General features: G+C 35.6%; 8 protein-coding genes across 9 annotated transcripts in view; 4 read left to right on the forward strand and 4 right to left on the reverse strand.

Moving 5' to 3' along the window:
* The window catches only part of LOC127796273 (uncharacterized), a 3,181-nt gene extending 1,268 nt beyond the window's left edge, over window positions 1-1,913 (reverse strand). The window contains exons 1-3 of the mRNA XM_052328336.1: window positions 1,500-1,913; window positions 1,226-1,346; window positions 1,032-1,135 (exon numbers count right to left, since the gene is read on the reverse strand). Of these exons, the coding sequence (XP_052184296.1) occupies window positions 1,032-1,135; window positions 1,226-1,346; window positions 1,500-1,502 (228 nt within the window). The 5' untranslated portion in view covers window positions 1,503-1,913. The remainder of the gene's footprint in view (window positions 1-1,031; window positions 1,136-1,225; window positions 1,347-1,499) is intronic.
* Window positions 1,914-22,966: 21,053 nt separating this feature from the next.
* LOC127797277 (probable leucine-rich repeat receptor-like protein kinase At1g35710) lies at window positions 22,967-30,759 on the forward strand. Of its 2 annotated transcripts, XM_052330033.1 has the most exons (11): window positions 22,970-23,314; window positions 23,738-23,885; window positions 24,174-24,245; window positions 24,741-24,812; window positions 28,631-28,702; window positions 28,804-28,947; window positions 29,038-29,118; window positions 29,224-29,295; window positions 29,449-29,520; window positions 30,208-30,279; window positions 30,367-30,759. In XM_052330033.1, the coding sequence occupies exons 1-11, from the start codon at window positions 23,206-23,208 to the stop codon at window positions 30,455-30,457; spliced, it is 1,005 nt and encodes a 334-aa protein (XP_052185993.1). In that variant the 5' UTR covers window positions 22,970-23,205; the 3' UTR covers window positions 30,458-30,759. The 2 variants fall into 2 exon arrangements, with proteins under 2 accessions (XP_052185994.1, XP_052185993.1); XM_052330034.1 differs by lacking the exon at window positions 28,631-28,702 and having other exon boundaries at window positions 22,967-23,314.
* Window positions 30,760-30,817: 58 nt separating this feature from the next.
* LOC127797276 (pentatricopeptide repeat-containing protein At2g20540-like) lies at window positions 30,818-32,957 on the reverse strand. Its single transcript, XM_052330032.1, has one exon. It carries the CDS (start codon window positions 32,451-32,453, stop codon window positions 30,867-30,869), a length of 1,587 nt encoding a protein of 528 aa, XP_052185992.1. The 5' UTR covers window positions 32,454-32,957; the 3' UTR covers window positions 30,818-30,866.
* Window positions 32,958-37,546: 4,589 nt separating this feature from the next.
* Window positions 37,547-40,606, forward strand: LOC127796873 (heparanase-like protein 2). The gene is made up of 9 exons (XM_052329277.1): window positions 37,547-37,771; window positions 37,991-38,027; window positions 38,593-38,773; window positions 38,873-39,027; window positions 39,122-39,355; window positions 39,527-39,716; window positions 39,814-39,939; window positions 40,092-40,191; window positions 40,298-40,606. The coding sequence occupies exons 1-9, from the start codon at window positions 37,547-37,549 to the stop codon at window positions 40,604-40,606; spliced, it is 1,557 nt and encodes a 518-aa protein (XP_052185237.1).
* Window positions 40,607-42,724: 2,118 nt separating this feature from the next.
* LOC127796874 (heparanase-like protein 2) lies at window positions 42,725-45,245 on the forward strand. The gene is made up of 9 exons (XM_052329278.1): window positions 42,725-42,940; window positions 43,073-43,109; window positions 43,300-43,489; window positions 43,584-43,738; window positions 43,837-44,070; window positions 44,179-44,368; window positions 44,460-44,585; window positions 44,711-44,807; window positions 44,931-45,245. Exons 1-9 carry the CDS (start codon window positions 42,725-42,727, stop codon window positions 45,243-45,245), a joined length of 1,560 nt encoding a protein of 519 aa, XP_052185238.1.
* Window positions 45,246-46,867: 1,622 nt separating this feature from the next.
* Window positions 46,868-49,505, forward strand: LOC127796875 (heparanase-like protein 2). The gene is made up of 9 exons (XM_052329279.1): window positions 46,868-47,092; window positions 47,222-47,347; window positions 47,509-47,723; window positions 47,827-47,987; window positions 48,090-48,365; window positions 48,433-48,622; window positions 48,714-48,839; window positions 48,955-49,054; window positions 49,101-49,505. The coding sequence occupies exons 1-9, from the start codon at window positions 46,868-46,870 to the stop codon at window positions 49,464-49,466; spliced, it is 1,785 nt and encodes a 594-aa protein (XP_052185239.1). The 3' UTR covers window positions 49,467-49,505.
* A 140-nt stretch (window positions 49,506-49,645) lies between these two features.
* On the reverse strand, window positions 49,646-50,755 carry LOC127796338 (uncharacterized). Its single transcript, XM_052328422.1, has 4 exons — window positions 50,422-50,755; window positions 50,232-50,321; window positions 50,051-50,147; window positions 49,646-49,931 (listed from the first exon to the last, which is right to left on the reverse strand). Exons 1-4 carry the CDS (start codon window positions 50,687-50,689, stop codon window positions 49,793-49,795), a joined length of 594 nt encoding a protein of 197 aa, XP_052184382.1. The 5' UTR covers window positions 50,690-50,755; the 3' UTR covers window positions 49,646-49,792.
* A 13,324-nt stretch (window positions 50,756-64,079) lies between these two features.
* LOC127796186 (uncharacterized) lies at window positions 64,080-68,449 on the reverse strand. Its single transcript, XM_052328198.1, has 5 exons — window positions 68,147-68,449; window positions 67,450-67,582; window positions 65,979-66,103; window positions 65,699-65,845; window positions 64,080-64,437 (listed from the first exon to the last, which is right to left on the reverse strand). The coding sequence occupies exons 1-5, from the start codon at window positions 68,348-68,350 to the stop codon at window positions 64,303-64,305; spliced, it is 744 nt and encodes a 247-aa protein (XP_052184158.1). The 5' UTR covers window positions 68,351-68,449; the 3' UTR covers window positions 64,080-64,302.
* Window positions 68,450-70,451: the final 2,002 nt, after the last annotated feature.

The raw sequence follows: 70,451 nt of genomic DNA on the forward strand, positions 1-70,451 counted from the left end.
TAGCATAGAAATTATGCAAGGCATTCTAGTGCTGTGAATCTAAGACCTAAATCTCACACTGCCATCCAGAAAAAATGCATGAAATTTAAATAGCCAAATATACAATACTGTTAATTCAAGCTACACTGTCTAGGTGTACAACTGATATATATATATAGGAAAAAATATTCCTTCTTGAATTGGAACAGCTGGCCAAAACTTTTAACAGTTGATTCTATACCTCAGCCAAAATATAAAAACAAAATGAAACGTTGCCTTTTACTAAAAACCTGTGAATAATATCAGGCCTTGCTCTACTTTTCATGATTCAATAGCTGAAGCGTACAAAACATTTTCCTTGAGAACAAAACAGAAATACAAATTGCATAATCTAAATTCTAAAACCACTCCAGCATTCACAATAGCGCCAGTTCTAAAAGCAAATAATGATATATGACAGCAGCCAGCAGCCAAGAAACACATCAACTTCCCCATTTTCACTTATCACCCTGAAAGAGAAGTTCATGTGTAATCCATTTGTATAACCAAACTAGCCCACATTGTCTCTTTTGCTAATCCTACTTGGTTTTAACACTAACCCATCAAAACATACTCAAGTTGAAAAGGCTGAAAATAACCTATTGTCAAGCACTTAAGGAATAACAGGGGTGAAAAACTTCCCTAAAATCATAACAATAAAAGATGCTACGCTTCAATACTGTAGAACTATAGCAATGGAAGCTGCTGTGTTCAGGCTTCATGGCAATGAATGAGCTTTGTAATAACTAGAAACACATCAAATTACAAATAGTTTCATCAAATAAGCATGTGCAAGTGGAGCAACCATTTCAAGCAATCAAAAATTCTATCAAGATAACACACAACAGCCAACGGAAACAAAACATCCAAATAAATGCATAGCCATGAAAACCTATATATCCCAACCAAACACACTACCAATTTTCACACCAAGAATTAAGGCACATATTACGCCTTGAATACAATAGACAAACAAATCCAAAGCGTTCCTATTCATACATGTGAAACAATACCTTGTCTTCCGCAAGTAGAGGAAGGTGGAGAAGAATCTCAAGCGGCTCAGTGTCGGCTGCCATCACAATAAACTCAGAGATACCCCTGTTCAATGTCTTGGTTGCTGAAAGTTCAAGAGGACAAGGAACAACCAAAATTTAGAGAAAATAGGATCCCAAAATAGTACATTAAGCACAAACAAAATTCAAATGACCTTCATTAGCGCCCTTCTTGAGCTGCTTGTAGTTGGCAGCTTGCTGAACCAGGTCCAGTATAGTTATAGTCAGCTGCGCATCCGCCAGCGGGTACGCCTTAGGGTTCACAGCCTCCCCTGTCTGCCACAGACAAACAAAGAAACACACGACAAACAATGAACAAACAAACATTCGAATATTGTCCATACATTTCTTGTGTTCCTCAGGATTGTGAAACGAAACCAGAAACCAGAGAGAGAGAGAGAGAGAGAGAGAGAGAGAGAGAGAGAGTACCATTCTTCTTTGCTGGCGAATTAAAATGGGGGGAAGAAAGAGAGTGACTAGGATTTTCCCTCAGGCAAAGGCGAAGAGAAGGTTTATGGAGATGGAATCTCTGCACGTGAGTTATATATGAGGGAGGGGCTGTGCGGCGGCGGCGAGAGGCGGCAGAGAGGGAGGATGCAGCAGCGGGCGGCGGTGGTAGGCGACGGCCCTGCAGCTGCAAGCTCCAAAAAGGGCAACTGCGAGAGGCAGTGAAGAGGGCGGCGGTGAGAGACGGCGGAGACGGCGACGGCTCTCTTCTTCTCTGAAGCCGGCGGAGAGAGGCTGAGGCTGCAAGACGCTTCGGCGCGGGGAAAGAGGTTGTGTCGCTGTGGGTCTTCTTTCTTCTTCCCACTTCAGTAGGCAGTCAGCCAATCAATTGAAAGCACAAATTAGGGTTTTTAGAACACTGAGATGTGTTTGATATCATACAAATTTTATGAAAAATCTCTAGAAATTAAATTTTATTTTTGTTGTTTGATACATTACATTTTTCATATAATTAAATTTTATGGTATAACTATTAAAATATCATTTGAGCTCTTTTCTACGAAAAATTCTATTTAGGAGAGCTAATTTTTAATTTTCATACAAATTAAAAAATATTTTCTTTTTTAATTAAATGTTATCAAACATACCTAAGTAATTATAAGGTGTGTTTTACAATTTATAATATATAAAATATAAAATATTTTAATCTGCATATTACTCAAAATATATATAAATTTTCATATCTTTTAAATAATTATTATTTTTCATAATGCCATTATTTATATATATTGAGGTAATATTAAACAATTAATACTAGTCCTATTTAAAATTAATAATAATTTTAATTACTATTATGAATTATTATTATTGTTTAGTATAATTATTATAAATTGTTATTGATTTTAAATAAAATTATTATAAATTTTAAAGTGTCATGTTAATTTATATATATTGTTTGTAAATAAAATACTTAAAGTGTGTATTTAATACTGTGTGTAATTATTTTATTCAGCACATAACATAACATAACATATTTTATAAAAATATAATTACTCAAATAACTATTTTCTCACATATACTTTATCAAATATATACACATGAAACACACATAAATTAAATAGTTTACTTGCTACTTAACTAAAACAGAATATATAGAGGATTGCAAATATATTGAGCATAATATTTAACAACAAAACACAACATATATAACATAAAGATGCACTAACTTGAGCATTATTGTATTTCATTTATATTTATCAAAACAAGAAAACATATTAGTTGAACAAAACATATATATGATTTCTATTCTATAAGCTCTAAACCATCATACACACATATGAATATTACTAATTTTAAATTCACAACATTATTACTTTATTTCATTTGACAACTTAAGAATTTACAGCAGCTTGAACAAATACTGTTGAATTTAATAAGGTTTAAATTCTTTCAAATACTTGAATGACTTTACTTATCTAGCAACAAACATTCAGCATTATAAAATTTTCAAGTATTCTTCCATTAAATTTTAGAATATAAGAACTTTAGAAATTTAATATTAAATATCAAATAAGCAATCTAAGATCATTAGATCAAAACTCAAGAACTATCTCACGAGTATATGATAATTTACAACAAGAACTTGATGTGACCCACATTCTTTGAATCACATCATAAATATTGATCACTTAGGACAACCATCTTAATCGAAAGTTTACCTTAAGAACCATAAACATTATAAGATCTATAAGAAACTTATGCAATATAGATATTTAGAATATTCCTGGAAATCTTGAATAACCTATTAGTATAGATAAGACATAAAAATAATCTTATTGACAAATAGATAAAATATAATAACATATTAAGGTTATCAACACAACCTTAACATTTTCTTAAGAAATGTGAGAATTTATCATATCCTAAAGAAAGGTAAAATATTTTTCACATATATATCAAACATATTAACATATAAACATATCGAAGATCCTTGAGTTTATCCTCAAAACATTCTTATCATAGAACATGCCTTACATTAAAGTTTTACATAAGATAATCATCATCAAAATATTCAAGAACAAACTCAACATAAATGAAGGTAACGACAAAGCTGATGGACCTAGATTATGTTATACAATATAGAAAAGGAAAAGAGAATATGGTTGTTGATGCCTTATCAAGGTGTTATGAAGAAGGTAGCTTTACTACAATCACAACTGTGGTTCCGAATTGGTATCAAGATGTGACCTCTAGCTATGAGCTTGATGAGAACACTAAGGAACTACTTGTAATACCCGGTATTACATTGTGTTAAAAAATAAATAAATTTCAATTATTTGAAGGGACCTTGGGTGGTTCGGGAAGTCCGAAAGTCGGTTTCAAGAAATTAATTAATGAAATTTATCGAGTTGGCGGCAGGGAGTGCCTTGGGACTTGGACGTCCAGAGAAGAGGGTAAGAGATTGGTGAGCGTTTCAAGATGAGGATAATGACGCTAGAAGCGGTCTGACCGGGAATAATTTTTGAAATAAATTCTGTATAAGCTCGAGTGAGTGCTAATATCGAATGGTCGTAAGGCACATCCGGAAAGTTGAGGGGACCTTAGGGGTGGTCCGGTTTGGTGAGTAAGGCAACCTTGAAGCATTTTCGGATCGAATAGAGATCCCACGCAGGCGCAGGGATGAAATCGATATTCCCGAGTAAGTGTCAGTAAATAATTTTTGGGAAAATCAATAATCTAAGTAGTTTGAAGGTAATTAATTTAGGTCTTGGAGGCCCAAATGATATTATCAAAATTCTTAAGTGGAATTAAGGGTTCTCAAGTGCAACTAATGAGAGTTAGTGAGGTTAATATGTAATTAGTATATATATATATATATGGAGTATGCACGAGAGTGGGGAGGAAGCTTCCTCCCCTCTGATATTTGAAATGACAATGAGCAGAGCCGAGAGAGAGTGAGATGCAGGGGAGTTGCGAGAGAGAGAGAGAGCTTCCTCCCCTCTGATATTTGAAATGACAATGAGCAGAGCCGAGAGAGAGTGTGAGATGCAAGGGAGTTGCAAGAGAGAGAGAGTTGCTAGAGAGGGAGAGGTGCCCAGTGATGACCGATCGGCTGCAGCTAGGGCCATTGGATGCAGCGGCCAGTGGCCGAAAATGGCTGAGGCAGAGAAGCGTGGGCGGCGGCTTGAAGCTGCCGAGATGGAAGCGAATGGTGGAGCAGCTGCAGCGGAAAGGCGACCGGCGGTGAGTCGCGACCAGAGGCAACAGCGACGGTTGTCGCGCGAGGTGAAGCCGTTTGTGATGGTGGCTCGCGGTGGAGGCGCGACGGCCGGTGGCGCTGCGCGTTATGGTGCTGGGGCGGCGGCGACGTGGCCATGAACGGCAGCTGGCGGAGGCAGGCGGCGCGGCGGGTGCTGGTGAGCACGCAGGAGCCGCGCGCGGGAGAAGAAGAACAGGGAAGAAGAAGAGGAAAATAGAAAAGAAAAAAATAAAAAAATATAAAAAAAAAGAAAATAATGGAAAAATTTGGAAAATGGGGAAAAATAGGAAGAAATTTCAAAAAATTTTAGAAAAATTTTGGAAATTAAATTAGTGCTTGAGGAGCGTGTTGAAAGCTTGAAAATAAGATTTTGGAAGCAAATGGCAGCTCAGGAGACAACGTCGGTGTGGGCATTTTTTGAATTTCTCTCCAGATGAGTCGAGGTAAATTAAGGTTTTTTCCCAAACTATTTGCATTAAGCAAGTTAATGTAGAATAATTATTTATTGGATTAAATCTTATGTCGGGGTTGTTTGGAAAGTTGTTGATGGCTGGTTTATGCCGTGGTTGGTGTGGTTTTTTGTTGAGTAGTTGATGGGTGAGTTTTGCGATGTGTGACGAAGTTGAGGGCATTGGTTAATGTCGGATGTTAATAGAGTTGGGTTTTTGTGTGTTTGCCTTTAGGTTCAACCGGGAAGGCGGTGATCCTAGAAGAGTTTGGAGTTCGGGCTGGCGTTCTCGCTGAGGCAGAGATGGGGCTTCGAGCCAGGTAAGGGATGACCCCATGCAGAGGTGGCCTTGCAAGTTGGTAAATATGTTTAATAATATTTTTATGAAACATTTGCATGTAGTGGTTATCTTGCGTGATGTGAGATCTAGTGAACCTGTGGCCATATGGAGGATTAGTATTGTGGAGGTTGATAGGTTGATGACTCAAACCTTGGAGGGTTGTGAGGATGAGTGGGTGTAACGGCCAGGGTCCACATAGCAATATATTATCCGGTTCAGGTCGCAACCAATCCCCGATTTTATCGCTCTAGGATTTAATCCCAAAACGCGCGTCACTATGTAGAACACCCTCTACACTTATATGCCCAGTTCCCCCCATTTGCATGGCTGATGTGGGATTCGCCTAAGGTGCTTACATGCACCCCCCCTTGGGACTCAGCGTCCTCGTTGAGGTTTGCCCCACCACCGCACTCAGAGGCTCGGGGGTCGGCTCTGATATCATTATGTAACGGCCGGGGTCCACATAGCAACGTATTGTCCGGTTCAGGTCGCAACCAATCCTCGGTTTTATCGCTCTAGGATTTAATCCAAAAACTCGCGTTACTATGTAGAACACCCTCCGCACTTATATGCCCAGTTCCCCCCCTTTGCATGGCCGATGTGGGATTCGCCTAAGGTGCTTACAGTGGGCCTAGCCTCATTTGCATGCATTTGACATACATAAACATGGTTATATTCATATTTACATGCATTGCACCCTTACTGAGTCTTTATGACTCATGAGGTTTTACCTTATGTTGTAGATGATACAAGACCATATGCAAGCGGGGATGGTGCCGGGAGACTATGGTGGCAACTAACGCTGTTGCCCGAGATGTGTGGATGTGTATTCTCCTATATTTTCTTATATGTATTCATGTGTTTGAATGTAAGCGTTATTCAGCACTAGAAGTATGTAGTTGATGTAACATATCAATGTGATAGATAATTGGGAGTTTGCGTGATGTATATGTGGCTTTAGTTGTTGAAGCCAAGTTCGAACCGAGTATAGATCAGCGAGCTATGTTCTCATAAATCTCCAATACTCAGCGAAGTGTGTGTTATGCTAGCTTTGTGCCTGGGTCATCTTTGGGCTTGCTATGAGGCGAGCTGAAGAGAGGTGGAGCTGACTCGAGTTTCGGGTCTCGGTCCGCTGATTTTTTTTTGTTTGAGTGGGACCGATTCTTGAGTGGAGTGAAGAGAATGACGAAGCTTAGTTCCCACCTAGGGTGTTTTCTATTGAAACATAGTCCAACCCTGTAGTTGTGGTTTGTCGAGTGAGTAATCCGGTCTATTATTTACCGGTGACGCCCGTAAATGGGAGCGGGCTATTACACTACTTGAGCAATTAGTGGTGAATCCTTCGAGCAAACCAAGGTATACCCTTACAAATGGCTTAATTATGTATCAAGGGAAATTGGTAATAAGGGTGATGATCATCTAAAAAGGAGGATACTAGAGGCACTACACGAGTCTCCCATGGAGGGACATTCAGGTAGAACGAATACCTACCATAAGGTCAAACAACTTTTTCATTAACCAATACTAAAAAAGTATGTGATGGGGTTTGTGCTAAGCTATGATGTTTGTAAGAGATGCAAGTTTGAAACAATGGCACCCCGAGTCTATTATAGCCTTTGGATATTCCAGGTTAGCCCTGGAAAAGTATTTTCATGGATTTCATTGAAGGACTTCCTAAGTCAAAGAGGAGGGATTGCATAATGCTTGTGGTAGATAGATTCACAAAATATGCCCATTTCCTAGGCCTAACCCATCCCTACATTGCTTAAGAGGTAGCCAAACTCTTCTTAGACCATGTAGTGAAATTCCATGGTACCCCTAAAGCAATAGTGTCTGACTGAGACAAAAATTTTACAAGCTTATTATGAAATGAATTGATGAAGTTGCTCGGGGTTAAACTTCACTTTCCATTGCTTACCATTCAGAATCCGATGGCTAAACAAATAAGGTAAACCAATGCTTGAGACCTACTTGCATTGCACCTGTTTCCTATAGCCGACGACTTGCCCTGGCTCAGTGGTGGTATAACTCCAACCACCATAACTCTATAAAGATGTTTCCCTATGAGGCTCTTTATGGTTATAAGCCACCCTTGTTACCAACTCTAAGCAATTCATCTACGGTGGCCAGTGTTCAAAAGGGCATTGTCGCCAAGGCTTTAAGCGACCCTTGGCCGTCACGAATACATGTAAATTGGTACCTTAGGCGTTGGGCTCAATTATTCGGGCCCAGTCGATGCCTACTCGCTTGGGTTGCCTAATTTTTAGTAAGATCCACACCATATTTGATGAGTTTCAGGCTTGTTCTAGAGACAAGAAGACTAGATCTGACTGATTTCAATGAGATCCACACTAGATCTGATAAGGTTTCAGGCTTAGGATGACAGATCCGTCTTCATGCAAGGATATGCAGAGTTTCAATCGCTGAAGAAAGAGAACGAAGAAGGAGATCAAAATAGTGCATAACAGTGACCAGAGAATCAGTAACAACACCGATCAGACGTCAAGCATCGATCAATGAATATATGAATATCTGGGCGGCCATGAGATCATGGTTGAAGTCGATCGTGCAGAGCTCTTTTGTTGTGTGTGTTGCGACCCAATATAAGTCATTATACACACACCCCAATATAAGCATGTCTTTGTTAGTTTCATCATCTATCATCCTAAGAAGTTCATTATGAATCGACAAATTTTTCATCGCACATGTTTATGTAGAACCTGTAATTCTATTTTACTAGGTGTTGGATATTTCACTTGTCTTTTTAGATTTCATTTGTCTTTTCAACTTTGATTTACGTAAAAATCATATCAAATTATATCATTTTTTTTTAAAAATAGTAGTTTTCCTAGGTCCTGCTTAGGCGCTAGTCCTTAATCTGGCGTCGGACTAGCATCTAGCGTATTTTAGAACACTAATAGTGGTAGCCCTAGACACTGATATGTAGCAAAGGTAGCATGCCCTAAAATTATTGAAGACTGGGTTGGCTACTTCTAAAAATTGCATGAATCAATTTGTAATTAAAAAGAGAAGTGAAAGAGAGTTCCAAGTTGGAGAAGCAGTGTACTTGAAGCTCAAACCTAACCACCTAAGAGCCTTGCTGTAGAAACCTAGTTCAAAGTTAAATCTAAAATTCTATGGTCCATTTCTAAATACAGCCATGGTTGGAAATGTGGCTTACCGATGGCAACTATTGAAAGACTTTCACATTTATCCGGTATTTCATGTGTAACGTCCCATTTTTCCCAAGCATGCGTTAATTCAGAATTTTGGGAATATATATATTTTTTTCAACAATCATTCAACATATACTCAACATAATTTAAACCCTGACAATCTCGATATACTATCTAAACGTATCAACTTAAACAAATAAGCTAAGACTAGTAATAACATCACATTAGCGGAAGCAGAATCGAAACCTCGATAATACAAAATCATAATTCCTTTATTCATAATATAGAATTCATACCATCGATGTTCAACATGACATCACCAAAATAATATGTCTACAGTTGAATACATAATAAAAACTACAAAAGATCTATTATGTTACTATCAGCTACATCTCGATAATACCATTTCCCTTAGCATCGCTGCTTTTATCTGGAACGTTTGAATATTCCAGGGATATAGTCCAAATTAGATGCTGAATCATCTAAGTGAGAGTTCAAAAACATTTTCATGAATAAATGCAAGACCATAAAAAAAAAAAAAATCACCTGACATGTCACAGCCCAAGAGAATCCCACACAACACTTAACCCTAATCGGGAAAATGCAATCTCTCTAAAGGCAAGACAACAATATCGACACGTTAGCATGACACAATCTTGCTTAAGAGGACAACTTTAATGCATAAATCCGGGTATCACCCCTAAATCATGTTAGGCATCACGCTCCCACACAAAAGCATTCCGGATCTCAATACAACCTTGGCCACAAGATGATCAACACTATCCCCGGAATCAACGTCCACCTAAGTAGTAATGCTATTTCTCAAAGGCACCTGGGGTGGTGTCCACTCTCAGCCCATGCTACTTGAGCCAACAACTGGGGTGGTGTCCAGTCTCAGCCCCACCACTTGAGCACCGTAGGGTGAAGTCCGTCTTAACCCAGTCCTAAGTGGGTCACATAGTATTAATCCTTGACACGCATCCCGAGTACTATCACTCAAGTGCCACACACAGATTGACAACCCACATCCCATATGGACCACATATAAACATGCCAATGCCACAATACAAAACATGTATCATATAAACTCAACATTTCAAAGGATGAATTTATAATGGACGAAATTCAATGCACTTGCATAAAATAATTTGGGACAAACCTCTCACATGAAAACAACCTTCCATAGGTTAAAAACTATTCACATGCAACAAAACCATTTTCTTGAAATCATAACATGATTAGGTAAAATAAATTCCAAGTTTTTAGGGTAAGAACACTCACAAGTTTGGGGTAAGAGCCACTCACAAATCAAACCATTTGTATAAATAAGCTAAGATTTGATAGTAAATTACTTATCTCGAACGTAACTCAGAATGCCTCAAATAACGTGACTGACCTCGATTTTCATGCTAAACCTCAAGTAATTGCACTAATGCTCAATCTTGAGCCTCAACGATTCAAAAACATTATATTCATTCAAAAGAATGTCAATATCTATTTTTCATAATTTTTCTCATAATTGTTTCCTTATTTTCTTCACATTTTCTCCTCGAAAATTCTAAAATAAATACCCCCTCAAGATTTTTCTCAAATTTTTCTTCATAATAATTCATAAAATAATATTCCCAATTTTATAGAATTTTCCAGATTTTTATCCTATTTGTTTTCTCTAATTTCTATAATTCTTCTTTCTCAAAAATTGTAAAATAAATATTTCTTAAATAATTTCCCAAACTTTTCTACATAGTAATTCCTAAAATAGTTTTATAGATTTTTTGAAATTTTTTGGGAATTTTTCAGAATTTTCTCTTATTTTCCCCCTTTTTTTCTTCTTTTTTCCTTTTCTTTTATTTTCTTACCTTCTCCGGTTATCTTCTCTGGTGACCTGCTCCGATGCTCGATTCGACGACACAGCCTTGAAGATCTCCTTGAGCTGATCACAACGGTATATTCGAACCTCTATTTATACCCATTTTCGAAGCCCAATCGAGCCATACCTGGTCAAATCAACGTCTCTCAAACTTGATACGACCATACCCTGCCCTCATTCGAGTGGATTTTGGTTCAATTTCCCTTCCCAAAAATTCGGTGACCCATGGCCATGCCTCATTGTTTTCTATCAAATCACGGCCATGTTAGGCCATTCATGACCCATACCTAATCTCAATCAACTCCCCACGTGGTGGGGCCCATTCTCGTACCTCCAGACAACCCCAATGACGTTGGCCGGAGGCTCACCGGCGATGGCAGTGGCCAGCGGCAGCCATGGTTGTGCTTCCTTCTTTATTTTTTCTTTTATTTACACTTTGACCCCCTTAAAACTTCCTCTTACATTTTGACCCTCATTCTTAAGCCCCTGAATTATCCAATAATTCCATCAAGTCCCTTAAGTTCCAAAATCTTCATTTCACCCCTGAAAATCTAGAAAAACCATCGATTCGACCTCCCTCGACCAAAATTAATAAATTACACTTAGGCTCGAATATACGTAAGATTGTGTTTTGACCGTAATTACTTTTGTTTCTTCCTAAAACCACTTAAGGGTTACTCCTTATGCTAAATATGAGTCTACTCAGGACTCAGGGTCCCGTTGACTTCCCGGAAGTCCTTACGATCATTAGGTTTCTCAGGCCGAATCATAGCTATACTGAAAATCGTCTCGATTCCGATTTCTTTTATTACCATAAATCCTATCTTGGGATGCTTTTCAATACCGTATTACTTTCCTTCGGCATCCAGGTTCCAAGGCACTCCTTGCAACCTATTCGACGATTTATTTTACTATCAAACCCACTTTGCGGTATTTTAAACTCCTCTAAATTATGTGGCACCCTAATGCCAATATGAGGTATTACATTCTCCCCCCTTAAAAAATTTCGTTCTCGAAATTTTGCACTTGACTAGTTAAATCACTAAAGCAGCATTCAACTTATTACCCCACTTCAAATGCTCTACCCGAACCAGGTATCATTGGTGAGTTTTCCTCAAGTCAATAGATACTACTTCTATCCTGAACATCTCAATCACACCTCCTCACACGTCCAGAATCTCCTATTATAGCTTTTCACATGCAGTCACACATATTCTCAAACTATCTATATCACTCGGTATTACCACAATTTTCTGCTACAATTATTTCTAATCGTGTCTCCAAGAGATCCAAAATCATTTCATCATAATATCTTTCGAACTGGTCCTTAAAACAACATTTTATGTCACCCAATTAATCATTTGATTCTCTAATTAACACCCTATATCTTGCTTAACTCTTTCAGGTAACGTGGTTGATGAGCAATGTTTGGTAGGTAACACTTGATCTATACAGTCATTTGCTTCCTAACTCAAATTTTTCATCTTCTTAACACAATCTATATCCTCTTAATGTCTTGACTTCTGGTGTTCTAGACCTCAAGCCTTAACCCTAGACCCTAGACCCTAGACCTAATTTCCAAGTTTACTTCCAAGCTAATGCATATGCTATGATCATAAATGCATAAAAATCTACTCGAATAGAATCGATGTACCTTTAGTCATTGTCGGATAGGTCTCTTCATCTTCTCTCGCCAAGCCAGGGTAGACCTCTTCGTTCTCACTCGTTAAGTAATAAACTCATCCGGTACAGGGTCTTGGTGTCATGTTTACCTTAGTTGTTCTATCTTTTGTCTTTTCGGACATTCACTCGCGTAATGACCATGTTGATTGCATAAAAAACACGTAATCCCCATTCGATTTTCGGTCGAAGGTGCCTCTTTATTCTTGGGGCAGTCCTTTTCCTTACGTCCTTTTTTGCCACATGTAAAGCACGTGATATACCCTCGAGAACAATTCTTCCTTGGTGTACTTTATTGCATCGAGGACACAGTTTGGCATCTTTAAAATTCCTCCATCTTGACTTGTGTTCCATGCTTTTTGAATCTCTTTTCTTTCATCCAATCTTATCAGTCCTATACGGAATAGGTTTGTCTCAGTGGTCAGAGCTCTGTCCAGTGCCTCATTGTAAGTGTCAATAGAACATGAGCTAAGAGCTTTCTGTAGATCCACTTTTAATCCACCTAGAAATTTCTGTGCCTTCTGCTTCTCGTTGGCTTCATACATCGGCACATACCTAATTAGTTGAGTAAACTTGACATCGTACTGAGACATTGACATTTCTTCTATTTGCCTCAATTTCATAAACTCCCAAGTCTTCTCTTCCTGCTAGCTTCATGGAAAGTATTTAGCGTTAAAAACTTCCTTGAATCTTTCTCAGGTAATCGGTTGAGCTTGTCTCGGCCTTGGATCTTGTTCTTGCAAGGCTCATTGAGTCGTTTGCCACCATCGCCCAGCTTTTTCCTCTAGCATGAAAGTAGCGTAGTTAACCTTCTCCCCATCACTGCATTGCAGATGTTGGAGCAGCTTCTCGGTTTGCTCTATCTAGTACTCAGCCATACTAAGGTCATCTCTTGGCCTTCCTCTAAACCCCGGGGGTCTTTGCCAGCGATACTAATCCAGCACATAGGGGGTATTCCCTGGCGACTCGTTTCTTGCTACATAGGTTAACATATTTTCTAGAATCATTTCCATTTGGTTGAGCCAATTCTTACTAGGACCTGATCCATCTTCTTACCGACCACTGCTTGCGTGATTCGCAGAGCGACCACGGTGACTGCTACTACTGTCACTCTCATCTCATTCGTTGAGATTCGTGATTCTCTGAGTTTTCACCATCTCAAATAGGAAAACACTTTTCTTAGCCACTGCCAAACTTACTTAGAGATAACCTCAATCTCGTTAACGATTTTTGGGTCCCACGACTGTCTTAGGGGTAACCTACCCATGTATCTAAATCATGAATCATCAAATTCTTCAACTCAACACATCTACGACTTTCAAGACTATACCTTGGCTATATCATCTCTAAGTCGATACTAAACCAAACATACTTGACTCATTCCATGGGTCGTTTCCTCGATGCAACCCTACTTCAATCCTCGTAACATCTACTTCGAGATCCCTATCATCAAAATCAATTTTCAGAATCCTTAAACTCTATTCTCAATAACGCTAATCAAACCATCCTAGGTTTCTCATTTCCCTACGATTTTCGATCTATACCAAATCATTCCTATATTCGATCCTTAATGATTCATATCACCTATTCACAAACCTAACTTGACAACTAGATTACGTCACATCGAACTAACCATCCATGCCTCGACCACTCCTAATTTCCAATAACACCCCTGAGTCTCTAAATCAGGGTTTTTTGCTAATTCGCTCTGATACCAATGGTAACGCTTAGTTTTTCCCAAGTACGTGTTAACTCGAAATTTTGGGGGATATTTTTTTCTTTTTAACCAATCATTCAACATACTCAAAACATAATTTAAACCCCAAAAATATCGATCTACTATCTCAGCGTATCAACTTAAAGGAATAAGCTAAGACTAATAATAACATCACATTAGCGAAAGCAGAATCGAAACCTCGATAATACAAAATCATAATTCCTTTATTCATAATATATAATTCATACCATCGATGTTCAACATGACATCACTAAAATAATACATCTATAGTTGAATACATAATAAAAACTACAAAAGATCTATTATGTCACTATCAGCTACATCTCGATAACGCCCTTTCCCTTAGCGTCGTTGCTTTCACCTGGAACGTTTGAATATTATAGGGATATAGTCCAAATTAGATATTGAATCATCTAAGTGAGAGTTCAAAAATATTTTCATGAATATATGCAAGACTATGAAAACTAATCGACATATCTTGACATGTAACAGCCTAAGAGAATCCCACACAGCACTTAACCCTAACCGAAAAAAATGCAATCTCTTTAAAGGCAAGACAACCACATTGACATAACACAATCCTACTTAAGAGGGACAACCTCAACGCATGAGCCCGAGTGTCACCCTTAAATCATGTTAGGCATTACGCTCCCACACAAAAATATTCTAGATCTCAACACAACCCTGGCCACAAAATGATCAACACTATTCTCGGAATCAACATCCACCTAGGCAATAATGCTATTTCTCAAAGGCACCTAGGGTGGTGTCCACTCTCAGCCCCTGCCACTTGAGTCAACAACTGGAGTGGTGTCTACTCTCAGCCCTGCCACTTGAGTATTGTAAAGTGAAGTTCGTCTCAGCCCCGTCCCAAGTGAGTCACATAACATTAATTCTTGGCACGCATCCTGAGTGCTATCACTCAAGTGCCACACACAGGTTGACAAGCCATATCCCACATGGACTACACATAAACATGCTAATGCCATAACACAAAACATGTATCATATAAACTCAACATTTCAAAGCATGAATTTATAATGCAGGAAATTCAGTGCACATGCAGAAAACAATTTGGGACAAACCTCCCACATGAAAACAACCTTCAACAAGTTAAACTATTCACATACAACAAAACCATTTCCTTGAAATCATAACATGATTAGGTAGAACAAATTCCAAGTTTTTAGGGTAAGAACGCTCACAAGTTTGGGGTAAGAACCACTCAAAAATCAAACTATTTGTATAAACAAACCAAGTTTTGGTAGTAAACTACTCACCTCAAATGTAACTTAGAATGCCTCAAATAACGTGCCCGACCTCGATTTTCATGATAAACCTCAAGTAATCGCACTAATACTCAACCTTGAGCCTCAAGGATCCCAAAACATCATATTCATTCAAAAGAATGTCAATATCTATTTTTCATAATTTTTCTCATAATTTTTTTCTTATTTTCTTCTCATTTTCTCATCGAAAATTCTAAAATAAATAGCTACTCAAGGTTTTCCCAAAATTTTTATTCAAAATAATTCATAAAACAATATTCCCAATTTTATAGAATTTTCTGGGAATTTTTCAGAATTTATTCTATTTTTTTTCTCTAATTTTCATAATTCCTTTTTCCTCAAAAATTGAAAAATAAATATTTATTAAATAATTTAACAAAATTTTATCCACAATAATTTCTAAAATATTTTTATAAATTTTCAGATTTTTTTTGGGAATTCTTTAGAATTTTCTCTTATTTTTTTTCTCTTTTTTCTTCTTTTTTCCCTTTCTTTTATTTTCTTACCTTCTCCGACGACTTGCTCCGATGCTCGATCGGACGACATAGTCTTGAAGATCTCCTTGAGCTGATCACTTAGGCACGCTCCGATGGCTTAATCACCCGTCAGAAGTAGCTCGAATGACTGATTTACAGTTCGACTTCGGCAACTTTGCGATTTTTCGGCAAGACTTCAATACTCCTTCAAACCTTTATAAAAACTCACCAAACTTTCCAGAATTGCTCCTCAACATATGGAGAATAAAATCCCATTATTCCCAGCCTTTGATTCACTCCCAAAGTTGAGAAATCCAAAGTAAAAACTTTGATACATTAGGCCACATTCGAATCTCTATGTATACCCGTTTTCGAAGCCCAATCAAGCCATACCCAGTTAAATCGATGTCTTTCAAACTTGATATGACCACACCCTGCCCTCATTCGAGCGGATTTTGATTTGATTTCCTTCCCCAAAAATTCGATGACCCATGACCATGCCTTGTCATTTTTTGTCAAATCACGGCCATGCTAGGCTATTCGCGACTCATACCTAATCTCAATCAACTCCCCACGTGGTGGGCCCATTCTCGTACCTCTAGACGACCCCAAGGACGTTGGCCGGAGGCTCATCGGCGATGGCAGTGGCCAGCGGCGACCATGGCTGTGCTTTTTTTTTTTTCTTTTATTTACACTTTAACCCCCTTAAAACTTCCTTTTACATTTTGAACTTCATTCTCAAGCCCCTGAATTATCCAATAATTCCATCAAGTCTCTTAAGTTCCAAAATCTTCATTCCACCCCTGAAAATCCAGAAAAACCATTTATTCAACCTCCCTCGGCCAAAATTAATAAATTACACTTAGGGCTGAATATATGTAGGATCGTGTTTTGACCGTAATTACTTTTGTTTCTTCTTGAAACCACTTAAGGGTTGCTCCTTCTGCTAAATATGAGCCTATTCAGGGTCCCATTGACTTTCCGAAAGTCCCTTACGATCATTCAGTTTCTCAGGCCGAATTATAGCTGTACCAAAAATCGTCTCGATTTTGATTTTTTTTATTACCATAAATCCTATCTCGGGATGCTCATCATTGCCATATTATTTTCCTTAGGCATCCAGGTTCCAGGGCACTCCCTGCAGCCGATTCGACGATTTATTTTATTATCAAATCCACTTTGCGATATTTTAAACTCCTCTAAATTATGTGGCACCTTTATGCCAATATGGGGTATTACATCATGTATCTGTCCTTAAGAAATCAGTAGGAACACAACTAGTGAGCTCTACCTTGCTTACCCTCCCTCCCTAAAACAAATAGTAGTGCCATGGAACCTACAACCATAGTGGGTTCAATTTATTTCTATTTTTTTTTCCAATTTTTCTTCACTAATATTCTAAAATAAATACCTATTTAAACATTTTCTCAAATATTTTTTCACAATAATTCCTAAAATAAAATTAGAAGAGTATTAATTTTTTTTTTTGAAATTACTTGATAGGCCACGCACCCTCACGCGCCTAGGAGAGTAGGCTGCAAGTGATGATTTGCTCGTGTAACTCACGCGCCGATCGTCTTCTCCGGTACTGATGATCACCGGAGATGAAACCAGCCACACAGCCTTGAAGCTCCATTCAAGTTGATCCTAATGCACTATCTTGAAGCTCGAAAGGACGATCAGAGGTACCTCAACCAGAGTTTTAAAGCCTCGACTGACACACCCACCTCACTTTCCAGCGACCCCTCGAAACCCCATCAAACCTACACGAAAACTCACCAAAACTTCCAGAATTACTCTATCACTCTCAATTATTAAAAGCCCCTTATCTTTGTTGCTTGATTTGCCCTCTAACATGCTCGATTTCAAGTTTCAAATTTGAAGAACTCTCGGCTAATTGACCTATATTTATAACCAAAATCGAGCCTTTAAACGACTCTCCCTATGGAATCCAAGGCCACTAACATCTTCTCTTGCCATAGATTAGTCCAAAACCCCTAAAAAATGGCTCCCAAAACTCGATTACAGTGGCCAAAATTCTGGTCACTTTCGGTCGTAATTCCAGCCACTTTGCTCTTTTTTGTCAGCCATGGATCGGTCTAGGCCAAGCCCTGAGGCCCCTTAGCCCACTTCCTCAAGTCTCCTATGGCCGAAAGCGGTGATGGGATGGGTTGGTTGGCCATGTCTATTAGAGGCTTTTTTTTTGCTAATTTTCACTTTTGCCTATCTCAACTTTAGAAATTTCATTTCAGCACTTTCCACGAAGGCCCTAGTCTTTTCATCACTTTCATTGAGACCCTCACGTTCTAAACTTCTTATTTGACCCCCAAAGTTTTAGAAATAATGTTGTTTCGACCTCCCTCTGAAATTTTCAAAAATTACACTATGGGCTAGAATTATGCCTTGATTGCGAAACCTCTTTGTTTTATCTCGAAACCACTTAAGAGTTGTTTCTCATGTAAAATTTGACTCTTTTAAGAGTTTTGTTGACTTTTCGAAAGTCTCCTTACGATAATTCAATTTTTTAGCCTAATCCGAAGGTATGCCGAAAACTATCTCTAGTCTGATTTCTTTTAATGTCATAAATCATATCTTGAGATGTTCATTAGGGACATACCTATTTCCTTAGGTATATAAGCTCCCGAGCGTTCCCTCTGGTTGATTCGATCATTTTCTCGGGCTATTCTGATACCAATTCCTTTGAAACTTTGTAGTTCTTTCCATATACTTATTTTAAAAGTAATCCAAAAGTTTTGGGTATTACAGCTAGGTTCCTAGGGTTTGGCCGATTTGAGGCCGGTGCCAGTGATGGTGGTGGTGGCGTGACTAGCAAATCTTCGAGGAGTAATTTGGGCAGCTCTAAGTGAGATTTGGATGCTGGGTTGCTGTGAGGTTTGGCCGACGACGATGGGCTGGCCTTGGCCTTTGATGGAGGATGCTCAAAGTTAGCACCGCGGTGGAGGTCTAGCGATGACCTTGTTGCCGACGATCAGAGAAAGCAACGACAGTGGTTAACGCAATGAGAAGACCGTGGAGGATCGACGTGAATGATGGGCTATAGACGACGCAACTTCTAGAAATGACAGACATGAGACCTTTGTTCTTGGCACTTGACAGCAGCGATGAGTTCGTCTACTAGAATGGTGGTAGATCGACAGTGGTCGGAACGACGACAAATGCCGGAGCTTCTCTGTTCTTGGTGTTTTGACAGCAACGCCGACTTGTTTGCTAGAAGAATGGCAGATTGATAGTGGCTAACCTGGGCTCAAATACTATATAATCTTACAAGATAAATGATAATGATATCTTTACACACAAAACACAACCAACCTATAACATCTTGTATACAAAACTAGTTAACCCACTAAATCTCCCATTATTCAAACTAAGAGATAGAGAAGACAAAGCCAAAAACATGGGCACATGAATCCTCAATTTATGAGATCCCATAAATTGTGGATCCTTTGTCCCCATTACTTATGATTACTACAAAATCTAGTCCCAGTACCAATCACATCATGTTGTGGCTATCCCAATCAGGTGGAGAAAACCAAGCAAGATGATGCTCTTTCCGATCCAGGCGACATCTTGGGGATCTGAAGGGCATGGTTATTGACATGGGAATTGAACTTGAAAGGTAAGTTTGTCTTTGTATTCTGTCCCATGGTTGTACTTCTCTTTTAATTGATGAAAAGTTTCTCTTCAATACTTAACAATAATCCCAACTCAATTGTTTTGTCTGCTCATTGTTGGGCGAAGAAAGATGATTTCTTCATTATCTTAGTCTCAGTTTTCCTTCCTTTCTCCCTTTTTCTCCAATTTCTTCCATTTTTAAGGTCATCATATATCTTCCTTCTTCAAGTAATTAATCTGGGCAATTGCAGGCAAAATAAAGCCTTGGATCATCTTAGCGACGACGTGGATGAGCTGAATTCAGGAGTCAAAGGCGCCAACAAGCGAGCCGCTCATTTGCTTAAAAAGTGACAAGCCTTGATCATATTTCTTTGTTGGGTGATTGTATGAACAATTTCATAAGGCACAATTATATATAGCCTAGTGACCTAATGGATGAGCAGTGCAATACAATTAGAGTTTTTATTTAAAAATATAATTTAACCAGTTTTTACGACATATTTTTATACATTCTCATCAAATTGTTAGTTATGCATCCCGTGAGGTGTTGTTTTTCTTTATAAGGGATATATAATATATAGAAGCGGTTTGCAAGGATTAAATAATATTTATTTATATATTATATTTAAAAACAATATACATTTATTGATATTTAATTTTTTACTAATTATAAACTTATCTGGTTAACCCTAATAAATAATTTCTAAGCTTATCACTATCACAATCAAACTATTAATGAACTTTCAAATAAAAATGTTTTTTATTTGAAAAACACGTCATTACTAAATTATTATTAATGTTGCGAAATTGGGCGTACAAAATGGGATTAAAAATGAATGGCAGTTTCCGCGTGAGCTATTAATTCGATTGCCGACGGCCGAGTGGTCGCCACTCCCCCATAGTTTTCTCGGCAATGAATATTTGATTTTGACGAAACTATAAACAATACTCCCACCACTCTTTCAACTCTTCCTTAATTTCCCATAACACTCCCTCCCTCCCTCTCTCTCTCTCTCTCTCTCTCTCTCAGAGCCATGAAGAGGTCTCCCTCTCCAATTTTGCTCCAGACTCTGACACTTCTTTTTCTCTTATTCTCGTCCCCATCAACCCAACTCACCTCCAGCCGGCCTCCATTACTGCCGGAAACCACCACCAGCCACCACCTCCAATCATGCAATAGAAATATCGCTCCCGAAACCCCACGTTCATTGTGTTACGACTTTCCTAGCATCCGCCACCGCCCACCTCTGCCGCCCTTCCTGCCGCAGCCGCCACCGCCGAGGGTGCTAGACGAAATTGATCCAAGATACGGTGTGGAGAAGAGACTAGTCCCCTCCGGACCCAACCCTCTTCACAACTGAAAAGACCCAGTTCTTTGCCGCGGCCAATTTCGGAGCTAAATCTTGCCGTTTCCCCCTCCAAATTCGGCAAGAAAGCTTTTCTTTCCTTTTCTTGGTATCCTTCCAATGATACGTACTGCTGCGAGCTATATATATGAGTAGCCTTTTCTCTTTCCTATTTTCATTAATATGCCATTGAAGACGTACAACAAGAAGTGGTGATGATGAGGGTTCTTCTTGGTCGTGCTATTTCCACGCTTGTTCTCGAAGTTAGAGGTCTGGGAGCGAGATTGGTGCAGCCGGCGAAAACAAGCTTGGAAATAGTCCGTATAATAATGGCAGGTCGTCTACAGTATTCTGTTGTGTGGATCAATTTTGGGAAATTAAGATGTCAAGAGAAGTCCATGAGCTTCATTAAATTTTAGAGCTGTTTTAGGAAGATGCAGTTCAATTCAATGGATTGTCCGTTCTGTAATTGCCTTCGTGATCTGCTGCAATTAATATTGTCATGCATACTTCTTGACTTACCTGTTTGTGTCAATGCAATACTATTAATTAATTTATTGATGTTTGGAAAATGACAAATATGTTATAAAAAAACAAAAACGAAAAGCAAATTTGTACTTCTTGTAAATAAATATTATTAAAATATTAACCATAAGAAAAAGTTCAATTAATCCTAACTAACATAATCCAATTGATCAAACTTGTGAGCTCAATTTGATTTTTTTCTTGTATGGATTCAGTTCGATTAATTTTTTTCTAAAATTCAGTTTTCAGTTTTTGGTTTGATTTTTTAGTTAGAAAAATCAAAGTAAATAAAACGATCGAATTTTAAAATGATATTATTTTGATGTTTATAAAACAGTATCGTTTTCTTCGATTTTGTATATTTTTTATCGGTTATTTTGATTTTTTTTCATTTTTTTGTTGTATTTTTTTGATTTAATTGGTTTGGTTGAATTTATATAGTTTGAATTCAATTTTTTTAACTATAGATTAGTTTTATTTAATTTTGCTCCTCCGTTCAGTTGAATCGATTAGTGAATTTTAGTCGATTTGATAATCGAATCGATCATTTGCACACCCCTATAAAATAATATATGATTTGATGCAAAAATTCTATTTATTGGCTTATAATCCCACCCATTATGTTGAAACTAAATATAAAATTATATAAATTTATGTATTACTTTTAATTTTTAATTAAGATTAATTATTATGCATTATAATTAATTCAAAAAATATCACTACTATAAATGATATTTGATAAGAACTTGTTCGTGTTTTGCTTGTTATAAATGAATTAAAATTGAACTCTAATTTGGAGCTCAACTTATAGACTAGTCAAAGTTGAGGAAGGCAAAACTTAGACTAACAAATAAAGCTCAACTCAATTTGGCTCACGGACAATTCATAAAACAAAGTCACGAATAAATTTTTGTATTATTATTTTAATAATATACTTTTTAAAAAAATTGATTTTTTTCATCATAATCAAAATATTATTTTTTAATTAAAGATGCTATGAAGACAAATTTAGAGATGAAAATTCCCATTTCTCTGTTGGGTTTGGGTTTAACCTCAATCTTTTTTTTTTTTTTTTTTCCTCCATTCGTTGTTGATTTGTTAAGCATATTCTAAGGTCAAATCTCAATTACCTCCACCATCTTCCATTGTCCTAGCCATTAATGCCCCTTTCTTGCCATTTTTGCCTTTGACACCATCTCCGCCATCTATCTTCCTTGTAATCAAGTCAATGCCTTATTCTTGTCATTGTTATCGTCTTCACCACGTTCATTGTCACCTCCATCATCTGTCTACATCGTTGCTCTATTTTTTTCATTGTCATTGTTAAATGAGTTTATTTAACATAATAAACAAGTTATTGGCGAGACGAGTCAAGCTCGAACTCGACTTTTTCCTGACGAAGCAAACTTAAGCAGAGTAAAATTTGACTCAACTCGACTTAATTATAACCTTATTTTAGATTTTCTGTATGAAATTTGTATTAATTAATATGGAAGATTAGGTAAGTTGATTCCTTTGCATTTTCAAGAGTGAAGAAGACAATTTCCTAACTCATTAATTTCTATTCATATTATGGAGACTAAGATAATCAATCATTATAGAAACTCCCAATCCCATTATCGGACTTCACTTCTTTTTATTTTTTTCTTTTTAATTTTTGCTCGTGAAGAGCGAACAATTATTTTGCACCGACGGGGACGGGCAGGCCATACTTACGCGTTGTCTGCAGCCAAACTCCACAGAAGATCTCACCCTTGCACACAGTGACACACGCCATTACCATTCCATTCTGATTCCGATCTATACATCAAAATCTATACGTGTATATAATAAATATATATATGTATATTAGTGATACACATTTATATGAATAGGCTTTGAATCCGGAGCTTGAATCGTTGTATTGAAATGGCGACTGTTCATCATCGTCGTCGTCTATCCACTGCATTTTCTGCGGTCCTCTTCTTGCCCTTGCTCTTAAACGCCGTCGTTCACTGCAAAACTCTCAAACGAGACGGTACTTCTCTCGCCTCACTTCTCTCTGATCCATTAGCTTCCCGTTTCTCTCAGATCTCTGAAAATGTTGAGCGCTTTCGTTCAGTTCTGTTGTTTATTAGTTCACTTAATAGTTTCTTCTCTTATTTGTGTCCTTAATTATGTCCTATTTTGTTGGCAAATTAGTTTTCCCCAAAGTTATGTGGAAATTGTGATCTCTTGGGTGATTGTGCAATTCGTCGATAGATCCGATCTCATAATTGGATCTTTAGGGGCGATATTTCGTTCTAATCCAAAAACTGTGGTATAAGATGAACTAAATGATATTCTTTTTGCTTGTGCGTGCTCGTGTGTGTATTTTTCGTTTATGAACTACTGGATTCGTTTTCTTCTTGTTCTTCAGTTGGAATCATGTTTAAATTGATGTTCGATCTTATGATTTTAGTGAAAGCCTTGAATGAAATTAAGGCGTCTTTGGGATGGAGGGTGGTTTATTCGTGGGTTGGAGATGACCCTTGTGGAGATGGTGGTTTACCTCCGTGGTCTGGAGTTACATGTTCCACTCAGGGAGACTATAGAGTAGTTACGGAATTGTAAGTGTTACCTTCCTTTGCTCTTATATTTTTGTGATTGTCTTACGTTTCTGCAAAATTGGAAGATTTATTTGCCACTTAACTGATAAAAAAAGAGAGAGAAGAAAAAAGTTCTTTGCGGCTATCTAGTTTGGCGTGTTATTTGTACATGCTGGCATGTTGTTAAGCCAGCCAATAATGAAATGCTTTTTCTAACCTGGTCTTTAACAATTTTTAAGGACATCATTACCATTGATTTAAAGTTCAGTTCTTATATAAACTGCATTAATCCAATTTATTCATTTGCAGGGAAGTTTATGCGGTGTCAATAGTTGGGACTTTTCCTGTTGCGGTGACCAATCTATTGGATCTTACTAGGCTGTTAGATTCTCTCTCTTTACCTTCTTACTATTCTTCTTTTATTTATTTTGGAGCTATTGGTAGTATCACGCTTATAATTAATTCCCGCAGTAGGTAGTTTTATTTTCTTTTGAAGGGGATATGAGAGGTGAAGGAAAGAGTTGGGATAGTGTAAATATATGCAATTCCTCCATGATGTTTCTAATCAGATAGACTTGACTTGCTAGAAACCATACACAAGTTAAAATTCTCATTAATATGCTTTTCGTGTATAATAAAGAAAGTTCCAACAGGCATAAACATGAACTATCAAGCTGGAATTGTTATTATAGTCTGTAATAAATCCATTATGTATCAAGCTGGAATTGTTATTATAGCCTGTAATAAATCCATTATGTAGACCCTCCACACACTCTTTCTTACTTGGAATATGTTAAACAAGTAGATCTTGTTCTAGGACCTTTCAGTGTTATTTTCCTTGTGTGTGAAATTTGTGCTACCTTTTCTTTATGGCAGGGATCTCCATAACAACAAGTTGACCGGACCAATTCCTCCTCAAATTGGGCGTTTGAAGCGTCTTAAAATTCTGTATGGTTTTTTTATGCTGATAGATTAATATTGGTTATTTGGATATCACATTTTTTCTTAACTAGCGAACATTGTCTTTAGTGATTAATGTTATTCATGTCTCTATTCAATTTCAGTACAATTGGCATGTTAGTGAAAGGCTGCATTATCTTTATCATGTTGCAGTCTCAGCTAGGTCCATGGGTCTAGGCTTTGTGACAATTTTAGATTAGATAATGAATTGCACTTCTAAGTCACAACTTTGTGTCTTTCACTATTCTTTAAAGTTGTAATTCAAGTTTGTTTAAATTTTGACCTATGGACATGTTCAGTACATAATAAGACTAAAAGGGCTGGTGATGGTGGGGAGAAACTGATGGCATTTATTTACTACTCTTTGTTACTGTCATGCTTGAAGTGGGTCACTTGGGAGTTATGAAAAAAATTATGGCCAATCAGTTGAAAAAAGCAGAGCAAGAAGTAAATACCACAAAATTTTGAGTCTGACGATAATGGAACCTTATTGCTAGTAATTAAACAACCAAATAAATTTCCTGTAATTGCCAAGCAACAATGATGGTATATCTAATGCAACTAGAAAAATATCTTTTTCCATGAGAATGCTATTTTGAACGTTGCAACAATAAAAAGGGGAATGCCCATGTTACCTTATTATTGGAAACTTGATTCAAGAAGTGTTCACATGCGCTTGTGCCAATTGATCATTGGAACATTGGAACCTGACCTGATTTCAGTTTGCTTTTAGGCTTCTGTGATTTTGTTCGATTGTGTGTTATTACAGCTAGTTCATTGACAGCATTGCTTTCTACCTCGGTAAACATGATAATAAATTATTGTGATATAACAAATAGATAATGGTGGGATAAAGGCTTGATATGTTATTGTATAGCAAATAGAGAACAGAATGCAAGTATTATCTTTAAACTTGAATGCAACATCAGTCTTATGACTTTCTGAGAAAGAATTCAGAATTTGGAGAAACCAGTATGAGTTCTGATCTTTGGGGCAACCCAGGATATCATCCTTTCTCAGTCTATCTGTGTTTCTTTACCCCTCACAAGGTTTCTAGTAGATTAAAAGAGTTCTTTTTCTCCTTTTGGCTCCCTCACTCCTCTTTGGTAGTGTTCCATTCCATTTTTACAGACTCGATGATTGTTTAGATGTGAAGGTGATATTCTAGACACCATGATTATTAATAGCAGAGTATATAACATAACTTGGTGCTGTGTGATCTTTCCGTTGGACATTTCTTTGTTAAGGTTTACTTATTCAAAAGTTTATCTTGATTCTAAGAAAGATGGTGACTCCATTGGGGCCTTGGACCTATATGACTTATGTTGCATCTGCATGCTGAATGTTTTGATATTGAAAAAGCTGATCTCCAAAGGCAATACTTGGCAATGGTGTGCTTTTAGCTGCAAGCTAGAGAAAAACTAGTTAGATTTTATGAACACTAATACTTAGCAAACTATGAATCTATGCGCCCTTCATATGGTATCCTTCCATTCCATAGTAGTAAATTTAGCTGGCCTAGCAAATCAAATGTTTGTTTTTTTCCCGACCATTCCCTTAAATATTTTTAGTAGGGAGAAAGAATCAAATATGGAAAATTAAAAACTATACATAGAAGACTTTCTGCATTGCAAAGTAGAAAATATTATCCTCTTATATTCTAATAAATGTGTTTTTATAAAATTAATTTAAATAAATAATAAACTAGATCATATTATTTCATTGGATATATACTGTTAATAGAAAATATCACTGGATTCTAATAGAATATATACAATATATATCACTAGTGTATCACATTCTAAAGCATGTGACATGCCACCTTTATGCACATAGCAGTGTGGTCTGCAATAGGTAACACGGGATTAGAATGTAAATCTAAAAAAGATGTTCCCTCAATTTCTTAATACATTTGGCAACACAATCTGCTCTAATAAATATTCATCACATATGTCAAATCTTCTAGAGAAAAATGACTAACAGGGGAATGTTGATATATTTGGTTATGGTTTTAAAAACTACTTTCTGATTTCAAATCCTAATAAACATGGAACAATGCATTCGTTAAACTGGTGTGGAAGCTATTTTAGGAAGTTTGTCTCCAAAAACTTTTTAGTTCTAGGAAATAAAAAAGAATTTTTTGTTCATGGATTTCGATGTTGTTCTTATACACAAGATGATATTATATAAGGGTTTTTCAAAATCTCACTGTCTTCCATTTTGTAAACAATAAAAATCAAAATGAAAATACACAGGACATAACCATATTGGCACTAAAATTTCGTATAATAGTTGATACTGGTCTTCTCCTTAATTTTGTATCACAATGTCCTACAAAGAAAAAAGGGCATCCCCATTGAATGAGGCTCCCCACTTATGCGTGGGTTGGTGTAGGGTCGTCTTTGTGCCCCCTTGCTTTTGCAAAGAAATTGTTTTCACAACTCAAACCTCATGACCTTCTGGCCACAAATGAGCAACCAAGCCTGTAAGATTGGTGGTTAATCTTACCTAGTAGATGACATGTAAAAGTCATATAAGGCTATGCCCATTGTGAGGTAAGGTGCTGAATCGTAAAAATCATATAAACTAGTAAGTGACACCAAAAAAAAAAAAAAAGAGAAACATTTTAAAGTGTAGTTAATAACTGAATACCATAGCAAACAGTCCTTTTGCTACCATCACTTTTTCAGCTGAATGAATCCTATATCCTTATTTTTTGCTGCTAATTTTCTGGTTCCTTTTTATTTTTTTCTCTATGCAAACATTTAGGTGCACCACCAGCAACCTCTGCCTTCCAGCTGTGACATGTCTTTCTCCCTTTTATCTCACATGGAAAAAAAATACCTTTTCCACTAAATTATTTATATGCTTTAGAATAATCTCAACCATAAAGGAATTCAAGAAGGATCACACACACACACATAAATATATATATATATATATATAGAAAAAGAGAGAGAGAGAGAGAGAGATCCTATAACTATGCCACAAGTTGTACTTTAAATTTCACCGGCTTAAACACCCAAAGCAGTCGCTCCAGTGGTGATACCCTTTACACCGAGACTTGAGGTCTCAGGTTTGAGTTTAGTGCCTAGTAGTAGCTCCAGTGGCGATACCCATATAATCCACAGGTTAAGGCAAGAGAGTTGATGATGTTGCCTTTGATGGTTCCTAATAGGGTTTTCTTGAATGTCCTGGATGACCAGCATGATGACCCCTGCCAGTTAGAAGACGACACTGTGTCCCTGGTCCCCTGAATTTCCCCTTTCCCAGCTAAAAAAAAAAAAGAAGAAAAAAGTGGTTGTTTGCCATACAATCCATGGGTTTAACGGCAAGAGAGTTGATGATGTTGCCTTGGATGATTCCTAGTAGTGGTTTTCTTGAATGTCCTGGATGACCAGTGTGCTGACCCCTGCTGGGTTAGAAGATGACTCGCTGTGCCCCTGGTCCCAAGTTTCCCTTTTCCAGCTAAAAAGAAAAGAAGAAAAGAAAAGAAAAAAAAAATCACTGGCTTGTTGAATGACTTTCAGTAAGAAGATTATGGAATTTCAAAGTAGATTTGTTCCATTGGAGCCCTTTTCTGCATGTGATGTATTACCTGGGTCTAATTTTGGTGCATTCATATTTGTTTCATAATACTTTGGATCAATGCTACATGTTGATTTGGTGAGAGTATTTTCTTTCTTTAGACCTGTTGGATGAAAGGGTTTTCTCTAACGTAAAGAACTTTAGCTCCATTTCTCTGATGTATTCACTTATTTATTCTTTTGTTTGAACTTATTGTTATTTTTATTGTTCCCCCCAAGTAATTTGAGGTGGAATAAGCTACAAGATGCCATTCCTCCTGAAATAGGTGAACTAAAGAGCCTAACACATTTGTGAGTAATTTCATCATCTTTAAGGGTATTACTTTTCTTGGAATTTCTTGCATTATTTCTTTTGTACAATATAATCAAATTATTAAATGAACCTTCTCCAGATACTTGAGTTTCAATAATTTCAAAGGAGAAATCCCCAAAGACCTAGCTAGTCTTCCAGAGCTACGTTACCTCTATCTGCACGAAAATCGTTTTACTGGGCGAATTCCACCTGAACTGGGCACTCTACAACATCTTCGACACCTGTAATTTTCCTGTTTCTTGTGTACGGTATTTTCATTCTTTTCTATATGCATCTAATTGCAGATTATCTCTGTGATGCCATATCTTTCTAGGGATGTTGGTAACAATCATTTGGTAGGAACCATAAGGGAATTAATACGTATTGAGGGATGTTTTCCATCTCTTCGTAACCTGTAAGTCCATGCAAGAAGTGAATTTTCTACTACTAAAATGACTCTTCGCGGTTAATGCTACTAAACCTTTTTACTTTTTCGGGTCCCATGTGATTTGAAATGCAGATACCTGAATAATAACCATCTTACTGGTGGGATCCCAGCACAGCTAGCAAACTTGTCAAATTTGGAAATTTTGTAAGCGTTTCATGTTTGCATTAACTTTTTCCATGAGTGTTGTCTTCTTATTGAGCAAAACAGAGGGAGAAAAAAAAAACTGGAGCTTAGTCTTCTTTCTGGGTTTCTGTTGGAACTATCTAAAAATTTGACAAACTGCTGTGTTGGTTACAGGCATTTATCACACAACAAAATGTCTGGTATTATACCATTTGGACCTGCTCATATTCCCAGACTGACTTACTTGTAAGTTTTCTTTCTGAATTTTCAGTCTATTTTTGGAACTGTGATTTGGTTTAGGCAATCTTACTTTTGCAATGGATCTGGAGCGTTTCTTTTATCAGTGAGCAATGTAAATAGATTTCCAGTGTGAGGTCAACTTTTAACTCTGGGATGTCGTAGGTGATGTGATTTTTTGGTTTGAATACCCCCCCCCCCCCCAACCAAAAAAAAAAAAAAAACACGCGCTTGGACACAACAAATGGTCAATTTTGCAGTTGCATAAACAAATTCAGCCACGCAACTTTGCAATCATTAGAATCACTGTGCTTGTAATCGCTAAAATTTGATGAAATTGTACAAGTTTATTGGTGCGGCCGAAGTTAGGTCGGTTCATGTATTGTGCTGATGTGCATGGCTTCTGATTTCGTCTCAAAAGCCTATTTTTAGTAGGTATGTCAATATGATTACTTTGATTTCCTGAAATCCGAGTCCCAATGTTTGATGTGAGTTATCTGGAATATATAACTTTAACCCATGTTAAGAATCCCACCTAGTGGGGTGATCAAGGGGCTTGCAATGTTGTATGTTGAAATCTGGCTTTGAAGTATTGAATTAAAAATGGCTTGATTTTAATCATGAAAGCAATTCCCAGTTTGCATGCTTGCACTTTTTATATACGAGATAATCTATCGTAACACTGCTTCATTGCAGGTACCTGGATCACAATCAATTTAGCGGGAGAATCCCCGATGCTTTCTATAGGCATCCTTTCTTGAAAGAAATGTGAGTTTATGTCCTCACTCAAAACAGGCAACTTTCAGATAAGCTGCAACAGCTGGTCCAATAATTACATATCAAACTGTGTTGCAGGTATATTGAAGGAAATGCTTTCCGTCCAGGAGTGAAACCAATTGGTATCCACAAGGTCCTTGAGGTTTCCGACACAGAGTTCCTGTTTTAAGTCAAAGCATCCACTCATTCTTTCCCTGTAGTAGAATTATTGCTTCGCTAAGCTAGCGATCGGCTGACAATCTGATAAAATTTTGTTCATTGTATTATCCCTAGACAAGAATTGATCACTTTGGAGTTCTATTTCTAAAGCTTACAAAGAATTTGTTTGTAATGTGTATAGTTTTAAGTTACAATGCATAGCAGGCATGGTTCCCATTCTCGTCAATCTCATGTCTTGCAGCTATTGTGTTTGGCTGGATGATTGAATATTCATATAACTAATAAAACATCCCATCATTCACATTGCTGGTATCTCGTTGTTGTTGTATCATCAATTTTCAAAGGGATTTTGTAATTCGAGAAGAAATGTTCTTATACACACCTTGATGAAGCCAACATGCTTATCCACTTGGGGTGTGTTAACTAAAAACGAGATTGGGATTGCACTCAAAAGGATCCAAATGCTTGTTCATTGTCTCCAGAAGCTTACGAACATCTTCTATCTTCGGGTGTGTTATCTCCCCTGCAATAAACTCATGAATAATCCCATTGATCTCGACTGAGCTGCAGCCAGGAGTCTTTCCAATCCCTCTGCTTCTCATCATTCTCCGTATCTTCCTCGCGCTGTAGTGTTTGCCAGCAGCTGTGTAAAGATTCGAAAGCAGCACGTAGACCCCGCTGTGGCGTTCTAGCTGCAGCAGCCTATCAGCTGCTGCCTCAGCCATATTGATGTTTCCGTCATTGCAGCAAGCACTCATCAATGCCCTCCAAGCCACAGCTTGCTCGGAGGGGCTGCTTGAATCGGGCATTCTCTTGATGATATCGAATGCCTCTTCAAGTAGCCCTCCCCTGCCAAGGAAGTCAATTATGCACCCATAGTGTTCACTTTTAGGCGCAATATTGTATACATTACACATACTGCTCAACACAATGAGACCTTCATATGCCATTCCTGAATAACTGCAAGCAGTGAAAACAGCAATAAATGTAATGTCATCAGGTTTGGTTCCAGCTTTCTCCATCTCCGAAAACAACTGGAGAGCACGCTCTCCACCTCCATGCATTGCCCAGCCCAAAATCATAGAATTCCAACATATGGTATCTCTTTGAGGCATTTCGTAGAACACCTTCTCTGCTAAATCCAAGTACCCACACTTAGCATACATGTCTACGAGAGCAGTGCCCAGCCTAACGCTAAGTGGAAAGTTGGCACTGTTCAAATATCTATGAACCCACATCCCAATATCCAGAGCACCTAAATTGGCACAAGCACAAAGCACGCTCACAAAGATGGCCTCATCAGGTTCAATTCCAGCAGACTGCATTAAGCGAAACATCTGTAACCCCTCCTTAAAGCAGTTGTTCTGCACATACCCAGATATCATAGAGCCCCAAATTCCTCTATCCCTCACAGGCGTTTCATCGAACACCAATCGTGCCGAACCAACATCTCCCACCTTCGCATAGCCAGAAATCAAGGCTGTCCAAGACACAACACTGTGGCGAGGGGCTTCATCAAACACGCACCTGGCTGCATTCACATCATCACAAGCAGAGTACATCACAATCAAACTATTACCCACGAATTCATCAAACAGAAACCCAAGTTTCACGCAATGCCCGTGTATTAAGCCTCCAAGCTGGCTACTTTTCATGTTTGCACAAGCCTTCAGCACATAAGGAAGCGTGTAATTATCAGGGTACATTCCATTTCCCAGCACATGCTTGTACATTTGCAGGGCCCCGATAAGCTCTCCGTTGAGCAGGAAAGTTTTGATCATGGTGTTGAAAATGCAAATTGTCGGTTGTGAAATGTGTTGAAAGATCTTCCATGCGTAGGAGAGGCTGCCGTGAAGTGGGTCAGAGCAGAAGGCCAGGAGCCTGCTCAGGGCGAAGCTGCTATCTCCAAGGCCACATGCGACCACCTGCGCATGGGATTGCTTCAAATGCTTCAAGTCCTTGCATTTTTCTAACAGTGAGAGACATCTCTTGCTTCTTGTTGACATGGGCAACCAGGAGAATCCTACTTGCACAATTGTTTAGACACAACTATGCTTCAATGACAAATTTATCCTCTCTTTCAATTACAAAATTATCCGCAATTTGCTAACCACTTCCTCATATTTCTCTTTATCTCTCTGTCTTCCCCACTCGCTCTCTCTCTTTGTTCTGGTTTTGGTCGCCATTGTAGTCCCGCAGACGCAGCCACTTCCCCCGTCGTTCACCATCGACGCGGCCACCTTAGCTGCCATTGAAGCCGCTGTTCGCCTCCGCCGTTTCCGCCGCCGCCGCCTCCATCTCCTCTATCTCTTTTTCCTTCCCCCCTCTCTCTCTTCTCATTCTCAGCGTTGTTCGCCTCCGAGTCTCCGACGCAGCGGTTATCGCCGCCGTTGAGTGGTCGCCATCAACGCTTCTGGTCGCCGTTCCAGCCGCCTCCATCTCCTTCTTTATCTCTCTCTCTTCTCATTCTCACCGCCATTCTTCTCTCCTATAGTCGTTCGTCGCCGTTCCCCACGGTTCTCCTATCAGAAAGATGTGTATTTATTTTTTATATTTATTTTTCATTATATTGCACTTAATATTTTTAAAATTTTGACAAAAAATACGCATTTTTAACCTATCATAAATCATAAAAACACTTAACAAATTTTATGGATTGACTATTTTGCTTATAATTTTTAAAAATTTAAACTAACACAAATATAAATATATAATATATTTACTGAAAGTATATTTATATATAATTTCAAGCTAAATATATATATTTTTTAAACAAAAGTATATACTTAATAGTTTGATACGACTTTACATATAATTTTTTGACTTTTTATTTTAAGTAATATAAATAAATAATAACATAAAAACATATAATTATTTATATATAAGATAATTACATATTTCTTCCTAACCAAAAGAGGATGATTGGAGGCAGGTAGTAATGGCATGGCGTGGGTTCCAATGACGAATCTGTTCAGGGGTGACTAATACTTACAAACACTTCGACGCTCAGATAAGTAAGAGAGTAAGGAGAAATTAATGTATCAGTAGGTCAAAGGTCAAAACATACATTGACTCTGAAAAGAGTTGATTGATATAAGAAGATGAATCGTCCTCCTACATGCATGCGTCGTGTGTTTATAGGTGATGAGACTGATTATCCAATGACAATGAAGATTCCTAGGTGGTAGCGTGGTGGGGAAAGGACTCTTATTAATGTGAATGAGATCCGCCATTAATAAGGATGCTATCTGAGACGGCAACGCGAATACCCAGTAGGGGTTGCAATGATGCCGTGACAAGTTGGAGCTGGGCCAAGGTTGGGTCTAGAAGAAGGACCAAGATTGGGCCCAATGAGAGGGCTGAGATTGGGCCCGCACAATCTATTGCAAAATACATAAAATTTTGTATTTTGTATGAATAATAAAGAGAATAAATATAATTATATTATGATGAATAAAAGATAATTACAAAGCAACAAAATATATATTTTCTTAAAATAGCAAGTTAAACTATGCTCTTAAAAGTTTTAACATGTTACAAGCCAAAATTTTTAAAGTTACAAAATGAGTTTAATTTAATTTAGATAATTTTGTATAATATGTGTGTAGTTTATAATTTTATTTAAAAAATATATTTATGTATATTTATATATATATATGTAAATCTTTTGTGTAATATATATACTTAGTTTGTGTATATTTATATTTAGAATATACATTTTTAGTAAATGCAGGCGAACGATAGGGAGCGACGAACGAAGAGAAGTTGCAGGCAAGAATGAGAAGACCCACACCCACCCACACACACAGAGAAAGGGGAGATGGAGGCGTCGACAGTTGGAACGACAACTAGAATCATTAATGGTGGCGACGGTTGCAAGGATAGTGAGAACGAGAGGAGAGAGAGAGAGAGGAGGGGGAAGATTAAGAAAGAGAAAGTGGGAGATAGAGGTGTTGGCGATGGTTGTGTCTAAGGCGAACGAAGATGATTGCAATGGCAACGAGAATGAGAAGTGTTAGCGGAAGATAACTACAAAACAGAGGGTTAGTATAAACCAGATTCGATAACCAGATTAAACCAAAAGACAAGAACATGAAGAGCAGTAAGTAAAACTTCCTATTGAATCGTTCAAGGTTCAGATCTAGTATGTCTGTTCACCACTTTGATAACGCAAATGAATAAAGACCACAAAGAAACCCCCCAAATAAATAGCCCAACATCTTTTGGTCGAAACAAAACGAAAGCCCTCTATCCCCATTCGATCAAAGCCACATAAAGTAGGTCACCACAAAGGTAGATCGGTCACAAAGACGATGGGTCAAAAGCACAAAGTCAAGAGAGAAACCTTACCCATTAAAGAAACCTAAGTCTCGAATATGTAGAGGTTGAGATCGGCATCGACGAATTGCCCCTCGCACACAAGGATAGGTGGCCACGAGAATGGAAGGATAGATCAACCCACAAAAGGTAAGAAGTCCCAATCACAATCGAATGAACATGGAAGGTGAGATGAAGCAATCAGCTAATGGAAGGAAACACAAGAGGAAGAGGTTTGGGCCACAAAAGGAAAGAGACACAAAAAGAGCCAAAATGCTCTTTTATATGAAGGCTTTAGGGCTAAGGACAATGGGCTTCTCTCACTTGAGCAAATGGGTTGAGGCCCATTTCTCCTTTAAAGTGGGATTAGGGCTTGTAACCCAACTTCTAAAATGGGCTGTCTAAAAGTGGTGATGGACACGGGTCTCTAATCCTGGGCCAAAGCCTATGAAGAAAAATATCTGCCCAAAAATTCATCATGACTTTGGGCCTCGTTAGGAAACACAAATTCAATAAGAAGAGATAGAGAAATAAGGGGGAGAGAGAGAGAGAGAGAAAGAAGGAAATAGAGGTGTCAGCGACGACGAATAAAAACAAGAAACATTGATGTTAGTGGCTCAACAACGGAAAATAGCGGTGGAGCAGAAAGAGAGAGAGAGAGAGAGTGTGTGTGTGTGTGTGTGAGAGGAAGTAGGTAGCAAATTGGGAGTTTTCAATTTGAGGGTAGATTTGTAATTGAAATAGAGTGTAAATTTATAATTAAAGTAAAGTGGGTTATAAGACTAAGACAATTACGATTTGTCGATTTCGATTGTCAAAATCTGCCTGCCCTTCCAAAAAATAGATAGTCTTTTTTTTAAAATAAAATAATTTTTAAATTAAATGAAATCTTACTGTTGCATCATTTTAATTTTTGAGTATCTTAATTACAAGACCAAACCGATTCCAATGGTCATTTAATCAAGTCGGACTACCAATTGAACTATTTATCAGACTGACCCAACTAACTTGTCCGATTAAAATGTAGGACTTTCTCATCCGACCCGACTGAGCGAGGGAGGGAGATCCCATTTTGACCTGCTTTAACCCGCAATTCTAGTTATTATATTTAACTTTGACTTACAAAATAGATTCAAATAAGAAAAGAAACAAAACTACCAAACTTTGAGCTGTTTTTGAAATTTATTCCAAACTAATTAACTTATCAAAACTAACTTTAATTTGTGAAATAATTATGTTTCGCCGTCTGTACATCATTAAATAAATAAATAAATAAATTCACATTAATTGTCGTGTAAAATTTTATGGGCATATTTCATAAATTATTTTGAAATTTATCTATCTATCTAAATTATACCCATCACTTTTTTATATTTTTAAAAATTAATCAACATACTCTAATCATTCCTTAACAAGAGTTAATTTTTTTTAGAATTCTTAAAATACTTTCTTATTTATTTATATTCATGCAAAAAAATTTTAAAAAAAGAAAGAATTTATGGAATTGTCAAGTGTTGAAGATTGACAAGGTTTTTTTTTTTTTTTAACCTAGATATCCAAGTTTTGCTCGACTATTCTTGAGAGAGAGAACAGTTTTCCATTCTGGTTCGATTTTCGAATAAATTCAGATGCGATCACAGTTTATACACATTTAGAATGGACTTTCAAAAAACGGTTTCTTTTTCCATAGACCCCACATTCACATCGTGCAGACGAAACCTTCGGAGGAACGACAGGATGCACTATAACCTTGCCTCCACAAGAGCGATTTACTTTCCAGCAATAATACTGTCTTTCAAGATACCACAAAAATTTGAACATTCGATACTCTTATTATTCTTCTCATATTTTACCACTGCACCATACCCGTAAAGGTAAGAATATGTTTCTTTCCCATCACCAACAATCAACCTATAGACATTCATACTCAAAAATTTTGGGTTGAAACTTTCTAACCCAGATTTGGTCTACTTTTTCCAACCTAACTTTGAGATATTATTCATTTCAACAAATGATTCAAACAGAATTATAATTATTTGGATTGTGTTTGTTATCAATAATTTAATTAAATTAGAATTATCCAATTTTAATTTTAATAATTTTAATTTTTGTCCCCTAAAAATCCGGTGAAAACAAGTTGAAATCATTTGCATAGTTTTCGCCCCTTTCTGTAAAAATTAAAGAATTTTATCCATTCCCCTTACATTTTCCTCACAAATTAAGGAAATTTATAAATACTTGATATATTATTTATTGCTAATATTAATTAATTATATAAAGTAATTTTGAATATCATCCAATCTACTATATATAATTAAAATAATGCTCTAAAATTCTCCATACAAACACATTTCACATAATATTTGATCTAAATTATTATTATAGGAACTAATTTAAAAAAATAAAATAAAATTATTACCTTTAATTACTTACGTATGATACTAATTATGTGATATGTCCGTAGAACAATAATTCTATGATAATTATATCTGATTCAAATATCAATCAAATTTTAAAGATTTATTTTTTTATTTTAATTATAAACACATAAACTAAGAATAAAAGCTAGCATATATATAAGCATATTATCCAAATAGGTCTGTTACTTATGATCCATCCGTTAAGATAATAATCTGATACTTGTCATATTTGGTTGACCAAGTCGAACAACTCAGAACAAATGCATGCTTGCTTATAAATAGGCCTGTTTGGCTCAAGAGAAAGTTCATACCTTCAATATCGATCCTTTTGTCTAGATTATCTGGGAAAATTCTGGGGCAGCATGGAATTAGTACATATTTGTAGTAGTGTTCTTCTTCTTCTTCTTTGCTTGCTTGTTAGTGAATCTGCTGCTGTAGCAGAAGAAGATGTGGCAGTAAAGATTGAAGGGGTGACATCTATTGCTAAAACAGATGATAATTTCGTTTGCGCTACTTTGGATTGGTGGCCTGCAAATAAGTGCGATTATAATCAATGCCCTTGGGGAAATGCTGGTGTTCTCAATTTGGTTTGTGTCTAATTAATTATGCATTATTATGTTTTATTATTATTCTCCATCCATCCATCCATCCATTTCCATCCATTCTAAGTATTCAATCTCACTGATTTTAACTTTTTGTATCTAAATTATAAAGGAAAGGCTAATTAATTAAAGAACTATTATATTAATTATAATTAAGTTGAGCTGCATGGATTAATTAATTAATTCTATGGCATTTGCATGCAGGATTTGAAGAACAAGATCCTGTCAAATGCAATCAAAGGTACGTAACTTTGGGTGTGTATTTCTTTTTATTTTAATTGATTATTATCTAATGAAATTAGAATCATTTAATTAATTAATTAGCTTTATCTAGACACCTTAATTATATATAAAAAGTAGTCTTGTTAGAATGAAGAAAAATTAATTAAGATAAACCAAAAAAAGAAATTAGTTTACTACACTAGTTGGATACCTGGATTCCACATAAATTTAAAATCAAACAAATTAAATTGGTTTCTTCTGTATCTTTTGAGAGCTTAGAAAAAGAAAAAAAAAAAAAAATTATCTATCCACCAAATAAATATTCTTAGTATCCAAACACATTCCCCACCTACGTACTAGAAGGTTTTACAAAGTTATAATATAGTTACGGTTGTTGTTGATGTTTGAACACATATTTAAATAAATTAAAGTGACCAAACCAAGCATGCACCCTAATTAGAATTCTTTAAATATGATTTTTTTGAATAATTTTATAATCACCACCAATTCACCACTAATTTCTAAGATGCGAAAGAAATGAAGCGGTTAGTTAGCTGCTTCTAATAGTCACTTTGAAATGGCAGCATTCAATCCCCTTCGAATCAGAATAGGAGGTTCACTGCAAGACCAGGTGGTCTACAAAGTGGGAAAGGTCGAGAAATGCCCATATTTCAAGAGGAGGGATGATCGTCTGTTCGGATTCAGCAACGGCTGCTTGCCAATGCACAGATGGGACGAACTTAACTACTTGTTCAATCAAACTGGGTACAACTCTATGTCTATGTCACCTTTTCCCATAGAATCAAGTTGAACGATTCCAAAATTTTCACTTTATATACATATCACAACATCTTCAATTCGCAGGGCCAAAATTACATTTGGTTTGAATGCTCTACGTGGGAGGAAGAAGTCCGATGTTGATGATGTTCTCTGGGTTGGCGATTGGGACCCACAAAATGCTCGAGATCTCATGGAGTATACCATCTCCAAGGGGTACCAGATCGACTCATATGAACTTGGTAACCAAATACAATTCATCAAACTTCTTTTTGCACGTGTGCATGGATGAACTTAGCTATGTAGTAAACTACCCATTTGTATTGTCTTGCCTAGGAAACGAGTTATGTGGAGGTGGAGTCTCAGCAAGAGTAGAGGCTGAGCAGTATGCCAAAGACACGATTGCACTCAAAGAACTTGTGAAGGAATTGTACCCTAATGTTACCACACGGCCAAAGGTCTTGGGGCCTGCAGGGTTCTATGATGAGCAATGGTTCAATACCTATATTCAAACAGCAGGACCAGGTGTCCTAGATGGGGTAACTCACCACATATACAACCTTGGGGCAGGTAAAAGTTGTTGCCCTCGGGGTTTTGTTTGTTTGGGGTTTACCTTGGCATCTAATTATTATAATTAATTTATCCTTCCGTCTTTAAATGCTACGGTTTGCAGCCCGATGGATTGGATTCTGCTTTTATAATTCCGATCAAACTTGTATGAACTTTGTCATGATCGTGCAGGTGTTGATCCCACCCTTATTGACAAGGTTCAAGACCCTTATTTCCTTGACCAAATTGCTCAAACACACAAAGATGTTTCAATTTCGGTCCAACAGTTTGGGCCTTGGTCTGGAGCTTGGGTTGGAGAAGCTGGGGGAGCTTATAACAGTGGTGGCAAAGATGTGTCTCATACTTTTGCTAATGGCTTCTGGTTAGAGTTTTAAGCTAACTTCATTAATATTTCACATAAGCTATAAGTTTAATTAGTATATATGATACTCGTACTGATTATGGATTGGAGCATGCAGGTACTTGGATCAACTTGGAATGACTTCAACCTTTAACCATAAGGTGTTTTGTAGACAAGCCTTAATTGGAGGAAACTATGCTTTGCTTAACACAACAACATTTATCCCTAATCCAGATTATTATGGGTGAGTACTTACATTGATATACTTTACTTCACTAAAACAAAATTCAAAAAAAGAAAATGAAATAGTGAATGTGGTATAAGTAGACTTTTCATTCATACCTTTTTTTCTTGAACTTATTTTTTTATTTTTTATTTTTTTGTGTTATTTTGCAGGTCCCTTCTGTGGCATCGGTTAATGGGAAATAAAGTTCTTCGTGCCATGCATGATAGTTCTCCTTACTTGCGCATTTACTCCCACTGTTCAAAAGATAAAGTAAGATCACAAGTGATAGTTTGGGTTTAATTCATTTACTCTCTTACATGAATTTTAATTCAAGTATCTAATATATATGTTTTTTGTTTCTTTTTTTGAAACTCAGTCGGGAATTACAGTTCTAATCATCAACATGTCCAACTCAACATCATTCAACGTCTCAATTGTTGATGACAAACACTTGAATGACAATGAGAGCAAGTTACAGAGAGAAGAGTATCATTTGACTCCAGAGGATGGAGACATTCAAAGCTCCGTATTATTGTTGAATGGCACTCCACTGAGGCTGAATGAATCATTGGATATTCCTGAATTGAATCCAGTCCTTGTAGATGCTTCTGCTGCTATCAGAGTTGCCTCTCGTTCAATTGTTTTTGCAACTTTGACAGGATTTAAGGCACCTGCTTGTGCATAATGTATTTGTCATTATTTTTAATAAAAATATAATTTGATTGGTTCAGTTAAAACCCAATAAGTTTATACTTTGTATTCAATTTCTATAGTCTTCAATATTGTCCAAGTTGATAAAAAAAAAAGGGGAAGAAATTGAAGCTGGCCATAAGGATGGATTTAGTGATGATAAAAGAAGGAATACGAGGGCCAATTAAAATCAAAGACCCAAAATATAAAGAATTAATTAATCAAGAAATATAAGAAAGATAAAAGACAGACATATATCTAAATCAAAATACAAATTACCCAGACAATCTCCATTGATAGTGAAAAAGATAAACAACTCAGAGAGATTTAATCTAAATGGAACTCTTGATAGATCCAATCAATTGCGCAAAGCATGCAATTATTCAAAATTTCGAATTCTTCAAAAAAGGCAAATCATCAATCATCTCATACAATATTAGCATTTATCTCTCAAAATTTGGGCTCCCTTCAAGTTTAAAGGATTGATTTGGCGTAGTAAGAAGATAGGCGAATAGAGAATAAAAGATAAGTTAATTCACATGATTTTATAATTTCTGATAAGTTTCGGTATTAAAATTTAAACCTGACTTTGCCTATCTGATTGAATAAAGTTCAACACGAACTCACACTACCAATTGCTTATAAATAAATCTGTTTGGTTTGGTTTACAAGAAATTCATATCTTCACCTTTGAGGTTGAAAAAGCAATTTGGAGGAATAAAATGAAATTAGTATATCTTTGCCTTGTTTTTAATTATTTGCGTGTTGCAGTGTGTTAATCTCAAAGGAATCATTTGCATAGTTTTTGAAATAATTTGAATTTAAAGAATTTTATCCATTCCCCTTACAACATTTTATTGCTAGAGATTAATTTAGAAAATATACGTAAAATAAAGAAATTAATTAATTTACTGATCACCTCAAATTGTGCACATATATTAGTACTAATTGGTCTCAAAATCAGGCAGGCAAAAGGAAAAAAAATTTCATGTGTTATCCCGAAATATACTTATTATCATTTCTAAATAAATATTTGGTAAAGAATTATAAAATTTTATTATAGTTATATTGGTTGTTAAGTTTAATTAATAATTTTGGACGAAAATTTAAATAGCTTCTTAAATTGAAATTGGAATTATTATTATTATTCAAATAAATAAATGAATTTAAATAATTTAGTTCAAAAATTAATTCTTTCCTTCTTTTTTGATAGAAAATTTAAATGATGAATAAAATTCTTTCTAAAGAGTTTCAAATAAGGACATAAGTAAATTCCTCCTGAATTTCTCTCACAGATTAAGGAAATTAAATTCTTGATATATTATTTATTTATTGCCAATGTTAATTAATTTTGAATATCATTCATTGCATACTTGATATATTATCCAATTTGAATTTAAATAATTTTAATTTGTGTCCCCTAAATCCCGCGAAAACAAAAGTTGGAATCATTTGTATAGTTTTAGACCTTTTTTTTTTTAATTTAAATTTTTTTATCAGATTCCCCTTACATTTCGCTCACAAATTAAGGAAATTTATAAATACTCGATATATTATTTATTGCTAATATTAATTAATTATATATAGTAATTTTGAATATCATCCAATCTACTATATATAATTAAAATAATGCTCTAAAATTCTCCATACAAACACATTTCACATAATTGATATAAATTATTATTATTATTATTATTATAAGAACTAATTTTTAAAAAAATAAAATAAAATTATTACCTTTAATTAGATATAAATGATACTAATTATGTGATATATATGTAGAACAATATATAGTTCTATGATAAATATCTTATTCAAATATCAATATTTGTTAGGCTGTGTTTAATTTGGAGAATCAAATTTTAAAATTTACACAACTTTACAAAAAAAGATAAACGAACAGAGGATAAAAGATATGTTAATTCACCCAACTTAATTTATAATTTCTGATAAATTTCAGTATTAAAATTTAAACCTAATTAACTTGCCTATCTGATTGGATTAAGTTCAACACGACGTTACCAAATGCGCTTATAAATAAATCTGTTTGGTTTACAAGAAAATTCAAATATCTTCACCTTTGAGCGATCGAGGGCTTCTCCTCTTCTAAAGAATGAAACTGCTAGTATATCTTTGCCTTGTTCTTGTTCTTAATTGTTTGCGTGTTGCAGAATCTGCAGACACTGAAAATGCAACAATTACGGTTCTAGGGGTGACGCATATTGCTGAAACAGAAGACAGCTTCGTTTGCGCAACTTTAGATTGGTGGCCTGAAAATAAATGCGATTATAATCAATGCCCATGGGGAAAAGCTGGCATTGGCAATTTGGTATATATATATATATATATATGTGTGTGTGTGTGTGTGTGCATCTTCATCTACTCTTTTTATTATATTAAAAAAAAAAAAAAAAAAACTAAGTTGACCATCCATCCTTGCTGTTTTTATGGGTACTCGCAGGATTTGGGAAACAAGATCTTGTCAAATGCTATTAAAGGTAAGTTGACGTTGCATGTATATTATTGCTTTATATTAATTAATTAGCTAGCTTCTTTATCTTCAATAAGAAAGAGCACAGTTTAATATGAGTAACTGTACGTTACAATTTGTTTTTGTACGTACAAACTAACATGAGAAAGATATGGAGTTATTGATTGCTTTGTTTATGAACACTTCTCAAATCGCAGCATTCAACCCTCTTAGAATCAGAATAGGAGGTTCGATTCAAGACCAGGTTGTGTACAAAGTGGGAAGATTTGAGAAGTGCCCTAAATGCCCCTATTTTAAGAAGAAAAAAGATGGTCTCTTCGGATTTGGCCCTGGTTGCCTGTCAATGCAAAAATGGGATGAGCTCAACAATTTGTTCCATAAAACTGGGTACCACCTTATTCGTTTTGTTTTAGTACTAATTAAGTTCAACACATGAAACATTTGCATTACATTATAACGAACTATTATTCTTGATTTGCAGAGCCAAAATCATATTTGGTTTGAACGCTCTGCGTGGGAGGAAGAAGTCCAGTGATGGCGGCAGCCTGTGGGTCGGTGATTGGGACCCACAAAATGCTCGAGATCTGATGGCGTATACTATTTCAAAGGGATATAAGATCGACTCATATGAACTTGGTAGATAAATATTAATCACAACTTGTACATTCTACAAGAATATATGAACTTGAATCTAATTATGTACCGAACTGTCATTTTTGTATCGTTTCATTTAGGAAACGAGTTGTGTGGAGGTGGAGTCGCAGCAAGAGTAGAGGCTGAGCAGTATGCCAAGGACACAATTGCACTCCGACAACTTGTGAATGAATTGTACCCGGACCCTAACACAAGGCCAAAAGTCCTAGGACCAGGAGGGTTCTATGATAAGAAGTGGTTCGATACTTATCTTCAAGCCTCAGGACCGGGCGTCCTCGATGCGGTAACTCACCATACATACAACCTTGGTGCAGGTATATATAGATATACGTCTATTCAAGACATTTAACTACTTCCAGCAGTTCAATATATAGGAGAAGTTTCATAAACAAATTTGTATGAGTTTTCTTATGATGATGCAGGTGTTGATCCCAAGCTTATTGATCGGGTTCAAGATCCATTTTATCTTAGTGAATGTGCTCAAACATATAAGGATGCTTCAAATTCGGTTAAAGAGTTTGGACCATGGGCAGATGCCTGGGTTGGTGAAGCTGGTGGCGCTTACAATAGTGGTGGCAAAGATGTATCTCATACGTTTGCTAATGGCTTCTGGTTAGAGTTCTATAATCTACTTCCCTTCCATGCACATAAGCTAATTACTCTATAATAGCTGTTCTAATCAGTCTTTTAATGGACCATGCAGGTATTTAGATCAACTAGGAATGACTTCAACCTTTAACCACAAGGTGTTCTGTAGACAAGCATTAATCGGTGGGAACTATGCTTTACTTAACACAACTTCCTTTATTCCAAACCCAGATTATTATGGGTGAGTAATCATACGATAATTCAATAAAAATGTAAAAGAGAAAATTTTTTATTGTAATTAGGTATTTGTTTACATGTCGTTCTTTAAAGTTTCTTTTCTTATTCTTCTTTTTGGCTATTTTCTAGTGCACTTCTGTGGCATCGGCTAATGGGAAAGAAAGTTCTTCGTGTCAAGAATGATGGTTCGCCATACTTGCGGGTTTATGCTCATTGTTCTAAACATGTAAGATCATTTATAATAATTTGTGTTAATTTCTCTCCTATTTAATATTATTTATTACTTAAATTTCTTTGATTATCCAACTTATGCATCAAATTTTTTTGTTTCTGTTTTTCCTGATCTTAGAAAGGGATTACTGTTCTAATCATCAACTTGTCCAAGTCAACAACATTCCATGTCTCGATTGTTGATGACATGAACATTTATCCCAAAAAAGTTGGCGAGAATTCACAAAGAGAAGAGTACCGTTTGACTCCCAAAGATGGAAACATTCAAAGTGATGTTGTGTTACTGAATGGCACTCCATTACAGCTTAGTGACAACATGGATGTACCCAAGATGAATCCAGTGCTCGTAGATCCCAAAACTCCAATCGAAGTTGGTTCGAGATCAATTATCTTTGCAACTTTAAATGGATTCAAGGCACCCACATGTGCATAAAAGGAGTAGTCCTACAATTTTTTTTTTTAGAATTTTTAGGGTAACTTATTTCTTGTTTATTATAAATTTCACTTCTTTGGGAAAGAGTTAGAAACAATAGTGTCACTAGATTCCATTAGTTAGTGATAAGTTTATTCTCATTGTTCAAGGAACAAATAATTTATATAGTCTTCAATGAAAGTTCTCAAAGTTTTTAAATTTTATCCCTGCTCCTGATCTCAATCTAGTTCTCAAGTTTGTATTGAAACGTCATGTTGATTCCACAAATATGTGCAAGAAAACAATAATGGCCCATTTAATTAAGATAAAAATGTATTCTATCAATTTACATTTTGTTTATGTGCTTGATTCGTAGAACAGAAGTATTCCATGACAAATTTTCAAGAACATATATAATCTCTCTAGAACAAGTTCAATATGCATTCTCCCTTGTTTTTAGATCAGTACTAAAATGCAACATCAGTTAAGCCCAAGATATCATTTTCACCCAATTTGATCAAAGATAACATGAATAAAACAGTACCTGTTAGTTTACAGCGTTCACGACGAATTGGATAGGATTTTGGCTTCTATTTGAGGCATTTCATAGAACGCTTTCTCTGCTAAATCCAAGTATCCTCAACAGTGCCCAACCTTAATTACACCAATTGGCAATTTGACACTGCCCAAGATTCTACGAATTCACATCCCAATACCCAAGACGAACGCTTGCAAAGATGGACTAATCTGGCTTAGAACAGTTAGGTCGCACATACCCAGAAACCCAAATTCCTCTATCCTTGACAGGCATTTCATCAAATATTAACTTTGCGGAACCTGAAATCCACGTTGTGCCAAGGGACTTTATGAAGCCCAAGCCTGGCTGCTTTCAAATCATCACAAAAATCGCAGAGTTCATACATGACAGGCAAACTACTACCCACAGATCCAGCAAAAAGAAAGCCAAGTTTCCGATAATGCCCATCAACATTCAACCAAGCCTCCAACTATTCAATTCTCTTTCCCCAGGTATGAACGAATGTGCTTGATCTGGTGTTTCCATAGCAATTAAAACTTAATCTGGGGAAGACTTTATTCTATAAGAAACAAAAACAAAAACAAAAACTTGACCTGTCCTTCTGAGTTAAGAGTATTAGAAATACTGAAGACAAACCATAGTTTCTATAAAAGAACCTTATTTTCTTTCTCTTCTTCTTCTTCTTCTTCTTCTTCTTTTGTTTTTTTTTTTAAAAAAAAATAAAGAAAGCCTCCAACAATTGCTGATTCGGACTGGATTGTTCAAAACAATTCACACATTTGATCTGATTCCAACTCTTCCAACAAGCACATCCTCATCATCAAACTTTTGGCGGCAATCGGAAACTCAAAACGTCAAGGATTTGTCTTTTATTTATTTATAAATTAGACTGCACACACACACACACACACGTGTATGTGTGTGTGTGTATATAATATCAAAGCTTGTCCTAGTGTGACTTGACTTTGTTTACTTATTGAGAGTTAGACACCAACTCAAACAACACAAATGAACAAAGTCGTATAAAACAATCTGTTTGCTCCACAAGAAATTTCATGTTTTCTCAAGTTTTCTCTCGCTGGTGGAGAAGTTTTGCGACAATAACATGAAGACAGTTTACTTCAGCATCATTGTTCTCGTTGTTGCATGCTTGCTGCTTGGTACTGAATCTGCAATGGCGGCAGATGTAACAGTGAAGATCCAATTCCAAGGGGTGACAACGATTGCTAAAACAGACGACAACTTTGTGTGCTTAACGTTGGATTGGTGGCCTGCAAATAAGTGCGATCATAATCAATGCCCCTGGGGAAAAGCTGGCATTCTCAACCTCGTATGTAATTAATTAATTAATGTGTATTTATCTTGTTATGTTCATAATAAAAGAAAAATTAAACAAAACTGTGTAATTGGTTATTAATGGTTGTTCTTGGGTTCTATGACAATTAATGGCTGGCTGCAGGATTTAGAGAACAGGATTTTATCCAACTCTATCAAAGGTGATCAGTTGATGTTTCGCATATTTGATTGCTTGTTCACCAAATCTTTCATGAATATACTGTTGATCAGTACATGTTTAATTAGAGAGGTAAACCTACGATTATTAATTAGGAAGGAGAATGAATATAGCCACTCACCTGGGCATTCTATGATCTTTCAAATATATATACATATACATAATATATTACTATCGTTTGGATGTACATTGAGTAAATCTCTAGGGTGCACATAAGAAATATATATTTATAGGTAACTGCTTCAAATAATCACCTTGAAATTGCAGCATTCAATCCTCTTCGAATCAGAATCGGGGGTTCACTGCAAGACCAAGTGGTCTACGAAGTGGGAAAGGTCAAGAAATGCCCATATTTCAAGAAGATAAAAGATGGTATGTTCGGGTTTAGCCATGGCTGCCTGCCAATGCAAAGATGGGATGGCCTCAACAATTTGTTCAATCAAACTGGGTACATATAATGTCTCTACCTCTTTTCTCGCAGCGCAACAGTAACCACTTCACTATTGAAAACTTAAAATAATTCTTACATTATGACCATCCTTAATTTGCAGAGCCAAAATCACATTTGGTTTGAATGCTCTTAGTGGGAGGAAGAAGTCTGCGAATGCTAATGATGACGTTCTGTGGGTCGGTGATTGGAACCCTAAAAATGCTCGAGATTTCATGGAGTATACCATCTCAAAGGGATACGAAACTGACTCATATGAACTTGGTAACCTAATATATAATTAATCAAACTTCTTGGCATTTGCATCAACTACTTGGATCTTGTGTATTGAACAGACATCTTGTATATATGGATCGCCTTATCCAGGAAATGAGTTATGTGGAACTGGGGTTTCAGCAAGAGTAGAGGCTGAGCAGTACGCAAAAGACACAATTGCACTCAGAGAGCTTGTGAACGAATTGTACCCTGACCCAGCCACACGGCCAAAGGTCCTAGGACCAGCAGGTTTCTATGATGAGCAATGGTTCAATACCTATCTTCAAACCACAGGACCAAATGTTCTTGATGGGGTAACTCACCATATCTACAACCTTGGTTCAGGTACATATACAAATATTTCCTTCAATACACAACCTACTTCCTGTACATAAATATCCATAGAAAAATTTTTCGTAATCAAATTTGTACCAATTTTCTCACGAGTATGCAGGCGTAGATCCCACCCTTATTTACAAGGTTCAAGATCCATTTTTTCTGGATCAAATTGCTCAAACGTATAAGGATATTTCGAAGTCGATTGAAGAATTTGGACCATGGGCAGGAGCCTGGGTTGGAGAAGCTGGGGGAGCTTATAATAATGGTGGCAAAGATGTGTCTCACACCTTTGCTAATGGCTTTTGGTTAGAGTTTTGGTCAAATTTCATTTCATGAAACATAAGCTTAATTACTCTACAGTACCTGTACTAATTATACTAAATATGGAGCATGTAGGTACTTGGATCAACTTGGAATGGCTTCAAACTTTAACCACAAGGTTTTCTGCAGACAAGCTTTAATTGGAGGGAATTATGCTCTGCTTAACACAACCACCTTTATCCCAAACCCAGACTATTATGGGTGAGTACTCATATTATAATTCACTAAAAAAATAAAAAAAACAAAAGAAAATGTGAATGGAAATTAGTCTTTTTGTTTATTTATTTATTTTTATTTTTTTTGGCTATTTTGACAGGGCACTTTTGTGGCATCGGTTGATGGGGAGCAATGTTCTTGGTGTCATGCATGATAGTTCGCCATACTTGCGTGTTTACTCTCATTGTTCAAAGAATAAAGTAAGACCATATATACTAATTTGCGTTTAATTTTTCTACAATTTAACTCATGCATCAAATATTTTGTGTCTGTTTCTTTCCATCTCAGAAGGGGATTACTCTTCTAATCATCAACATGTCCATCTCAACAACATTTCATGTATCAGTTGTTGATGACATGAACTTCTATCCCCAAGGAGCTGCCACCGATGAGAACAAGTCATATAGAGAAGAGTATCATTTGACTCCTAAAGAAGGAAACATTCAAAGCGATGTCGTGTTATTGAATGGCACTCCATTGCAGCTGACTGACTCTATGGATATCCCTGAGATGAATCCAGTACTTGTAGATGCCTCAACTCCTATCGACATTGATTCCCGTTCAATCATCTTTGTAACTTTGACAGGATTCGAGGCACCTGCTTGTGCATAAAAAAGTTTTTTTTTTTTTTTAAAGTTTTCTTTCGTATATCAAGTTGTTAGTTCATTATCCATTTTTGATATCTAGGAAGAAGTTAGGGGCAATAGAATTATCATTTGTTTTCTATGTATCTTTTTTTTTTTTCCCTTCCTCCTTGTTCTTGTGAGAATTGGTATTCAAAATGCAAAGGATTAATAACGTTTCCTCCTAAGAAATTAATGTTTTTTATTGTTGATAATTAGTAGTACATTAGTTTTATTAAAAATTAAAACACAAAGAATATAATAAGCTTACAAAAGATTTAACCATGAATGGAGTGGATAGTGCAGATATTTCGCTCATTCAATGCCAGCCTTCTGCTTCAACATGGCAATGAAGTTGTCCCTCTCATCGGGCGTCATTCCCTCTGTTGAACAGTCCCCGACGCCCCACTCTGCCCCGCGAAGGCAGTACTTGTCAAGAATTTCCTGCTTGTTCCTGCAAAATTTCCATCACAGTAATTGCTCAAAAGAAAAGTAAAAACGCAAAATTCATAGCCAGGAAGGGTTAGAAATTGGAGTAATATGCAAAAAGAGAAGCTCAGAGAAGAGAGCTACTTCTCTTTGTTGAGCTTGGACTTCTCAAGTAGCTTCTTGAGCAGGGGAGACTCTTTGAATCTTGAATCAGCTTCAGCATACTTCTTCTGATTCTCTTCTGCAGAAGAAGCAAGAGTTGGACATCAACTTCATAGCAGCATTTTCATAAGAATGGATTAATGTCAAAGATAAGACCCCAAACCGTTGAAGCGATTGAGAAACTCGATGGAAGGTAACTGAGGGCCAGGGACTGATTCAATTCCAGGGAACCCCGAAAGAAACCCCGCTTTAGCTGCCATTAAACCAAAAACCCAGATCCTCAAATCATCAGTTAGACTCTTCATAGATGCCCAGAAAGAAAGATGGAAAAGAGTAGGACGGAAAGGGGTTACCCGGATTGGAGGAGAGAAGAATGGCAATGGAAGCGGCAAAGGGGACGACAGACTTGCGGAGAAGAACAATCGGTGGTTTATCAGACGCCGTTGAGAAGAGAACCGGAGAGACAGGCTGCTGCTTTGGTTTCTTGGTGAAGCCAATTTGGTGGAATTTCTGGGGAAGATGATGGGTCGGTTGGTCTGGTGGATTAACTGTGACTCTGCTTGCTGGGATTTGGAAGGAAGGGTCCAGTTGAGATGAGAATGAAGATGAAGAAGAAATCATGGTTTGGATTTGGAGATCTCTCTCTCTCTCTCTCTCTCTCTCTCTCTCACGCACCCACAAAAGATTAGGCGGTTCTGAAATTGGTGGGCTGATCTTACGACGCGGGGCGGGGGGATCTTTTATGGAAGTCCTTGACGTGTCCTGAATTCATTGGTTATAACGCTCAAAATCTCCGGGTGCCATTTTGTTCACTTTGATATCCAGGTAAAAAAGTCATTTTGGATATCTCTCATCCACTCTATTTTTCTTTTGAAAAATTACAGCCTTTTCACAACCACTACAAATAAAATATTAAATTTTACTATTTATAGTCATATTTATTATTTTTTATAATCATTTATATTCCAAATACACACTCCAAATATTCATCCCTCAAAAAACACACCCCACGCGCGTCAACCTCTGTTCTTCTTCTTCACACATCAAACCCTGTTTTTTTCCTTATTCTTCTTTGCACATCAAACCCTGATCTTCTTCTTCTTCTTTTTCTTCAGACCACTCGTCACAGACCACTACCGACCTCTTGCTGTCGCCCACTTGGCTTGCCTCGCCGCACCATCTTCGTTGGAGTCCCTTGGAATCGCAAACCAGGTAATAAACCCGATCTAATTTGATTTATTTGATATCATGGCTGAGGTAGTGGAACCGCCAGCGTTCGAAGGCGCAACCGCCTCCTCAGAGTTCCTCGAACTCTCTTACCGCTTGAACCTGAGCGTTCGGAGGGTAAGGGGTTCCCGAACCACGAGGTTTGGGGAACCGGGAACCCTTTACCCCTCGAACAATAAGATTTGGGATGATTTTTTTTATGTATTATATATTTTTTTAATTAATCTTAAATATAAATCCGTGTATTATCTTAGTATTATAATTAATCTTAAATGTAAATGCAGCCTATTTTATGAGAATTTGTGTTTTAGAAATATTAATAATTTGTGTGTCATAATGTAATTATAAAAATATGGTACGAGGTAGAAGAAATGAAGTAAAACGAGCTCTTCCTTCTTCATCTCGTCAGCGTCCCACTGCATTCAGAAGAAAGGGAAGAGTTGAGGGTACTAGTCAGCCACTAGATGTATCAGAGACAGTACATCCATCTATTTAGAGCCACATGCCTCACCATCTGATGCTCCTGAGGACAGTGCTAGTCATCAACAACAACCATCCGACAAGAATGATATTTCTGTTGGACCATTACCTGGAGGCCTTCAGGATTCGTCCATTCTAAAAAGTTTTAAAAATTAGGTTGCGTTTGCCATATATTCGAGAGAGATAAGTTACATTAATTTTGTTGTTTGTAAATTTATTGTTATAATTTAAATAATTAAGTATTTTATTATTTTAAGAGGACAGAGGTATATTAAAATGTAGAAGTCATGGACTAAAAATTCCTGAATGGCCATTAAAGAACCAACGACGTGTTCGTGATATCGTTATAGGCTCTAGTTTTTCACTTTTGATAGATTGCACTTATCGTTTTACAAATTCTACAATTGTGTTAGCATTTACAGAAAGATGGCAGCTAGAGACAAATACATTTCATTTACCATTTGGAGAGTTAAGTATAACATTATATGATGTGTCAACTATTTTGAATATTCCAGTCACTGGAAGGCCTGTGTTTATCCCTTATCATTTGACAGGTAATGAAGCTCGTAATTTATTATCTAGTTTAATTGGAATTTCAATAGATACAACAGCCCAACGGATTACAGAAAATAGATGACTATTTATAAAATTAGATTGGTTGAGAAAAATATTCATGCATATACCAGATTCAGTTTCGAATGAAGAGATTCATTATGTTAGTAGGGCATATCTGTTATTTTTATTAGGTTGTACCTTATTTGTAGATAAAAGTGATACATTAGTTCCAATTGTCTATCTAACGTTGTTGAATGATTTGAGCATGGCTGGTACTTATGCATGGGGAGTTGTGTGCCTAGCATATTTGTATAGACAGCTTGGCATTACAAATAGATGAGAGGTGAAGGGCATCGGTGGATATCTTATATTACTTGAGGTAATTATTTTAATTTCATAACTTTATAGCATGTATCTATATCTATTTAACATATATTAATAATTGTTTATATCAAATGTACACAGGCATGGGTATATGAACATTTTTTGTTTAGTAGAAATAAATACAATTTGTTATATAGTGATGAGCAACCACAGGCTCTTCGTTGGATGCCTGTCAGTGATAGTGATATTTTGCAATCTATTAGGGAGTAGATTGATGATTTATTACCAGATGAGGTATTTATCATGTGCGCTATGATTTTGTAAGTTAATTAATATATTTTAAAATTAATTTTTAAATCAAAAAAATATTTGCAGGTCATTTGGATGTCGTATTGGAGAGTTCGTGCACATCATCCATTACTAGAAATTATATTTTTCTCGGGTTGTCTAAAATGTGGAAGTATTATCGAACCATATCATCCTGAGAGAGTATTACGACAGTTTGGGTATGTGCAGACTATTCCTCCACCTCCATTATCGCCTATTGAAGCTAAGCAGGGTGCAAGTACAACATCATATCAAGTAATTTATGCATTTCTTGACGATAGTTGGAATCAATGAAATATTCATTTATTGTCACCACATCAACGCGGTAGACCTTGTGTATTTCCATGGCATTTTTCACATGATTATTTGTCATGGCATGAACGTATTACTCATGGATTTATACAAAATCTTACACGTCGATCAGGGTTAGATAGAGGTGGTGAAGATCTACTCAGTCTTGCTGAAGCAATAAGATTTTAACTTTACGTTTAAGTTATTATTAAATATAGTTTATTTAAATTAAAAAAAAGTTAATATAATTATGTTTTTTCAGCGTAATCGTCTAACATTATATGCTCTTGATCGTACCATTTCAAGTGGAGAGGTTGTATCTTCTGATTTTTTCTCCCGATGCATGGAGAGAGACATGTATGGCCATAAATTCTATTCTATCATCTCCTACGAGCTTCAATCCGTGTGATACTGGCGGAGCCTCCACATCTGCTACTTCTCAAGCCCCAAATTAGGATGAGCGCGCAAGACAAATTCAACCACGAGTAGGATGCAATATCGAATGAATTAATTATTTTTATTAGTAGGTTTTATTTGCTGTATTTTCAAAATGGATTAAGTTCTTTAAGTTATTTGTAATAATATTTTATTATTAGTTTTAATTTACTTTAATTTTATTTAATTTATGTACAATTTACATTTAACTAAAAAATTTAAATTAAAGCAATTGAAGAAAAATTAAAACTAAAGAAATATAAATTTGATGTAACTTTAAAAAAAACTAAAATTAAGGCAACTGACAAAATTAAAACTAAAAAAATATAAATTTAATATAAATGTTGATTACATTATTATTGTTAAAAAATAAAAATATATTATTATTAAAAAGTCAAAAGGAACTGACCGCGTCATCTATTGTTAAAATTAAAAAATAAAAAATAATTGACAGCTTGAGATTTAGGGAACCCGAAGCCCAAAGTTCAGGACTCGCTCAAATTCCTGAATCTCTAGATTCGGTGATTGGGGATACCCTCGAATCCCCGAGTTTGGAGATTTCCCAAAAGGTTGAATCTCAGGGTTTCGGGATTCTGGGCATACTCGAATCCCGCGGTTCGGGCATCCCCAATACCCCCAAATCTTGAGGTTCGGGTAGTTTAAATTTAATTTTATGTAAAAAAAACTATAATTAAAGCAATGAAGAAAAATTAAAACAAAAGAAATATAAATTTTGATGTAACTTTAAAAAAAACTTAAAAAAACTCAAATTAAAGCAAGTCAGAAAAATTAAGTCTAAAGAAATAAAATAAAATAAAAGGATTGGGAGCCTGAAGTCCAGAGTTCGGGACTCACTCAAATTCCCGAATCTCTGGGTTTTGTGATTGGGGATGTCCCTGAACCTCTGACTTTGGGGATTTCCCAAATTCTCTAATCTCGAGGTTCCGTAATTCTGGGCAACCCCGAATTTGAGAGTTCAGGTATCCCCAATTCCCCCCGAATGTTGAGGTTCGGGGGTAGTTTGAATTTAATTTTACCTACTAAAAACTAAAAAATATATAAATTTTGATGTAACTTTAAAACAAACTTAAAAAAACTCAAATTAAAGCAAGTCAAAAAAATTAAAACTAAAGAAATATAAAATTTGATGTAACTTTAAAAAAAACTAAAATTAAAAAAATGTATTGTTAATGAAAAACTAAAATCAAACTAAGGGAATATAAATTTAATATAAATTTTGATGTAACTTAAAAAAACTCACATTACATTATTTTGAGAAAATAATGTATTGTTAAAGAAAATAATGTATTTTTATTTGAACAATAAAATAAAAAGATTGGGAGCTTTGAAGCCGAGCGTTTAGGACTCACTCAAATTCCCAAATCTCTAGGTTCCGTGATTGGGGATGTCCCTGAACCTCTGACTTTGAGAATTTCTCAAATCCTCGAATCTCGGGATTCTGTAATTTTGGGCATCCCCAAATTTGGGAGTTCGGGCATCCCCAATCCCCCCGAATGTCGAGGTTCGAGGGTAATTTTAATTTAATTTTACTCACTAAAAATTAAAAAATTAAAATAAAAGAAATATAAATTTTGATGTAACTTTAAAACAAACTAAAATTAAAGCAAGTCAAAAAATTAAAACTAAAAAAATATAAAATTTCATGTTACTTAAAAAAAAACCTAAAATTAAAGCAACTGAAAATCAAGCTACAGAAATATAAAGTTAATATAAATTTTGATGTAACTTAAAAAAAACTCACATTACATTATTTTGAGAAAATAGTGTTAAAGAAAATAGTGTTTATTTATTTTAACAATAAAATTAAAAGATTGGGAGCCCCGAAGCCTAGAGTTCGGGACTCACTCAAATTCTCAAATCTCTGGGTTCTGTGATTGGCGATGTCCCTAAACCTCCGACTTCGGGGATTTCCCAAATTCTCGAATCTCAAGGTTTCGTAATTTTGGGCATTCTCGAATTTGGGGGTTCAGGCATCCCCAATCCCCTCGAATGTTGAGGTTCGGGAATTTTCCAAACCCTCAAATCTCGGGATTCCGAGCTTCTGAGCGTCCCTGAATCTCCTGTTTTGAGCCAATCCCTGAATCTCGAGATTTGGGGGTATTGTGAATTCCCGAACTTGGGGTTTCAGGAGTTTTGGGGTTCTCGAACCGCGACATTCGGGGATTTGGTAAGTCTCGAACTCCGAGGTTCAAGGCATCCCAACCACAAATATAAATCACATTTTATAAAAACATCACATATTCTATATACAATAACAACTATAACTAATACAACTATAATATTACATTCAAGTTTTATAAAAAAACTGATAAAAAAAAACTCCCACACATTTTTCTCATCATTCACTTAAATCAATAACATTACATTCATATTTTTGTCATCCTTCACTTAAATCAATAATATCTTTAGTTGTCACATTTTTGTCAATCATAAACAAAAAAAACTTCAATTCTAGATATATATGGTGTTTCTCATTCTCGTGCACTATCAACTCGATATGTATGTCACTTGAGTGCAACTGGAGATATTGGTGAGTTTAGTTTAAGAAATACTTGAACAATAATAATAAAAAATATTATTAATAACAATCTAATAACTATATAATTATTCAAATACACAACACAACAAATAAGCATACCTAAACAAAATGACAATTATTCACAAAATCGATAGTAATAATTTTGTGTTGTAGTGATGGAGGAGGCACTAATCTTAGTGGAAGGTAGTGGCTGCACTCTCACCATACAATTAAAATACAAAACAAAACACAATAAAAATTTTATATTTTTCTTTTCTTTATTTTGGTGAGAGGTTTATACTCATCAGTGTACGAGTGCAGTTGTAGTCCAAATTTAAATTTATATTTTCTGGATGAGTCCAGGTCGTCTACTAAGAGATTTATTTATGGCAAAAGAAAAAGAATGTCACACACGCGCACACGCATTTGGACAAATTGGCAACAAGATTTTTTTATGATTTTTTAGACAACATATACTAGGAAATAAAGCAAGGCAGAAATTGAAATAAATACTGAACGTAAGATTATATAAAATTGGATAGTACTTGGGTTAAAACAATTTCAGCGCCAACCCGTTGATTTTCAAATTTTAGTAGACAATGTTAGTAACATTAATTTAATTTCATATATGAGGGTTTGTTATTAAATGTAACTAGAGATAATGATAATTCTAGTTTAAGCAATCCTCATACATGATATGCGGGATTCTAATTTAAGCAACTACCATAAATCTAATTACAATTAATACACAAAACAACTAAATCAATCATCCGGGTTTAGGTATGATAGCGTTTCCAGTTCTAGTAACTTCCATACATGGCATGAAAGCTCTAAGTTTGGCTTACGCTCCAATCCAAACCTAGTGATTTCTCAATAATTACTATACACCCATACTGAAATTTAAATTAATGTCACTCATTTTAAGCGCAGCTTTCTTTGGGAATCATTGGCGTTGGACACTGTCCTTACCTTAACCCAATATTAGATTTAGCTACTAATTTTGCATTTGAAAGTTAATTGACAAAAATTTAAATGACATAATTTAAATAACAGAATTTAAATGACTGGAATTAAAATAGCAGAAACTTAACCGGCCATTTAGGCAGTGGATAATTAAAATACTAGAATTAAAATTACAGAAATTTAAAGGCATAAATTAACCGGCCATTTAGGCGATAAATAATAAAGTAACAATAAATGACATAAGAATTTAAAAGAAGAAAGAAATGAAGTAAGATCACAAGAGAAAACAATAGAGAAAATAAGAAAGAACAAAAACAATTCTTAAAGAGAGAATTCTAAGGAAACAACTAAACTTTGATTCAAGAATAATAATCACACTTACAAATGCATTCAAGTGAGCTATTTATAACCCACAAGATGCAATACAAACCACACAATTTTAATTATTCAACTAGACATAATTATATCTAATGGGCATTCACACACTTAAAGTTAAATGGATTTTAGTTATAATACACACCTAATATTAAATGGATTTTAGCTAAAATACACACATAATAAAGCACTCATAAAGTTAAATAGATTTTAGCTATAATACACACCTAATAGTTAAATGGATTTTAGCTAAAAAACACACCTAATAAAGCACTCACAAAACAAATATTTAAAAATAAATTTCTACAATTATGTTTTTGATCTTCATTAGGATTAAAAATAATGCTTGGGCATTCTCCAAATAATATCTTCCATGGGTTGCTCAAGTTGAGCCTTAATTCTTCATGGGTTTTAATTCTTCGTGGACTTTAATCCAATTTGAGTCTTCAAGCCCACCTTCTTCATGCCTACAAACAAACAATTAAGTGTTATTAAATTACATATTATGTATATATTTATATGATATATTATATGGTATATTATATACTTATATATTATATAAATGCTTTATGCATGTACTCCATTGAGTATATGTATTATGTTATAATATATATATTATATTTACATGTTTATTATAATATATTATATTATATATATATATATATATTACACATAACTATTCAATTAAACCAATTTAAAATCAAAACGGGGGTTATAATTATAACAAAATTTTAACAAAATTAACCACTAATCAGGTAGGTAAGACACTGAAGTCTAGACAAATGGATCAAGACCACATTGTACTTTGAAGCAATCAAATGTCCCATGTCTGGTAATATCATCCAGTACTGGGGAGGTGCAACAGACTCAAAGCAAGAGAGTGTGTGCATTAACTCATCTACATGCATATTAGATTCGTATAATTGTGAATACTTAGCACGAAAAGTATGTAATTCTTCAATGAGATTAAGACGAATATCCCCCCAGTTTTGCTAACTCATACCAAGTAATGCAGTAATAGCATGGAATCCACAATGTCTATTAGAATCTATGTTAACAATATTGTGTATGAAATATTGTATGTTTGGTGGGAAAGAATCATCATAACCTCGCAATCTAGTGCGAGATTTTGAAAGTTTACATTCATTCCCCATCTTAGTTGAACTCTGTGTTATTGGAGATTTATTATCATGACTAGACTGTATCATTTCAAAATACGATAGATCACGTTTGGTAGAACTATCAAACTGATATTTTTTCTTTGAGGATGGCTTACCTTTTGTTTTAACTTTAACACTTGGTGGCATCAAGGAAGTCGTAACAGGATTAGCTAATTCCTTTATCATCATCAGAAGTAGTCTGCATCAAAATGTAACTTTCTCCAATGAGGATGCACAACTGATAAAGGAATTGCTTGTCCTTGAATCATGAACTCTGCAATTTCATGTGCATAAGGCAAACTATGTGTGTTTCTAATCACACATCCACATGCAATCTTATCCATCCCAATTTTTCTGAGCTATCTGCGTTTCCTTCAACACCATATTCATTGCATTTCTAGAGATAACACCTCGTAATTCTCTAAAAATTTTTGGTTTGAAATTATGTTTCACCAATGTTAAGCTCTTCTCAAACGATCATTTGATCTCAGTATATTATAACTCAATAAGAGAGTTGATAATTGTCCATGATGACTCAAAATCACCTTGAAATGATCCAAGATGTCTTTTCAGCTTTGCATGTGCACTCTCAGCCCTTGAACAAAAGCATATTGACATAATAGATATTGTAATTTTTGAATATATTATAATATAAATAATAAGTAACGATATATGAGATATGAGTTTTATAAATAGTACCTATTAGTAGTAACATTTCCAAAATGCATTATCTTATTTGTCCATGCTGCAACAAATTTTTCCTTATAATTATTCAACCATGCATTTCTCACATAATCAAGTGCATTGTCATATACATAATACTTAACTTTTAAGTTATGAAGCCTACATTCATATTCATTCTCAGTTGAGGCAAACATAATAAGCTGTCAACCTAATATAAACTTCTCCCATGTCTCCTTTCTATCTAAGAACTTCTTACAATTAGCGAGTACATTTTTTGATATATGTCATTTGCACAATAAGGTGTTCGTGTTTGGAAACACCTTATGTATTGCATTTATCAATGCTAATTCTCTGTCCGTAACAACTACTCTTGGAAATATATTAAATTAATCAAATCAAACTCTTTAATCTTTCCATTGCCCATATGTAGTTATTCTCGTATTCATGATCTATGAATGCAAATGCAACAGGAAAAGTCAATTCAGTGGATGTTACACCAATAATCTCAAGCAATGGATATCTGTACCTATTAGTTTTGTATGTATAATCCATTATTAAAATATGGGGGAAGACCTTTAATAACTCTATAACCATCGGATGAGCCCAAAATAAATCTGTAATACAATCTGTTGATCTCTCACATCTATGTCACTCCACATAATTACATTCTCCTAATTTCTTCATCAACTGTTGCATTTGTGATCGACCACCTTTCTCAATAAGCCTATATCTTTGACGTGCATTATATATAGTTTTGATAGTAATGACGTTTCTATCATCCTGTGCCTTTATAGCCATCAAAATATTTTTAGGCTTCACAAGATTGTTAGACATTGTATTCAATATTTCTTTCTCTTTCTCTGTAAGCCGCCCGGCATATGAATGACCCTCAAGTTGAATTGATGGTGCATGATTGTGGAATCCACATGTAATCTTCAACTTCCATTGTTCATTTAAAACTTTCACCCCAACTAATTGAAATGAACAATCATATTTTTTTGAACCCGTATATTTACGTTTTAATTCTTCTCCTGATTCTTTTTTTTTTTTTTATGGTCTATATTTTCTAACCCTTTCACAAGCAAAACGAACTCTAAATAGTCTTTCAGGACCCCCACATTCAGAACTCTTTATCACGATAACAATTCCATTTTCTTTTCTAACTTGTCTAACCCATCCAATAAGTTCTTTACTGTTAAATAGCTGATAAAAAATAGAATTCAAATATTATTCAAATAATAATTAAACGAAACTATAATAAAAATGTATGATACCTCATTGGTAGTAAACGGTTCAATAGGATCAAATGACTGTTGAAATGAAAAAAAAAATATGTAAATAAAAAACATAAACAATTTCAAAACATTGTTCAAATAATAATTAAATGAAAGTTTATTAAAATGTATGATACCTGATTGTTAGTAAACGGTTCAATAGTATCAAATGACTGTTGAAATAAAAAAAATTATGTAAATAAAAAACATAAATAAAGTAGTGAAATATCTCGAATCTTTGGATTCGGGGCTACTTGACTCGCCCGAACAGAAAGGTTCGAGGGATCCTCGAGTTCCCGAATCCTTCGGTTCGGATACTCAAGGTGTCCCCGAATCCTTCGATTCGGGAGGTATCAACTCCCCCGAATCCAAGGATTTGGGGCACGATGATTCCCACGAATTTGAGGATTTGAGGTATCTTTCTCTGGTTGGGACTCCAAGTGTCCCAACTCCTATTTCTCGTCTGTTGAAGATAAAAAAAAAAAAAAATTATAAATACAACAATTTTTTAAATACCTCATGGATTTCATCATCATTCCATTTGTGTTGTTTCTCGTTAGAACAGGAATACTTATTATCTTCTTGGTAAAACTTCGGCGTAAACATTTGTCTATAATAATCTTCCATGCTTAACTTGGCTATGGCAAAGCATAACTGTGCTTAGCAATTTCGATGTTGAATAATAGTTGTTGTGCAATGCTTGATGTTCAATAATAATGGTTGCACGGTGTTAAAGTGTGGGTGAGTAAAGGTTTTCAGGTGTGGTGAGTAAAGTGACTGTGCAGATGGTGGGTGAGAAAGTACGTGCACACGCTTGAGGAGTAATGATGGGTGGTTGAGCGTAAAGGATTTAAATGAAGGGTAAATATGAGATTTGATCTTAGGGTATTTTAGAAATATTAAAAGTGGATTGTGAAGAGCAAAACGTACATGGGTGGATCTAAGGGGGGCAAGCACGGGCTGCAGCCTGTGCTAGCCTCAGCTCTCCCAGCACATCTCTGGATCCGCCTCTGAAAACGTATGATTACAAATAGAATTTCTCTTTTCTTTTCTCTCTTCTTCCTCCTACTGCCTTACCGCTGCATCGCCCCCGTCTCCCCGCTGACCCTGCTCGATGTGCAAGAAGAAGGAAGTTGGAACCCGCAAATAAAAATAGCTAACAAAGAATAGTCTTGGTAAATAAATTTAGTCAAGGTTGTGGTTTAGATTGTTGTTGTACTTTTTGTATATTAGTTTTGATGATGAAAAACATATTTTGTTTAATCCCTAAGTCATGAGTCAAGGTTGTGATTTTCAACATAATTCAATATCAAGTATTATTTTGTGGGAATGAAAACCAAATGAATTTCAAATATCAAGATTTCAAAGTCATATTTTTTCTAAGTCTGGAAGGTTAGCACCTTATAAAGAGACCTATAAGAAAATATTTTTTTTTTAGAAAACTATCTCCCGATATTTTGATATATAGTATTCATTGTTGTTAAAACAATTTTTAATGAATTTTTTAAGAAATGGAAAGTATATATTTTGGATGTGGTACTATTACTAAATCTTGAGTTTGTATTAAAACTCAAATTCTACTTTCTTATTGATAAGGATTTTAATTTTCTGAATATTTTTATTGAATCCAAATAGGGGATAATTTGTTACTTATATTTATGTATTAAAGTAAATGGAAGGTAAAATATAAAATAAGAAAAATGAGAACATTTACTTAAACTAAAGAAATGTAAATATATTGTAATGTATTAGATTGAATTTGCTCTTGATTAATCGATTAACAATATGCTCATTTACCTTTAAAGCTTGACTTGGTCGACTAAAGCTATGAGATCTGTCGACTAACAGTGTGTTTGTTTGTGCCTTGGTCAACTAACTATAAGCATTGGTTGACTAACAGTATATATGTTATGGTCTTGGTCGACTAACTCTTTGAGTCTGTCGACAGATGGGTACCCTTGGTCGACTAACTGCCATGCATATTTTTGTCTTGGTTAACTAAGTGCCTTGTTATTTTTATGACTTGGTCAACCAACCTATTTTATCTATCGACCAAGCTTGTTATTTTTCCTGGTTCTGTCGACTAACCATTTTTATTTGTCGACTAACTCTTTTCACAGAAAGCCTCTAACGGCTAGTTTTTCAAATCCCAACGGTCACAAACGGCTAGTTTCCTCTTCAAAATGATGACCAAGAAGAGGCTAATGGATAGAAATGAAGTGAAGTGAGCTTAAGAATTATTTCATACTTCTCGATTTGCATTTGTGCTTCAATTTTTCTTTCAAAAGGCTTTGTACTAAATTTGTTTCATTTGATTCAAGTCTTGTATCTTTATTGAGAGTCATTGTAACTAAGAGTGTATACTCTTAGAAACTTTCTTTTGTATCTTTCTTATTTTTCCTAGCTTGTATTGTTAGAGGGCTTGCTTGAAAGCAAGAGGTTGTATTTCCTAGGTTGGTGCTAGAGGGCCTATCTAAAGTGATAGGAGATTTTAGTGGATTGTTTGCAAAATCTTTAGTGAGAAGTTAAGGTAGTGGATTAGGGTTTGGTTAAGTCGAACCACTATAAATCCTTGTGTTCTTTTGTGCTTGCGTTCTTTAATTTATTTATCTTTTCAATCATTTCATTATTACTCACTTAGCTCACTTATTTATCTTTGCAAACTTATATTTGTTATTTTATATGTTTTACGTTTTTAAATTACTAAAACCTTAATTTGTATCAAAAAGTTTTTCAAATTCAATGAAGTTTTTAAATTATCCAATTCACCCCCTCTTGGTGTGTGTCATAGCACTTCCCAATCTAACAAACTCCAACTTCTTTGAACAATTTTTAAATTATTTTTAATCTAAATTTTTATTAGAAAACTGAAAAACTAGGCTCATTTTATCCACAATTTGATGTAATCCCGCAATAAAAATAATTAATAAATATGTTCATTCATTAATTATGTTATATCATTAATAATGTAAAGATCTATCATTAAATTTGAAAAGAATTATTATTTATTTTTCACTTTAACCATTAAGAAAGAGTATACCTTGAATTCGCAGATATACAGATAATCAATGTTTGAAACATCCTAATCTAGGCTCATCGCAAAGGGAGAGTGGAAAAATTGAGCATTGCTGTCACTACTATCAAAGTAAACCCAAGCAGGTGCTGGCCAAGAAAGAGAAAAACCCGAAGAAAGACTTAAAAGAGAGAGGAGAAAAACAGGGAGAGACTATTTACAGATAAGAATATTTTGACCCTTTTTTTAATATCTAATTAGTATTAACTAATAATAAGAAGAATCATAATATGGCATTAAACCAACATGTGTAACTTCCCAAACTTTTACTATAGAAGAACAAGCAAAACTAAGTTTGGAGCTATAAAGAAACTGTTGTCTTCTCGTTCAACTATAAAACTCCACTTGAACAATTGAGAACTGAAGGTTGCCTATAAAACTGCAAAGTTGGTGACTTCCTTTTTGTTTTCCCTGTTGTCATATGTCCAAGGCTTCACAGAAATAATAAACACAAGTAAAGTTGCAAATTTTGGACAACTAAATAAAGCTTCCATCTAAATTACACCAGCAACAATGCAAGCTTTAATTTAGTCTTCAAGCATGGCCTTGGCAACATCAATCAATAAGGGTCTAAGATGATCTGAAGCTCGACCAAGCACCGTATAACCTTCTTTGTCCTGTATATCCACATTGGCTCCATGCCTTATCAGGAGGAGAGCTACCTGCACAGAACACAACATGGAAAAGGAAGTTTAGAAACTTCTGCCTCGAACCACTTGATACTAAAATGATGAAACCCTTCCCAAAGTTTCTCTCCATCTAAGCCAGAAAATTTAAAATCAAAGGTGAAGCATGAACAAAGGCATACATAAGACTCCCAAACAGGGGCGGATCATCCACCGAGTTTTATTGTATATAGCTATATACAATAAAATTCAACAATATATTTACTGCGTAAAGCTATATATAATAAAATACCTCTTCCATGGTGCATGTATATAGTAGGCACATGTATATAGCTATATACAACAGAATTCAAAGCTATGTACAATAAAATTCTGCATATATACTTACGCAGGGGCTGAGGCTGGCCTCCCCCAAATCCGCCTGTGCTCCCAAATAGAAGGGGGTCAGGACGCAGACAAGTTTCAATTCCCTTATACACAGTTTGACTTAATGAGTAAAATGAAACTGCTAAAAATTCGATTGTTTCAAAAGTTTACTATTTAGTCAAATATCTTGAGTTACACCTATGCAGTGAAATGACAGTGCCAACGGCATTGCTGAAACCTCAACGCACCTACCACCAACAATAACATGGGCCCCACAACAAAAACATGTTATGGAGCCGCCATCACCACGGCACAAGAACTGCCATTACCATAACAGAACCATGTCATATACCAGCAATTAGAACAAGACCATGTTGTGGAGTACCGCGTTGTCATCTAGGATGGCTACATGAGTACCATGTTAATCATAGGCAGTCGAGTGTTTACTGATATTTCATTGGAAGGCAATTGGCCATTGAGAATGGATAAAATAGAATCATTAAATTAGAAATTGGACTAGATTTGGGCCCTCTAATACTATTATTGAAAAATTCTTGAATTCCTGAACCTGGTTGTCCAGACTCTAGATATTATGATCCAGGAGCCAAAATTTAAAAAGGCTCCTCCAAATAGTAAGCCAGCCAGGAAATACCACCCAAATACATCCTACAACTACCCAAACAAGAGTCATAAAGGCATTGAGGAAATGTATTGGTTCCCAACTTCAATCAAAAACACCTTATTTCTCGTTAAAGAAAGAATTGAAGTCCTAAATATGGTATAGATTAAGCTTAACACTGTTAATAGACTTACACATGCATATAAATACAGTGAAATACTTGACAGGCATATAAATACCATGAACAATTTTTAGGCATCAACTTCCAGAGTTCCTTTTTCTTTCCAAAGAGATTATTTGATTAACATTTACCTCTTTGTTTTCACATATCACTGCATTCATAAGAGGAGTTTGACCAGCTTTATCAAGAGCATCAACCTCTGCTCCTTCTTCTATTAAAAATTCACACAACTCAGAGTTCCCAGTGCTTGCTGCACGATGCAAAGGGGTGCATCCAACCTAACCAAAATGTATAAAAGCCAATTATGGGGAAAGGGGAAGTCAAAGAGTTGAACTCTCAGCAGCACAAAACATGCCAATCAAAGCAAAAGATAACATATAAGCAAAAGGGGTAAAGTGTGAAGTTACACGCCTTGTCCTTCATGTTGATCTTTGCACCATGTGAAAGAAGAAGTTCAGCTATTTTGAACCAACCCTTGCTAGCAGCATAGTGAAGAGCAGTACGACCACCATGATTTTTCAAATTTACATCAGCCCCTGTGCATTAGCATGTCAATTTTGTCCAGCTATAGAAATTTCTGTTCTTGACATTAGCCGATATTCCTTCCCCAAAATGCTAAATAACATCCAATAATAACCAAATAATGGCAAACTTAGTATAGCATTAACAGTTAATGACCCAAATGTGCAATGTGCACCAAGGCAATAACTAGTTCGAAGGTTCAATTTTTCCCGTAACAAGGTATTGCATGGAATATACTCAAAGGAATTATTCAAGCAGGATGGCAGTTAAAAGTTGAAGAGACTTCCACTTTTGTTACAAGGTAATCTTTGGAATGCACTCCAACAGCCATTCAAGCGACAACGGCATAATAACGTCAAATAAAACAGGGTGGTATTACCGAACTTGATCAATTATCCTATGCTTCTAGAAAATCTATAGGCATCCATGTTGGACTTTCGACACTTGGAATATGACATAAGATATATGTCTAACTTGACTTACTTAAAATAGACACAATAGATATAATTAACTAAAAGCTTTGTATAAAATTATATATAAGACCCTCACTCTATGTACTAAAACTTCTATATTAGTTCACAAACATCATTCCTACCTCAAGTAAATAAAAGTACATATAAAACTACAGACTTAAAATGTTTTCTCGAACACAAGATTAGATAATCCAACATACAATCACATGTCAACACTTGTACCTATGTCCATCTACTATCCAATTACTCATATTGCAAAAAAATGATAAATCATGCATCATAGTGTTTTTTTGACAACCTTGCCCACCCATAACATTGCACAAAAAAGTAATTTTTGGGAGATTAATGTTAACAACCATGTGAACACAAGAGCAACTTATCCATCATCTAACTCATCTCCATGAAATAGAACCTGTTAAAACCTACTCTTTATAACTAAAAGTAATTTCAAATAAATATATAGTGCTCCTGTACCCCATTATATTTTCATTGATACCACTTAATTGTGTTTCTCTCTTTTATTCTTTTTCTGGATAAGTTCTTACTGTGTTAAACCTATCATAATTGCCAAGACACGCAATAATAAGCCATTGCACTGGCATAATGGGCTTGCAAGCAATTTATAGTTCATATTTTGAACTTTATTCTGCAAATATGAGCCCCTTATTAGATGTACATGTTCTATCTATTATTATCGTAAATATAATTCACATTAAACAATAAATAAATAAAATATTTTTTCTCCTAATTTCATTTTTTTCCCAGAAAATATAGTCCCTACTGTATAAAATTTAAAGCTTTGAGTTATTTTCCCAACCACCCAAAGATAACACATTTCAATTAATAATAAACAATATGACACTAAACATACCCGTGAAGTTGCTTACCTCTGCTGAGCAGAATCCCCACAATGTCTACATTCCCACTGCTGGATGCAGAATGTAGCGGTACCCAGCCCTCCTCATCAGCACTGTTTATTCCACTTACCACTGGATCTGCAGCTGAAAGTATCTTCACCACCTAATCCAGCCATTCATAAGAAGATATAACAATAAATGGCTGCATCAGATCACAAATCCAAATACCAAAAGAATGCAAGTGAAAAATTCTGTCAACTATCAGAGTTTTATTGAAACTACTCAATATATATGTGTGTGTGTGTGTGTGTGTGTCTGTGTCTGTGTGGCGACAACCACATCTACACCCGAGAAACAAAACCCAGAACACGACTTTCCAAAGAGAATATGCACTGAAATACGTATAGAAAGGCATTCTTTCAGACCCCAATACATTGCCTGGAACCATAGTTTTATGAACCGAGTAAATTAAAACTACTAACAAGATTCATTTCTCATCGATAATAAAACTAAACAACCTTTTCCTGTTTTGATTTTTTTTTTTTTTTTTTACCCTGGAAGGTGATTCACCTTGTTCTCAATTTCAAACCCACGAAATCAGAGAATCAAATTTGATTCAGTCCCCTCATTTTCTTTCCATATCTTTTTCTGTTTCCTATTTCCTAACCAAATTCCTAGGTTCTTCCCGTCGATTTTGAGGAGGAGCGAGAGTAAGTCGGTTGCAGACCTCGGGGTGGGCAGAGGAGGCGGCGACATGGAGCAGGGAGCGAGCGTCTTCGTTGCGGAGAGAAAGGGCTCTGAGAAGTTGAGGCTGCGAGAGGGATTCAAAGATGGAAGCGTCGCCATTCTGAGCGGCCTCGAACAGAACTTCGTCCTTGATTTGCCGTTCTTCGGCTCCAGGCTTCGGCTGGCCGTCGATTTCCATGTCCATTGAAGACCGGCGCAGTTGCTTGCGGCAGGGTTTTGGGCCTCTCGTTCAAATACTAGCAGTCGCAAATCCCAATTGAAGTGAACGATCGGTCCCCCAATCCATCGAATATCGATGCAATTAACGGCCGGATTGATTTTGTTCTCAATTTTGGTGAAATTGGAAAATAAATTATTGTATTTTTAAAAATATTAATATTTTTAGATAGTTATAATTCCTAAATTAAACCCTAAATTCATATTTAATAAATCTTATGTAGTCGCAAATATACTTTCTTATACAATGTGTTGAAAATCTAATTTTGGGACTAATTTTTAAATTAAAATATGATTTGGGATAGAATTAACGTTATTAATAAATAAAACACTATTATGATCGGAATTAAAGTATTGATTTTGTGTTTAATTTTTTTTTTCCTTCCAGTATGGGAAGAACCTTTGTAAGTTTAGTTTGCATATATTATTTTATTTCATATTTTCAATTCTTTTTTAATTATAAAATTTTAAAAAATAAAAACTCTGTTAATTTTGTACAGTTTTTATTTTGTAGAAAATAATATTTTGAAACTACTGAACATAATTCTGTTTTATTCTCTAAACAGAGGCTGTTTAAGGGAAATTTTATGAAAAGAATTTCCAAGATTAATATATCCGGAGAATTCCCTTTTCTATTTCATTTTGAACCCCAAAAATAAAAAATAATAATTTTTATTTTTATTTTTTAATCAACAGGTAAATATGTGTAATTGATCAAATTGTACAACACTGGAACAAGTTAATGACCTATAGTTAATGCCAGAAAATGGAATAAAACATAAAAATACAAAAAAAAAAAAATAATTCTATATACATGTGTTTTGATTATTTGAATAATGAAATCCATGATTAGTCTTCAAAAATATATCTATTTTTCACTGTCTAGATGAGATAAATAGTATAAGCAAAAGCTATCTTCTTGGCCTTGCATTGCCAATATGTCATTTGCACGTCATTTATACGTCCTTTTAATTCATTGACCAAAGAAAGTAGAGATCTTCGAATGCCAATCCAAGATGTCTGAACTGACCTAAACAATTATGCTGAATCGATTCATGAAAGAGCTGAGATCTTGCTGTCCCGATTTGCTGTCTCCCTCCTTGTCTAGCTAATAAAAATTAGTCACATCATCCATTATTAAATATTAATTTTTTTAAAAAAATATAAAATCAAATAATAATATATTTATAATCAATATATATGTCATTTATAATTGTTTTGTTTGATTTTATAACTTTTTAAAAAAAATTAGTATTTGATAATGGGAGATGTGGATGATTTTTATTGAGTAAACAAGGAGGAAGACAACAAATTAAGACAGCAGCAGATCTCGCCTCTTCACGAAAAGCCCCACAGATCTTTGGTGGAAGGAGTCACTGTCCCACTTTCTCTGTCTACATTATGTGCTCATCCTTTCATTCAATGGCTAGCTCCTATTGTTTTCATTTTTCCAAACAGAATAATTTATATATATATATACAAATGCATGTAAGAATATATATATATATATAAAGTATAACAGTACAAATAAATAAACATTCAAAAAAAAAAAAAACTTTATAATAAGTTACCTAAGATAATGCTTGGCATTAGTTCTTCCATAGTGGGGAGACGGGGGCACGAGAACAGAGGTGCCCCAAAGGGGTGACCTGAGAACACAAAGTGCATTTGAGGCGGTCCACACGCACAAACGGTGAATCACAGTTACTTACTACTACTCACTGTTGTTGGTCTTATTGCGATAGCTCGCAAAGCCACCGTGTGTTCTCAGGCGTCACTCCTCTGGGGTGGCTCTGTCATGTCATCGCAGCAGCTTCATTCGAATTGGAATTGGCCGCCTTGGGGCCTTTAATTTATAGAAGGAGGGCCGCCAGCGCTGTGTCGTGATTATGTGCCTGGAATGTCGTCATCTCTTGTACATTTCTGTCCCTTTTGATTGGCTCGACTTTCGAGTTTTCCCCATTTATATTATTAATTGAATATATTAATTATCCTAATTAAATACAAGAAAAATTCTATAGATAAATCATTATGTACATCTTGGGCCACACAATGATATACTAATGTCT

This window comes from Diospyros lotus, chromosome 3 (genome assembly GCF_014633365.1).
Source record: "Diospyros lotus cultivar Yz01 chromosome 3, ASM1463336v1, whole genome shotgun sequence".
Taxonomy (NCBI): domain Eukaryota; kingdom Viridiplantae; phylum Streptophyta; class Magnoliopsida; order Ericales; family Ebenaceae; genus Diospyros; species Diospyros lotus.

What these genes read in the sequence shown, in the direction of transcription:
- LOC127796875 (XM_052329279.1), top strand. Translation starts at nt 46,868, where the DNA reads ATGAAGACAGTTTACTTCAGCATCATTGTTCTCGTTGTTGCATGCTTG. An exon ending in AACTGACTCATATGAACTTG is followed by an intron (nt 47,988 to 48,089) that starts GTAACCTAATAT and finishes CGCCTTATCCAG; the next exon opens with GAAATGAGTTATGTGGAACT. An exon ending in CTCATTGTTCAAAGAATAAA is followed by an intron (nt 49,055 to 49,100) that starts GTAAGACCATAT and finishes TCTACAATTTAA; the next exon opens with CTCATGCATCAAATATTTTG.
- LOC127797276 (XM_052330032.1), bottom strand. Translation starts at nt 32,453, where the DNA reads ATGTCAACAAGAAGCAAGAGATGTCTCTCACTGTTAGAAAAATGCAAG.
- LOC127796874 (XM_052329278.1), top strand. Translation starts at nt 42,725, where the DNA reads ATGAAACTGCTAGTATATCTTTGCCTTGTTCTTGTTCTTAATTGTTTG. An exon ending in AAGCTGGCATTGGCAATTTG is followed by an intron (nt 42,941 to 43,072) that starts GTATATATATAT and finishes GGGTACTCGCAG; the next exon opens with GATTTGGGAAACAAGATCTT. An exon ending in CCAAACCCAGATTATTATGG is followed by an intron (nt 44,586 to 44,710) that starts GTGAGTAATCAT and finishes GCTATTTTCTAG; the next exon opens with TGCACTTCTGTGGCATCGGC.
- LOC127796186 (XM_052328198.1), bottom strand. Translation starts at nt 68,350, where the DNA reads ATGGACATGGAAATCGACGGCCAGCCGAAGCCTGGAGCCGAAGAACGG. An exon ending in AGATCAACATGAAGGACAAG is followed by an intron (nt 65,846 to 65,978) that starts GCGTGTAACTTC and finishes CATTTTGGTTAG; the next exon opens with GTTGGATGCACCCCTTTGCA. An exon ending in TGATATGTGAAAACAAAGAG is followed by an intron (nt 64,438 to 65,698) that starts GTAAATGTTAAT and finishes TGTTCTGTGCAG; the next exon opens with GTAGCTCTCCTCCTGATAAG.
- LOC127797277 (XM_052330033.1), top strand. Translation starts at nt 23,206, where the DNA reads ATGGCGACTGTTCATCATCGTCGTCGTCTATCCACTGCATTTTCTGCG. An exon ending in CTACAACATCTTCGACACCT is followed by an intron (nt 28,948 to 29,037) that starts GTAATTTTCCTG and finishes ATATCTTTCTAG; the next exon opens with GGATGTTGGTAACAATCATT. An exon ending in CATCCTTTCTTGAAAGAAAT is followed by an intron (nt 30,280 to 30,366) that starts GTGAGTTTATGT and finishes ACTGTGTTGCAG; the next exon opens with GTATATTGAAGGAAATGCTT.
- LOC127796873 (XM_052329277.1), top strand. Translation starts at nt 37,547, where the DNA reads ATGGAATTAGTACATATTTGTAGTAGTGTTCTTCTTCTTCTTCTTTGC. An exon ending in GATCGACTCATATGAACTTG is followed by an intron (nt 39,028 to 39,121) that starts GTAACCAAATAC and finishes TGTCTTGCCTAG; the next exon opens with GAAACGAGTTATGTGGAGGT. An exon ending in CCTAATCCAGATTATTATGG is followed by an intron (nt 39,940 to 40,091) that starts GTGAGTACTTAC and finishes GTTATTTTGCAG; the next exon opens with GTCCCTTCTGTGGCATCGGT.
- LOC127796338 (XM_052328422.1), bottom strand. Translation starts at nt 50,689, where the DNA reads ATGATTTCTTCTTCATCTTCATTCTCATCTCAACTGGACCCTTCCTTC. An exon ending in GTTTCTCAATCGCTTCAACG is followed by an intron (nt 50,148 to 50,231) that starts GTTTGGGGTCTT and finishes CTTCTTCTGCAG; the next exon opens with AAGAGAATCAGAAGAAGTAT. An exon ending in TCCAAGCTCAACAAAGAGAA is followed by an intron (nt 49,932 to 50,050) that starts GTAGCTCTCTTC and finishes GAAATTTTGCAG; the next exon opens with GAACAAGCAGGAAATTCTTG.